The sequence below is a fragment of the Manihot esculenta genome, chromosome 4 (genome assembly GCF_001659605.2).
Source record: "Manihot esculenta cultivar AM560-2 chromosome 4, M.esculenta_v8, whole genome shotgun sequence".
Taxonomy (NCBI): Eukaryota; Viridiplantae; Streptophyta; class Magnoliopsida; order Malpighiales; family Euphorbiaceae; genus Manihot; species Manihot esculenta.
The window spans coordinates 26,552,803-26,624,891 of NC_035164.2; the positions used below are offsets into that span (position 1 = coordinate 26,552,803).

At 31.1% G+C, this 72,089-nt stretch overlaps 5 protein-coding genes across 12 annotated transcripts; all 5 read right to left on the minus strand.

Annotated features, from left to right (window-relative positions):
• Nucleotides 1-19,386: 19,386 nt before the first annotated feature.
• Nucleotides 19,387-24,044, minus strand: LOC110612513 (60S ribosomal protein L2, mitochondrial). The gene is made up of 3 exons (XM_021753283.2): nucleotides 23,682-24,044; nucleotides 22,368-22,524; nucleotides 19,387-20,184 (listed from the first exon to the last, which is right to left on the minus strand). Exons 2-3 carry the CDS (start codon nucleotides 22,471-22,473, stop codon nucleotides 19,673-19,675), a joined length of 618 nt encoding a protein of 205 aa, XP_021608975.1. The 5' UTR covers nucleotides 22,474-22,524; nucleotides 23,682-24,044; the 3' UTR covers nucleotides 19,387-19,672.
• Nucleotides 24,045-26,274: 2,230 nt separating this feature from the next.
• Nucleotides 26,275-28,210, minus strand: LOC110613004 (expansin-like A2). The gene is made up of 5 exons (XM_021753903.2): nucleotides 27,857-28,210; nucleotides 27,598-27,707; nucleotides 27,329-27,507; nucleotides 26,813-26,945; nucleotides 26,275-26,599 (listed from the first exon to the last, which is right to left on the minus strand). Exons 1-5 carry the CDS (start codon nucleotides 27,966-27,968, stop codon nucleotides 26,354-26,356), a joined length of 780 nt encoding a protein of 259 aa, XP_021609595.1. The 5' UTR covers nucleotides 27,969-28,210; the 3' UTR covers nucleotides 26,275-26,353.
• A 9,515-nt stretch (nucleotides 28,211-37,725) lies between these two features.
• LOC110613529 (alanine--tRNA ligase, chloroplastic/mitochondrial) lies at nucleotides 37,726-47,390 on the minus strand. 7 transcript variants are annotated; one of them, XM_021754704.2, is made up of 13 exons: nucleotides 47,131-47,390; nucleotides 46,697-46,804; nucleotides 46,387-46,589; nucleotides 45,254-45,432; nucleotides 45,070-45,148; nucleotides 44,534-44,668; nucleotides 44,252-44,401; nucleotides 44,030-44,140; nucleotides 43,028-43,942; nucleotides 42,443-42,715; nucleotides 40,234-40,443; nucleotides 38,923-39,080; nucleotides 37,726-38,383 (listed from the first exon to the last, which is right to left on the minus strand). In XM_021754704.2, the coding sequence occupies exons 1-13, from the start codon at nucleotides 47,270-47,272 to the stop codon at nucleotides 38,047-38,049; spliced, it is 3,000 nt and encodes a 999-aa protein (XP_021610396.1). In that variant the 5' UTR covers nucleotides 47,273-47,390; the 3' UTR covers nucleotides 37,726-38,046. The 7 variants fall into 7 exon arrangements, with proteins under 7 accessions (XP_021610396.1, XP_021610395.1, XP_043811966.1 ...); XM_021754703.2 differs by having other exon boundaries at nucleotides 46,387-46,595; nucleotides 47,131-47,389; XM_043956031.1 differs by having other exon boundaries at nucleotides 47,088-47,214.
• Nucleotides 47,391-61,503: 14,113 nt separating this feature from the next.
• LOC110613159 (mavicyanin) lies at nucleotides 61,504-63,352 on the minus strand. 2 transcript variants are annotated; one of them, XM_021754161.2, is made up of 3 exons: nucleotides 63,209-63,352; nucleotides 62,932-63,108; nucleotides 61,504-61,992 (listed from the first exon to the last, which is right to left on the minus strand). In XM_021754161.2, exons 2-3 carry the CDS (start codon nucleotides 63,104-63,106, stop codon nucleotides 61,619-61,621), a joined length of 549 nt encoding a protein of 182 aa, XP_021609853.1. In that variant the 5' UTR covers nucleotides 63,107-63,108; nucleotides 63,209-63,352; the 3' UTR covers nucleotides 61,504-61,618. The 2 variants fall into 2 exon arrangements, with proteins under 2 accessions (XP_021609853.1, XP_021609852.1); XM_021754160.2 differs by lacking the exon at nucleotides 63,209-63,352 and having other exon boundaries at nucleotides 62,932-63,202.
• A 5,264-nt stretch (nucleotides 63,353-68,616) lies between these two features.
• Nucleotides 68,617-69,063, minus strand: LOC110612601 (uncharacterized protein At4g02000). Its single transcript, XM_021753380.1, has one exon. It carries the CDS (start codon nucleotides 69,061-69,063, stop codon nucleotides 68,617-68,619), a length of 447 nt encoding a protein of 148 aa, XP_021609072.1.
• Nucleotides 69,064-72,089: the final 3,026 nt, after the last annotated feature.

Genomic DNA, 72,089 nt, shown 5'->3' on the forward strand with positions numbered 1-72,089 from the left:
TTATCATTCCCGAAGAACACTAAAGAGCCTATTTGACTACCAGTAGCCTTTGTTGGGAAGCAAACAAGAAACTTGAACACAGAGCTAGCTTGTATCAAGTAAATTACTAGAAAATAGAAAGTAAAAGACACAAACAAATTGGAGAAAGAACTCAGTTATTGGATGATTAAATAAACAAAAACAATGGCTCTTATATAGCCACAAGATAATAACAAAATTCAGAAAAATATGGCACTAACTGAAAGTGCTTTGACTCAACAAACAAAGAGAAATAATAGGAGACTAAACAGCAACAAAATAACTACGTGATGCTAACAGAAAAGCACTAATGTTGAATCAGTTTTCAACACTCCCCCTTGATTCAAACTTACACAAAGCAAAACAGGAACAGAAGTGTGAATGTTTTTTGAGTGGGAGTGCTTTGGTTAGAACATCTGCAAGTTGTTCATCAGTACTGCAATAATTTAGGACAATTTGCTCAGTTGCGACTAGCTCTCGAATGAAGTGATGACGGGTGTCTATGTGCTTTGTCCTCCCATGAAAAGCTGGATTCTTTGCCATCGAAATTGTGGATTTGTTATCTGAAAATATCTCAGTTGCTCCCTCTTGTTCTTGACCAAGATCTTTCAGTAACCTCCGAAGCCAAATAGCTTGACAAGCTGAAGCAGTGGCAGCCATGTATTCTGCTTCTGACGACGACAAGGCTGCTGTTGGTTGTTTCTTTGAGCTCCAAGACACTGCACATGAGCCAAGGAAAAAAATCTGTCCAGAAATACTTCTTCTATCTTCAAGAGAATTGGCCCAATCGCTGTCTGTGAAACCTTTTAACTTGAAATCGGAATTAGCAGTATACCATAGACCAAAATTTTGAGTTCCCGCAACATACCGCAAAATTCTTTTTGCTGCTCCAAGATGAACCTTTGACGGATTATGCATAAATCTAGAAACAACACCAACAGGGAAGGCTATATCTGGTCTTGTGAGACATAAATAAATCAAACCACCCACCAAACTTCTATAAAACTTCCCTTCCGCAGGTTCCGAACCGTCATTAATTTGCAATTTTTCATTCACATTCATTGGAGTGGCTGTGGAATTGCAATTTAACATCTTAAATTTTCTAAGAAGATCAATTGCATATTTTTTTTGAGATATAAAAATCCCATCTGCCGCTTGAATAATCTCCACCCCAAGAAAATAATGAAGCTTTCCCAAATCTGTCATCTCAAAAGACTTCATCATATTCTCTTTAAAATCAAAAACAAGTGAAGAAGATGACCCCATGTAAATCATATCATCAACATAGAGACAAACCAATAACAGATCATTCACTTGTTTTTTAAGATAAAGAGTTGGTTCATTTTCACTTCTAACAAAACCAGAATTTTGAAAATAAGCATCAATCTTACTGTACCAGGCGCGCGGTGCTTGTTTCAAGCCATAAAGAGCCTTGCGCAGCTTATAAACTTTGCTCTCCTTGCCTTTGATTACAAACCCATCTGGTTGTGACACATAAACTTCTTCCTGCAAGTCCCCGTTTAAAAACGCTGACTTCACATCAAACTGGAAAACAGGCCATTTCATTTGAGCTGCTAATGCTAGAGCAACTCGAACCGTTTCAAAACGCACTACAGGTGCGAAGGTTTCTTCGTAGTCAACACCGTACTGTTGGCGGTACCCTTTGGCCACAAGACGCGCCTTATATTTTTGAATTTTTCCATCAGCTTGGTACTTTGTTTTGAATACCCACTTTAAACCAATTGCTTCTTTTCCAGCAGGTAAGTTAACCAAATCCCAGGTACCATTTCTTTCAATTGACACCATTTCTTCCTTCATTGCATTACGCCATACCTCTTTTTCTGCTGCTTCTCCATATGATGATGGATCAATATTTGCGAACATTGCAAAATGAATTATGTCTCCTTCGGCATCAATAGCATCATCTTGAAACACTTCAAAATCTCGCAAACGAGACGATGGCTGAGTTTGACGTCTTGGCCTGGCCTCCAATTGCAAAGAACTTTGAGCATTTGTTGTGGTTTGAGAATCAATGGACACTTCTCTCTGAACAGAAATATCATCTTCAATCTGAATTTCAGCAGTTTGTATTTTTTTATTCTCAAACCAATTCCAGTTAGCAAATTCATCAAACACAACATTCCTGCTAACAATTATTTTGCCACTAGTTGGATTGTACAGCCTATAAGCCTTTGATTGAGATGAATAACCAACAAAAATGCATTTTTCAGATTTACAATCAAGTTTTTGACGATTTTGTTGGCTAATTAAGGTATAGGCTATACAACCAAAAATCTTCAAGTGACTTACAGAAGGCTTCTTACCAGACCACACTTCAAAAGGAGTCTTATTCCAAACTGCTCTTGTAGGAGAAATATTTAACAAATAGATTGAAGTTGCTACTGCTTCTCCCCACAAGCTATTTGGAAGATTTTTTGCCTGTAACAAACTTCTGGCCATTTCAACAGTGGTGCGATTTTTGCGCTCTGCTATGCCATTCTGTTCCGGTGTGTAAGGAGTGGTCAACTCCCTGTGAATGCCATTACTTTCACAGAAATCTTTAAATTCTCCAGATAGAAATTCTCCTCCACGATCTGTGCGAAGAATTTTTAGGAATTGGCCACTTTGTTTCTCAACCATAGCTTTGAATTTCAGAAAATTCTGAAATGTTTCTGCCTTGCTATCCTGAAAATATACCCAGCTGAAACGACTAAAATCATCAGTAAATAACAAAAAATATTGAGATCCACCAATAGATTTTGTTTGCATCGGTCCACACAGATCGGCATGTACAAGCTCAAGACATTCAGATGCTCTCCAAGACTTCCCAACCGGAAATGATTTCTTGCTCTGCTTCCCGAAAATACAGCCTTCACATAGCCCAAATGATTCAATTTTGGGTAAACCAAAAACCATTTCCTTTCTGCTCAACAATTTTAACCCCTTTTCATTGAGATGTCCATACCTTAGATGCCACAAGGTAGAATCATCTAGTTCACCACCAGCAGCTAAGGCACATCTTTCAACGCCGGAGACATCAAGTGGGAACAAGTAATTTCGTGCCATGGGAACAGTAACAATAATTCGACCTGATTTCTTTTCTTTAATCTCACAACACCCATTATCAAATAAAACTGAATATCCTCCCGTCATTAACTGACCAACACACAACAAATTATTTGCCAAGCTTGGAGCAAAATAAACATCATCAAGAAATTTTACATTACCATTTTGATTCCGAATGGCAATAGTACCTCTTCCTTCCACTTTGATTTCATGATCATTCCCAAGCTTTACTTCTATCTTAAAGCTTTCATCAAGTTCTTTAAATGCAGATTTTTCACCCGACATGTGGTGTGAACTGCCGCTATCGACGTACCAAACTTCAGTTGCCACATTCACAATATGTTCTTTAGCCATGAATAGCTTTTCTTCAACCTCGCCTTCTGCATAGTTCGCTTTCTCCTTCCTTTTTAGCTTCCAACAATCTGCTTTCACATGGCCATAACCTTTACAATAGTAACACTGAACATTACTTTTGTACTGTTTTTGTTCATCATTGGACTGCCGATAATCAGCTTGTTCATTGGACCTTCCTCTACCTCTGCCTCTACCACTTGCTCTACCACCGCGACCTCCTCTATTGGACTCCTTGCCTCTACCAGATGAAGAAGAAGCTTTGGCTTGAAAAGCTTTTTCATCCACTCTACCAGATGATCTGCTGCTCATTCTTGCTTCATGAGACTGCAAAGACCCTTTCAAGTCATCAAAAGAAAGAGTGGTCAAATCTTTTGATTCCTCGATTGCAACTGCAACATGATCAAATCTAGGAGTTAAACTCCTTAGAATTTTTTCAACCACAACTTTATCAGTAATCTGTTCAGAATACGATCTCATCTGATTCACAATTGTGGAAACTCGTGACACAAAAACTTGTATCGTCTCATCTTCCTTCATCAACAAATTCTCAAATTCGCGGCGTAGTGTTTGGAGCTTAACAGTAACTGTTTTGCTCGTGCCTTGGTACTCTTTCTGCAGAATGTCCCATGCCTCTTTAGCAGTTCTCGCCGCTGAAATTCGACCAAAAATTTCTTCACTAACAGCTTGCTGTATGCTGTAAAGGGCCTTATTATCCCTTTTCTTATTCTCTTTCAATATCCTCGCATCAGTATCAGGATCTGCAAAACCAGTGTCCACCAAATCCCATAATTCTTGAGACCTAAAAAGTGTCTTCATTTTGATGCTCCAGAACTCATATTTCTCTCCATTAAAAATGGGTATGAGTGGCTGAACAGAAGCTGAGACACCATTCATAGCCATAAACTGAATTCCTATTGTGTTTCACTCCCTCACGTGTTTCTCTCGTACTCTCTATTTGAACTCACACTAACCCAAACAAGAACCGTACCGGCTCTGATACCACAATGTTGGGAAGCAAACAAGAAACTTGAACACAGAGCTAGCTTGTATCAAGTAAATTACTAGAAAATAGAAAGTAAAAGACACAAACAAATTGGAGAAAGAACTCAGTTATTGGATGATTAAATAAACAAAAACAATGGCTCTTATATAGCCACAAGATAATAACAAAATTCAGAAAAATATGGCACTAACTGAAAGTGCTTTGACTCAACAAACAAAGAGAAATAATAGGAGACTAAACAGCAACAAAATAACTACGTGATGCTAACAGAAAAGCACTAATGTTGAATCAGTTTTCAACAGCCTTTTGTCCACACACTAAAGCAATGGTTTCTCGCAAGTTCAGCTGTTTTCCTGGGAACAAAAAAGATTATATGGGATAATAGCAGTGACAGAGGAGCTTCTAAGGATGGTATTTCATGAGACCTCGTCCATGTCTAAGGGCTTTTTTTCATACCCTTTTACGTGAAAATAAATTACTTAAATATAATTATTACTTGCAGTGCAATGAATTGTAATCGTAATTGTTACAACCTGCAACATCATTTCGATTAGCTCTTTTCAGTTGATGGGTTTTCAACTTTTTATCTCTCGAGTTAAAGTTGGCCATCAAATCTTGCCTTGATTTTTTCCTTCCCTAATTAATTGATTTGGGATACGATGACAAATAACAATAATTTATTATTTGATTAAGAAATCATATTGATAAATCTTGTCATGCAATTAGTTTTTAGGTGAATTTATAATCTTAGTTTTAGAATTTTTGGATGAACATATTAAATTATATGAAATAAATTAAAATTTTTATTTGAAATTAAATTATTAAAACTTGATAAATATAACAGCCAGTTTCACGTTGTTTAAAGTGATAAAAAAACATTTAGAAACACATAATGCAATTTCATTGGTTTAGCGCACTATATCTAGTAATATGGTGCATTGAGATTATGCAATAATTTTTCGCATAAACGCTATTAGAATTTAGATTAATATGGAATGGAATATTTAGTTCAAATTAAAAAAATGATCAAATTAAATTAATTTAAAATTTTAATTTAATTTAATTTTAATTAAAAAAATTAATAAAACTAAACTGATTAATAATAATAATAATAATAAATCGTAAATTAGATACCCAAGATAAGATAATTGATGAGAACTCTTTTCGTGTATGATTCCGTTTGAAACTGGTAGTTTGATTCAATTTATGAATTAAATTGGAACCAGTTTGAAAATGATTTTTTTATATAGTTTTGGTTCAATTTTAATATGGTTTTACAGCCGTTAATTTTTTAATTTTCATAGTTTTAATTATAATTTCAATTAAATTTAAATTATAAACTATTAATTTGATTTGAATTTTAAAAAATTTGTAAATAAAATGTAAAGAAATAGATAAATTTTAAATATTGTTGAATATATATTTTATTAAATAAATAAATTTTACAAAATGTATCTAATTACGTAATATAAAAAGTAAAAATAATATTATATATAATATAAAATACAAAATAATATTATATTTAAATGTAAATAATAATTTTTGCATTCACAAACCTACTATGAAGATGGGTGTATCTGAATAACGCTCTCAATTCTTAATATCTATTTTAAAAAAAATGTAAATAATAATTTTTATAAGTAAAAAAAATAAAATTTAATTTATTTATATATTAATTTTAAATAATATAATTGTAAAATAATTTATTTTATAAATTAAAAATTAAATTAAAATTAACTTGAACCACCAGTCGAACCGATCAGTTCTAATTTGATTTCAGCTCTAATTCACATGAGAGGAACTATAACCGGCACCGGCGATGTCAAGTGCAAGGGTGATGTTCCATTCCAATGTGATAGTCGGCAGACTTGATGTAAGCTGTCTGTTTTTTAGGTTCCAGTGCTTCTCATTGCCTAATATTTACTGCTTCTGCGCTGCTCAAGATGCTACCCTACATTGGGACACACCTAATCTGTCCTAATCCCACACACCCGTCAAAAAAGAAAAATCGATATTTTAAATTAAAGCCGTAAAATCAACTATTGAAAATAAAATTGTTAATTTATTTCCTTTTTTATTTAGAAAATTAAAGGGTATATCTAACGAGTTTAAAGTTAATATAATTATTTTAAAATAATTCTAATTTAACTATGATTAGATTTTAATAAAAATATAATTTTACTTTATTAAAAGTTTGAATTTATTAAATTTTTATTTAATTATATTTAAAAAGTTATTTTTTTAAAAAAATATCTAAATATTTTGACGGTTTTTAAACGACAGCAATAGATATTTAAATATTTTCATCAACCCTTTCTCATTATCATTTGATTCTTTTCAAATATGGCCTTTTTAGGCAATAGAAGAGATAATTTAAATCCATTTCAAAAAAAAAAAAAGAGATAATTTAAATAAGCTTCAACTTGCCTTGTGAGCATGCATGAATATCTCCATCCAATTGGGTAGAAAGTAGGTTGGGGATGACTAGTTTATTACACAATCAAATAATTACTGATGATGAGAAGAGCGCCTGAAAAAGAAATCTTATAATAATCAAAGATTTTTTTTTCTGTGAAAATAGTTCTTAGTTAGGTTAAAGTACATTGTGATGAAGTCCTACCATTGACTAAACCCATTTCCATGGATGAATGATTTGTGTGTGTGCACATATATATTCTTTTATGGTACACAAAAATTAATTTTTCAAATTTTTGGTTATCCATCTAACAATACCGTTTTCAAAAATAAAGTTTATGAATTTGATATTTAAAAAATTCTTATGTAATAGAAATTGATGAGGAATAAACTGAAGTCCGCCTTCTCTCTCAGTATTCTTTTGTAATGAAAGTATATATTTTTCATATCTATGTTTGGTTGCTCAGTGTATCCTCGTTGTTACCTACGATTTAAATAATCTTTTAACAATTGGTCAGTAGGCTACCGTGCAACCGAACTATAAATATGATGACCACCAATTTTTATCTAAGGAAGGGGGCTATTGCACATTTCACTTTGCAGGACTTAACGCCCGGTTAGCGAACATAAAATAATTTGGAGAATTTTTACAAAACAGGATCAATACTTGAGTATGTGGCCGGGAGAACTCTCGCCTTCCAATCATGAAATACCTTGTGGAAATTTTCCAATATGGGACTTACACCCGATTGCGTGTCTTCAAGACTTGGTCATAAGACTCGTCTCATCATCATTAATCTTTGATTGACACCTTTATCTTTTTGAGGATTGACTTTATAGGTTTGCCTGTCGATCAATCACCCGATAACCTTGCATAAGATGCTTTATTTTGTGGGACTAACACCCGAATTGTAGTCTGGCGGAACCCGTCTTGTGACCTGACTTAGTAGAATCGGCTTTGTAGCCTTTATTAGTGAGACTAACGCTCGAATTTTGATCTAGCGAAATCGGTCGTGTGGCTTTGATTAGTGGGACTGACACTTGAATTATGGTCCGATGGAATCCGCCTTGTGACCTGGCATGCCGGAACCCACCTTGTGGCTTTGATTAGTGGGACTAATACCCATATTGTGGTTTGACGGATCCACCATGTGACCTGACATAGCGAAATCCGCCTTGTGACCTTGATTAGTAGGACTAAAATCCAAATTATGGTCTGGTGGAATCAGCCTTATGACCTGACCTGATATAACCCGCCTTGTGGCTATGATTAGAAGGACTAACACCCAAATTACAGTCTAGTGGAATCCACCTTTGTGACTTAACCTGGTAAAACCCGCTTTGTGTCCTGTTCTTGTATCCTTAATATGTGTAAAATACTTATCAAAGAGACTAACAAGTTTATAAATTGTAGACCAACAAACTAACATATCTCTAAATTGTAGAATCTTATTTAAAGTATTAGTATATCCATAAATTAAAAAGTTCTTATTTAACGGGATTAATATATCCATAAACGCTAAAGTTTTATAATTTTATTGTTAGAAGTCTTTTTAGTCATTTTTTATTTACGAACATTTATTTGTTTGAAGAGTTTGAAAATTGTATTTGAAGAAAATCTCATCAAGGAGAAGCGTTGGAGTTAATAAGATTTTAATATTTGATGGATTGGTTGAAAAAGAGTGGTATCTTTATTTCTAGTTGAATTTAAACAATTTTTATATTTGGTAAGTGTTTTTATTGAATTTGTAAATTCTTCTCTTTTACTTATAAAAATAATGAATCCATTGCTGTAAAAGTGCAATAGTAAAAGAGAATTTTTTTTTTTTGAAAAAGAAAAGTTAAAAAAAAAAAAATAAGAAAAAAATTTTTTTAGGCATATTCTATTTTTATTAATGAAGTTTGAAGTTATTTTCTCCCCGTATTTTCTCTCTTTTGTTGTGTTATTTTTAAGTTTTAGATAATGTATTTGTTAAAGTTGAAAAGCTATCTTTTAATTTTTTTTTTTTTACAGCAAATTTGATATTTTCTTGCATGAATCATGTTCTGTGTATTTTTAAGTTATTCTACATTTTTAGTTTGGTTTATTTTTTGGTTCTAAATCTAATGTTGGTACTAAAACTTATTTTGATTCCAATAATAGTATCAGAGCCCACGTGATATTTATGTAGAAATTTTTTAAAATGTTATTATTATTTCTAGTAGTAATGTTTATTCAAGAACACTAATTAAATATTCACCATTTATTTTTTATATTAAGAAACACAATGAATGTTGTAAATAATTGTAACACACTGTCCGGTTATTTTATTAGTAGAACTAGAAATTTCACAATTTGTGATGATTTTTTTATTTTTTATTTTTAATAAATATTTACACTTTATGATATTTTTTTCTTACTGAAAATTCAACAGAGTCTACCCTATTATATGAATTTATTTTCTCTTATAAATAGTAAAATTACACTTCAATAAAATTCTCTTAACCATCTTACTTCTCTCGATAACCAACACAATTCTCAATACAATTCAAACACTTCATATATCCTCTTAATAATTTCAATACAAAATCTCATATCAATAACTGTATATTTACACCAAAATAAAATTTTTTGAATACATTTAATTTACAACAACATAAAGAAAAAATTTCACAATCCATTTATTATGTACATGCTATTCTTATAAAACCAACTTGCACAAAATATTCAAAATTATACTCAATAATCTAATGAAGTAATTCGGTTGAGTCCGATGCAGGTTTTGCTCTATAACTACTTCTTATCTATAATCTGCATGAGGAAAGAAAAATTTCTATTGAACAAATTATTTAGTGGTGCTCAATTTTTCTCAAATAAATACTTTAAATGAAAGATCGATTAAATAAGAAAATTAATTATAACACAGTTAAATCACTTAATATGTAAATTAAAATAATAAGTTTTAAACAACTTAATCATACAAATATATTATTTGTCCACTATTTGATACTACAATTATTGTATAAAATATAAATAAATTTATTTTTTTTAACACTATTTTATTTTTATAAATTTAATGATACTGTTAATTTAGATAAAAAAAAATCTATAACGATAATGCACGTAGTGCAAAATATCAATAACACTCAAAGTCAGATCTACCATTGGTTGAACTTATGGATAGGGCTGTGCAATATTCGGTTCAAATTGAAAAAATCGATCGAACCGAATTGATTTGAAAATTTAGTTCAATTTTTTATACATTTCGGTTCGGTTCAATTTTTAATTTCAGAAATTTTAGTTATTTCGGTTCGATTCGATTTTGATAAAAAAAAATCGAAAAAATCGAACCGAACTGATTAGTAATAATAATATGTTTTTTCAATAATATAGAGAAATTAAATCATATTAAGATTAAAATATTTTAATTAAATTTTAAAATATTAAAAATAAAGTGTAAAAAATAAAAAAATTATTAAAAATCGAAACCGATAAAACCGAACCGAATCGAACAAAATCAGACCGGTTCAGTTCGATTCGATTTCTGATCAAAATCAGTTCGGTTCAGTTTTTATAAACACTAAAATTTCGGTTTTCAGTTTGATTTTAAACCAAATCGACCGAATGCTCACTCCTATACCGTACTACTAAAATTATATATATAGTATCTCACTTTTATACTAAGTTACGATTTCACTAAATAAACTAGGACCTATATTAATTAATTTTTATATTATATTTTATTCATAATCGTCAATTCAGTGTATTTTAATTTTTCATTTTTTAAAAAATTCTTCTTAATTCCTCATTCTCTTTCTCTTCTTCACTTCTCCTTTTATTTCCCTTTTAAAATTTTTATTTTTTCTCTAAGTTGATCTTCAATACATGTAAGGAAATAAACCAAATGAATTCAATTCTTCTGTAAAAAATTAAAAAAAAAAAAAAAACTGTAGAAACTCCTTTTCTAATATAAACTCCAACTTACTTTAAAATTTTCAATCACTTGTCACTATTCACATAAACTTTAATCTTAAAATTTCCCCTTAAATTCTTTTTTCTAAATTGAATTTCTAGTTGGAAAATGTATTTGAATAAGATGAAGATTTAATTTAGTGGACTTAATGGAAATTAGTGGTAGAAGGAAGAAATGTTTATCAAGAAAATAGTGAATGACCATCGGCCATGAAGAAGAAGTGAGAGAGATCTGTAAAGACTTTTCTAGAGGTTTTTTTATATATATAATTTAATGGCTAGGAAATCTCATGGTGGAAATCTAATTTTAAGAAAAAAGTGGAGAAAAAATATCTAAGCTTTCATCTTTTTCCCAAATCTTTTTTCCTTATTTAGACACTAAACCCAAAGACTTTTCATGTTTAAACATTTTTCCAACATCTTTAGTCAATTGATCAAATTAACCCTCGCGAAGTTTGACCATAGTCAAACCATAGCATTTTAATTTTTAATTTTAATTTTTTTTATAATATTAAATAATACTAAATAAGTCCATAAATTAATTTTTTATTTGAATTTTTCACTATTTTAATAGACTTAATTTAATTATATAATTATTTAAATATAATTTAAATATTACTATTTACGAGTGGAAAAAGTACTATACGTCTTTCTAGTGATACTATTCATTTTTCAAAAATAACACATTTCACGACCTAAGTTTTCAGAGTGTTATAGCAAAGTTACAACATTTTATTAGCTATGATTGTGAGATCAATTCTTGTGATCTTCGAATTCTAATGGAAGATTAATGGGAGATATGAGCAAGAAGGCCATGAAAGAAGTTAATTGTCAATTGTGTAGCTAGGGAGTTGTATTAAAAAAATGTCAAAATGGCAAGGAAAACTCTTCTTTGAAAGTGAAAACTACTTATTTCAATTGTTACTTATGCCATTACTTATATTCGTGTTGAAGTAGTGTTTGGTATGGTCTCCATACTTCTATTGTCTTTGCATGAGAAGTTATATCTTGTAATTGCTCTGATGTCATTGACAACTAAAAGTGCTAGTGTAACGTACGCATGCATAACATTCACTTTTATTCTATGAGTTTTTCATAGCTATAGTAAATTTGTGAGCTAAACAAAGTCCAGGAAAAGTCCTTAAGGCTAGTAAAACACCTCTCAGGCTTAGTATCCAAAGGGTTTGTCCATGTGTATAGGTCTGTGTGGATCTTCCAAAGTTCTGAATGCTACCAAAATCCTTTCCTTATATGGTAAACACTGATGATGCAATTTTCTGTAATTTCTCGAGGATCTTATAGTGTAGTTGGTGGGTACAATCCATGCTAGCTGCGGGGCGTTCTCTAACTACACCTAAAACTATCAAGCAACCAAAACCTTGGCACAAGAAAAGGTGAAAAATATTGGGAGAAACATGAAAAGTGGTCATAGGCTCTAGAAAAAAAAAAAAAAGAATGATTAGTGACAGAGGCTAATGGAGGAATTATGATCAAATCGTTACGAGGTGAGATGTTATCTATACACATTTCAAGTGAGGCTTTCAGAGATTGACGCATAATGAGAGATGGTTTGGAGATAGTGAAGATGACCTATAAGGTGGGGATGGTGTGGATATGGGGGAGGATATTCTACAAACTGGGGCATCTTGTGAAGACTAAATTTTTACCCTTATCCATGGACCATATTCTTGCCTTCTTCCATGATTCTTATGGTTTGCAGCTTTGGTAATATTTAAGTAATTATGGATATGGTGTCCCACCATTCCGCAGATGTAACATACATCCGGAAGAAGTTCATGCCAGAATCTAATTCTCTCTAGGGACTCATCTGCTTTCTTGTTGGTGAAATTTTTAATCAGCAGCTATTTCACATTTACTTCTAGCCTGATGCGAATATAGGAGCCAATAGACATCTCATTGAATTCTGCAAAATCAGAATCAATGACACCATTAGAAATATTACCAATCCTCGATCTTTGACTTACAATCCTTAAAGAGTATAATCCATTAGATTCCTAATATTCTAATGATAAATCCACTTATACCATGATTAAATAAAGGAAAATTAAGTATAAAAGAGTATCACGTGTTTTTTATAGTTCTTCACTTTAAAATTTATTATTTAACTTTTTTTAAAGTAGTATTTTATGGTACTATGCAAACAGTGATAATTTACAAATATCTAAAAAATATTAATGTGATATTATTTTAACAAAAATTGAACTATAGATTTTAAAGTAAAAATAAATGAAACTACATAATATATTTTATATTTTTTCTCTTTCAAATATTAAGAAAAAATATTAATTAAAAATTATATTTCACTTGTTATGTTTGCATTTTCTATCGGCATTAAAAAATTACCGTTATTTATTAACGATTCGATATCATGAAATGCTACTTTTATATAAATTAAACCACATACCCTAAAATAAAAAATAAGTGAAACTATAAAATTTTTTTATCATTATTTTTCTCTTAAATTAATAACTAATTATCCATAGTTGGTTAATTATATTTGTTTGTAATACCCGACTAAACTCCGGTATCGGAATTCCTACCGTTCGGTGGGATCTCGGATATCGGAATTCCTACCGTTCGGTGGGATCTCGGATATCGGAGACCTCTAGAGGGGTAAAATCATGTTTTCATTAAATGTTTTAATGTGTTTTATGATTTTAAGTAAGAAAGAAATTGAAATTTGAATGAAAAAGACCATGGAGGCATTTCCAGGTTTGACTGCCGAACCTCAAGTTTGGCCGCCGAACATGGGATAGTTTAGGAGTGCAAGTTAGGCTTCCGAAAGTGGCTTAGGTTCGGCCACCGAACCCCATGTTCGGCCGCCGAACTTGCATGAGTTTTGGAGGCACTTTAGGCTGCCGAAGGTGGTCTGGCCAGCCCCTATATAAGGGCTCCATGGCCGAAACGGGCGAGCTTTCTCCCCATTTTCGGCCAATGGTGAGTCCGTGCTCTCCCATGGTTGATTTTTGATGTCGTTCCTCAAATCTTTCAAGTTTTAACGAGTTCTAACTTGGTTTTGAAGAGATTTGAAGCTTAGAGCAAGTTTTGGAGCTTGGAGGTTCAAAGAGCTAGATCTCTCCCATCTCCGAGTTGGATCGCCTTTCCTCTCGATCTTCAAGAGGTAAGAGTAGATCCTTAGCTCATTCCATGTTTTAAACAAGTTTTATAAGATTTGTGGGGTAGAAATACATGTTTAGGTTAATGTTGAGTTTTTGAGCAATGTGTGTTGTTTATGTATGTTTGATGTGTTTTAGTTGGGGTTTAAGATAGTTTGAGGCCCCTATGAGCTTATGTATGTGTGTATGCATGTTGTGGAAGTATTGGTTTTGAGTTGAATGGTTTGGGAGGCTAAATGTGCATTGTGGAGGCTGAGTTCTGCCTTCGAAAGAACTCAGGTTCGGCAGCCGAAGGCACTTTCGGCCGCCGAACCTGCCTATGGAGGCAAGCCTTTGGCTGCCGAACCCTACCCCCGAAAGTGGACTTTCGGCTCTAGAAGGGAGTTTCGGCCGCCGAAGGTGCCGCCGAACATGCATGAGTTTTATCTTTAGAAGGAACCTTCGGCCGCCGAACCTGCCGCCAAAAGTGCCCTGTTCAGCCTTCCTTTGCATATTTTCTATGATTATTTTAAGGTGTTTTAGGGGGTTTTGGGGGAGTATTTTAGAGCCATGTTCATGTATGTTTGGTCCCTCATTTGAGTCCACTTGTGTAGGTTCGGACCCGAGGAACCAAGGACCCCAGCAGTGAGATAGCTGCTTCAGTGTCTTGTCAGAGCTAGCCTGAGGTGAGTAGAATGACTCTTTATGTTTCAAAGCAAATAATGAAAGTTTTAGCATGATTCACGCATCATGAATGCCATGAGATATATTAAGTTGTTTGCATTAGAATTCACGAATATGTTGCATTGCATATTATGTTGTTGATGTGGATGAACATTGAATGATCCATTAGCCCTTGTATGGTATGATATGATATGATGATGATACGGTATGGAAGTCCAGGAAGACCCATTCTACGTCCCTGGCACCTTGGAATGTTATGATATGTTATGTAAGAGAAAGACCAGGACCCATTCTACGTTCTGGCACTATGGAATATGTGGAGGGCTATTGGTGACAAGTTCATCCTTGATGTGATTTGTTTGTGATGTGATACATTTCATGATAGCATGTGTTTTAAATGTTTTATTATTCTGCTCACTGGGCTCTAGTAGCTCACCCCATTCCCTTAATCCCCCAGGTTTGCAGGTACGGGTTAGATCAGAATGTCAGCAAGAGTAAAGTCAAGTTTTATGTAATAGCTAGATGTGGACATGAAAATAATGTAATGTGATGTATAATTCAGTAATGTAATGAAATGATGTTTATTGAGGTTTAGAGTTGTGCTTGACCCTAGTATGTTGTTAATCCCCTTTTGAGTACATGACCTTTTAATGAAATGATGCTAATGACATTTATGTAAACCAAACTTATCACTTATTATGTCACCCTATTGGAGTATTTGATGAGGGCTCCAGTGTGGGGTTTAATGTTGATACTTGAGTTGTGCATGCACAGGTTAAGTTTGGTAAATGAATGAGAAAGTTTAAAATTTTTTGTATGTGTTGATCATATATAGGATTAAACAGGTGTACAGGTTGTATATTAGGCTTGCTACGGATCCCGGCGGCCTTAAGCCGATCTGGATCCTAGCGCCGGTAGCGGTCCGATTTTCGGGTCGTTACATTGTCGATTAGGATTCACATCCAGCAATACCTTATGACCGTCCACATATTAATAATGTCAAAAATGGTTTCATTAACTTTTCAATGACTAGTTTCTCAAAGTAAATCCCTTCATCATAATGTTACAACTTAGACGTTAAATATAAAAACGCGTTAAATAAATAAAATCTCATTGTCATCTTATTTTATTGATGTTGCTGGAATTAAAATTATGATGTGGCCGGATCAGAGTTGCATTGTAATTGGCTAGACCTGCAAAAAAGGAAAAAGTGATGTGGTTGACGCTTATGATAGTCACTCCGACTCTTAAATTAAGTCAATAAACTCAAGAATAAGACAAAAGTAAGAAATTGTTTAGAATTCAGAGTATTAGTGGAAGAGAAGAGCATATTATTTTGCCTCTGTGATCATTCCGTTTTACACTATAAAAAAATAGAGATAAATCTAGCATTTCCTGATAATTCGGCGATGATGTGGCTGACATGTTAGTAAGGAATTTTTACTGATTAATTGGTCGGAAATTCCATGATCACAGATATAAAGGGAATTTGCTGGATTGTAACTGTTTAACGGTAACTTTCTTATGGAAACCCGCCCTGACGTTTGAGAGAGTTAGTCTATCTGACCTGAAGTTGACTTATCCTGAGACCAGATCTTTTCTCTTGATTCCGAGCATAATGATCATCAAAGTCTTAATTAGAAGCCGGTTTACGGATGAAATCATTTATAATCTTGCCACATAATAGTATCTTATAGTAACAGCTTATTTTTTACTTTAGAAAATTTTTAAACTCCGCCATATACCTTTTTAAATATTTTTTATAATTTTAATAATAAATATACTTATAAGATATACTTGTTACTAAATGCGTTAAACGTTTATCAACCATTTATAAACACTTTTAAGCAAAGACACAGTTATTTAAAATTTTAAATTCTTACAAGTTTATAAGGACTGAGTTCTTATAACCTAATTTTCATAAGTTAAGCTAAACGCCATCTAAGTAATTTTTATATAGAATTTTATACATATGAATTTAGTAAATTTTTTATAATAAGCACTCATATATTAATTTTACATTTTCTTCATACTTATATTTATAAAAATAATCACTTTTTATATAAAAAAAATATAAAATATATTAGTCTCGACAATTCGATTAACTTTTATCATTTACTATAAATTCATTAAAATTAAAACAAGATTTATTGCGACGCATACACCCTAAAATTATTAATCTTTACAATACTCAAGAATTGCAGTTGTCTAGGCCAAATCCTACCATGTCCATGAAAAACAGGTGGCCTAGACCATTCGCTTGAGCCAAATATTTGTCATTATTTGCATATTATTTTATAAAAAAATTTTCATTATTATCTATTGAAAAATTTTTATCATTTGGTAAGGAGTGGGAGAGCAAGAGTTGAAGTTGGCACTTGCCAAATTCAATGTATAGACAAATTAAATGTTAATAACAGAATTACATCTTGTTATTATTATTGTTATTAGTAATTACATAGAAATTACAAATTAGATGAGTCAATACATCTATTGGTTTTTTGGTGGGGAGGAGGATAAGAGTATGGATGATCAGGCTGGTATTTCTATATTAAAAATGTAACTGAAAATTTATATAACATCATAAATAATTTAAATTTGAAATTATAATTTTAACAATATAATTTTAAAACTTAATCATGTGGTTTAGCCTAATAACTGTAATTCAAAATTTGAAAACTAAGTCAATTATTCTAACACTCTTTAGCTTAGGAGTTGCAAATTTTGAATATAGTGAATTATGCCTCCACCAGCTCTTGAGTGTGAATGTAAACTTCAATATGATTGTGAACATGATTGTGAATGAAGAAATTTTTCTTCTGTCATTCAGTGTGAGGAGAAAAATCTCCTCTTGATCTTGAATGTGAGCAGAATTTCCACCTCCTGATCTTGAATGTGAGCAGAGAATTTCCTTCTCCAGGCATTGATTGTGAACGAAGAATTTTCTTCTCTTGACATTATTGCTTGGGTTATGTTTTTGAATTTGACTTCGATTTTTTTTCCATATCTTTTTTTTTCTCGATCTCTTTTCTCCTTTCTCATTTTAAATTTATATCTCTCTTTTTTTTTCTTCTTTCTCATCTTGAATCTTTTAAATACACAGACCCCTTAAAAAAATTGTTCTAATACTAGTTATTGATTTTTTTAGACTGAAAATGGAGAATTTATTCTGATACTAATTGTTGATTTTTTTTAAACTGAAAATGGAGAACTTCTTCTCCATGCATTGATTGATTATGAATGAGAATTTTCTTTTCGACATTGCTGGCTTGGGTTGTATTTTTGAATTTGACTTGATATTTTTTTTCATATGACTTTTTTTCTTGATCTCTTTTTTTCTTTTCTACTTTCTCATCTTAAATTTATATCTCTTTTTTTTTTTTCTTCTTTCTTATCTTGAATCTTTCAAGCACACACGTGAGAAAATTGCTCTTATACTAATTGTTAGTTTTTTGAAGGAAAAGGAGAACAAGAGTATGGATGAAACTGAAAAATGGTCTTATAATTTTATATGAGATTATAAATAATTTAAATTTAAACTTATAATCTTAACAATATAATTTTAAAACATATAGTTTAACCTAATAATTATAATTCAAAATTTAAAGACCAAATCAATTATTCTGACAACAGTATCAAATCAATCACAAAAAAGTGGTCAAGGAGTTAGTTTTCTTCTCTCTACTCAGGTAGAGAGAATTTTCTCGATGTAGCTTAGTGTTTCTCGTGCCTTCGGCTTGGCAAAGAAGTAGTGATCAAAGGTTCCTTTACCCTTCAGGGTAGAGGAGGCTCGGCTTACCTGGCAGAGAGGCTTGCATGATCAAAGCAGCTTTCCATGTTTAGTGTTGATATATAAATTTGTTTTAGTTAATTTGCAGATCTAGTACTTCACCTCTTAGGATTTTTCAGTAGATCTGGGTGTTTATATGAGTGTGGCACCGCAGCCTGAACACCTCAAAATGGCTACTTCATGGCTATGCAGACTGAATCTACCATGACATTGTTGCTTCTCTTTAGTTGTCGGAGATGTTGACTCCATAGAAGTTCTAGAGGCTATGCATTTTTTTTTTTTTTGCTGGAGGTTTTCCTCTACCTTCCCTTGCTGCTGTTTCTTTGAGTTCCTCTGGTGTTTTGGAGGTTGAGCTTTGTTCTTGCTGGTGCTGAATTTGATGGTCTGGTTGATTTTTCAGACATGCAAGGGAGTTATCGATATTTCCAAATTCCTCACCGTCCTCCGCTAGTTGGCTATCGACGATATTGGATGTGGGCTGCTAGCTCCAGAAGACTCTTAAGGTGGAGTGGGCTTCTTAGCTTTTGGGTCTATTTCTAGGCCGGGGTTCTTATTATGGGTTGGGCTGATTATTGTTTGCATATGTGCTCTTTGCCCTTGATGGGCTTGTAGCTGATGGCTCTTAATAGATTTTTAATGTAATTATATTTACATGATAAAGAAATTCAAATCAACCACATCGTTTACATGGTTCTTTGCAAATCACCTAATTTTTCATTTCAAATAAATTTTTATAAAATCATATTGTTTTCAATAATAAAATTTTTTATATTAAAAAAAATTTCCACATTCCAAATAAAAAAAAAATCAATTAAATTAAATTCTCTTGCAAAATTTTTTTATTTTGAAAAGGGATAACAAAAATTGCAAATATTTCAAGAAACCTTTCTTGTTTATTTGCCCAAGTGGCTCCCATTTGAAATTTCAAGAGCATTTTGCAAAATTTCGGCCATTAAACATTTAAGAGGCCAGTAATTTACACTATGCATTACCAAACAGAACATGATAGCCCTCTTGTAATCAGATAGAACAAAGTTCAAAAATCAAAACAGCAAAAATGAGCAGCAAATGAGCTCATACACAGCATCAATTCTAGAACCATGATGGGGAATACCCAAATCAGTTAAACTTGAAGTAATGAAACAACGCAAATTAACCCCATCCAGAAGCGAATTTCACTTGAGAAGTTCGCTTGGTGGGAAACCATCAGTGCTAGAACCATTTTAAGTGCATCAAAGTCACATGGCAAACCAAGGAACCAAATAGAAACAACCTTATTTAAATTTGCCATTTCGCTTACGTTCTTGATTCCTACCACACTTTGTTGGCTTGCCCCATGGTGTTTGTGACACCCTTCCAAAGGACCCACTGCTTTTGCTCCGACCCTCACCTCCACCGTGAGGATGATCAACTGGATTCATTGCCACTCCTCGAACCACTGGCCTTCGACCCAACCATCTGCTCTGCCCAGCCTTCCTAAGTGTTCGAGTATTATGGCTAGGGTTCGAGACTCTACCGATTGTGGCACGACACCGAGAATCAATCAATTTTTCTGCACCTGAAGGTAGTTTCACCAAACAAAATCTTGATGTTGGCTCTTTCAAGATCTTGGCACAAGTTCCTGCAGCTCTAACCAATTTTCCACCTTGACCTGGGTTCATCTCAATGTTGTGGATCAATGTTCCAATACGCATAGAAGCTAAAGGCATGCAAGACCCTACTTGTGCATTGATATCAAGATGAGCCATTTGTTTCATCATCTTGTCCCGTAGTGAACCAGTATCAGCTAAATTGGTCATAATAAAGAAACAAAATGTTAATACTCGGTTTCTGCTATGAATACATCTCAAATGACAAACTGCACATACTCATTTGATATCCTCTTTCCAATATTCAACCAAAAAAGAAAATATAAAAAGGTCCAATATTTCTCCTCTTTTTTCACTCAAGGCCATAAGCTTTACAGGTTTTTCAATTGCGTCATATACTTCTAATTTTATCAATTTGGTTCACGTCTAACTAATTTAGCAACTTTTATAAAATGTGAAATATATTCTCATGCCTCATGGTACTGAGATTGACTTCTAACACAGGTAAAAATTGCCAAGTTGAATGAAATGAGCCCTTCCTATATTTAACAACACCGTACAGTAGCACTTTGAAAAATATAAATCCCAAGAGACATTTTAAACAACTGTAAGAGGGGGAAAATTGTAAATTAATGCTTTGTCCATAGCTCTTATATCTAAGGACGGCCTACTTCAAAAATTAATAAGTCATCTCCTTATCTGCCTTCAGAAATAATAGACAAAACAGAAACTTAAACTAATTATTAACCAAATTGATAATATTGAAGCAAAAGAACGCAACAGTAAAAACACAAAGTATAAGATTTTTTCTAATCATAAGCTCAATAGCCACCAAAAAAAGGGGGGGGGGGGGGGAGTAACAAGCTTCAAAATTTTCCTTTTTATTATTTTATTTCTTAGATTTCGAGGAAATAAACCTGACAAACTTCTAAAATGAAAGAAATATTAGTGAACATGTAGTTTAATGTATACCGTAACAAAGAATAATGGACTACAATTCTTATTCATCACTATCGCAGTTCTTTTTCCATGATATTCATCACATTTCACTGCGGCTAACCAAAACTCTTGTTATTGAATTCCTTTTTCATTGTTTTCATCAGTGTTGTTAAAGGCACCAGGCGAGGCGCCTCCCACTGATTCGCTCAGCACCTCGCGAGGAGTCACCGCAATTTTTTTTTAAATTTGAAAGGGTATTAAAATTAAAACCCTTATAGAGTCCCGATAGGCTGATACCTTCTCCAAACAGCAGCAGCCAACCGTCCGATTCCCAATTCTGACAAAAGCACAGGTGTATGTCTCGTCTCCTCTCCTCTGTACTCCTCTTTCTTCTTCTTCCTTCTCCTCCCTTCCTCTACAGTCTACCCTCTCCATACCTGACGACATTCTCCGTCCTTCTCCGCCCTTCTTCTCCCTTCCTTCCCTCTCATTATTCTCCTATCCTCATCATTGTCTCCACTCTTAACCAATCTAAACAGAATGGGTGTTGTGAATCATAAATGTTAATGTTTATTTAGAAATTAATTAGAATGGGTGTTGTTGATTTATGATTTGTTGACATTGTTGTTCATGTATTTGTGAGACTTTTTGTTTATTTATTAAGAAATTAGAATGGGAGTTGTTGAGTTGTGATTTGTAACTCATTTATTTGTGAGAAATTAGAAATGAATTATTGTTTATTTATTTATAATTAAAATTGTTGCTTATTCATAATTCATTTTGATGGTGTTGATGTTGAAGTTAGTTGAAAAGATATATATGACCATGTGAATATTTAATGTGATACTAGGAGTATGCCTAATGCCTTGTTGGTTATTCAATTTGATTAGATAATATAATACTATAATTGTTCATGTTTCACTTGTTTCTTGACATATTTATTAATGTTTTATTTTATATTTGAAATCTTGATGAGTATTGAGTAATAGACTAAACTAGTAGTTCTATTCAATAGTCTTATTTTATATTTTATTAATAATGCTTTATTATATATTTATTGATTATATTATTCTAAATATGAAAGTTAATCTGTGAACATATATTTATATGCACATATCTAAAATATGTAAAAATTTTAGCACTTGTCGCCTCGCCTCTAGCTTAAAACGATAGGAGACTTTGTCGCCTTAGCGTCACCTCTCACCTTGATAACAATGGTTTTCATGCCTTATCTCTATTTCTCTACTGAGAAAGGAGAAACCCCTCGATCCAAATTCCAAAACCCTTATCTTGAGTAAACTATAATCAAAAGTCAAACAGAAAGACCAAGATTCCCCTTGTTAACACATACCAATTATCCATGGCACAATTCAAATTAGCAAATAAATTCTTATGGAAGTTGCAAGCTGAAATTAAATAGTGTGAAACAAAGTAAGCCTACCAGTGGAAAAACTGCGAAAACCATTGTCAACAGAGAGGGAAGAAGCAGGTTGCACAAGCATCTTCAAGAGAGGCAATGAAGCTGCACGAGCTCTCCACAGAGCCATCAGTTCCAATCAGATTTGTCTGGGAACTCTTCGTGTGTGGGTCCTACGGCTCTGCCAATGGTTATATAGCAAACAAATTTAGTGGTTTATATTTAAGGGATTTGAGATCACTAGAGTTGTAAGAGATGTCCAATAACACAATGAACCAAAACCCAGTTCAATAACAGTCTAGCTAAGCTATTACAGATTATATATATATATGGCAAAACAGGCATGATAATGTGGAATACAGTTAAACAATCAAACACAATATAGAAATATGCAAAATCTATATCATAGATCTTAATTTAAAAAAAAAAAAACACATGTCAATTGTATCAACATATAAGAAACATCAAGAAATTAGAATTGAAAGAAAAAAAAAAAAGGAAGAATAATTAATCAAGTTGCACATTGGACAGAGAGGGCTGAATGAGAGACAGAGAGCGAGAGAGCAGTGTTGAGAGAGCCAAGGGCAGTGACTGGTGAGATGCAAGACCATGACATGGATTTAGCAAATGCAGTCAGATACATCCAGACATATCCAAAAGGTTGAACCTAGGAATGGCCACAGGTAGGATACCTGCAAAATCCAGGGTACCCAAATCCGAACTTGTATTATAAGTTAAACCCACCCGAAACCGTTCCAATCCCATATAGAATTTTACTTTCACCCTCCATACCCGTCTAAAACCTGCTCACTATTAAACGCATCCTACCCGAAACCTCCCAAACCCAGTTTGTTTTTTTTCTTTTTCATTCAAACCAAATGCAGATGTTTCCGGTTTCCATTTCCATTAAATAGAACTCCATATAATCTACTAAAACAAGAAATAAATTTGAAATCAACATAAAAAGCACAACATAAAACAAATTTAGTTCAGATAAACCAAACAGAAAACAAGACATATAAACATAAATTAAAAAGCCACTGAAATGCAACAAATGCTTGTTAACATCCCTGTTTCTCAAATGTAAATAAAATCCATAAATTTCTCAATATCTATAAATCCATAAATTTATGAACAAATGTTTCTCAAATGTTTCTTCATCAAATAATGTAACATAAATGAACAAAATGCAACAAAACCATAAACTTTTAACTTATTTCTCAAAAATGCAAGAAGGCTTAACAATAACCCAAAATAAATATTAATAGAACAAAATATTCGAATTCCCCTAACCCAAACATAAAGATCGCTATAAACTTTAACCCATTTCTCACTCACAACGAAAATGGAGAGAGGGGTCACGCAAGGGAAGAAGCTATTGGTTAAAGAAGGGCTGTGACTGTGAGCGAGGCAAGGACGTGGTTCTCAGTGAGGGGCTATCGTCGCTGCACTCGAAGTTGCTGTCGTCGTTGGGCTGAGAAGCTGCGTAGCTGAGGGCGTTGGAAGAAGCTGCTTCGTTGGGGAAGGAGCTGTGGTCGCTGGTGAGGGGTTCCGGGTACAAGAGGCTGCCGTGGTGGGAGGAGGAAAGGATTGGGGGCTGGGTGGCGGCGGCTGAAATAGGCTTAGATTACTTTTTTCTTGTTTTTTATTACATATTGTAATTAAGGCCAGATAAAAAAGTTACCAGAGAAACTCGCTCAACTCTGCTAGTTTCTTGCTTATTTATGTTGGCCGGGTTTTGTTGAGTTGGGGAACCAGTTTCTCAATTCATTGGGTTGGGTGGGAAGCGAAGATAATGGCCCGGTTATACAATGTCTCTAATTTTTATGCTTCTCCTATATTTTGGGATGAACCAATAATAATCATTATCACATTTATTAAAAAAATATTACTAATATTTTTGTAATATTTAAAATATGAATTTTATATAATTTTTATTTTTTTAAATTAATAAAATAATATAATACATTTTTAATATTAATTATAAATATATTAAATATTAATAGTCACTATTAATTAAAATAATTTTTGTAAAATGTAATTATTAATTAAAAATAAGAAATAAATTTAAAATTAAAACAAAGAAAAAATTAAAAAAAAATTCAAGGACTAATTAAATAATTTTAATGTAAATAACTTTAAGTGAAATAATTTTTTATAAAATTCTAATAATTTTGATAAAATCTACTTTTAATTTAAAATTAATTCTCATAAGAATTCAAGGGAATTGAATTCTTTTTATCAAACATAAAAATTTTTAAAAAAAATTATTTTTTTTAAATTCTTTTAAAATTTGGCATTCTACCGGAAGGTCAAAAGTTTTGTTTGAATAAAATGAGATATTAAGAATGTAAAATTCTAAATGCAATTAAGGTTGCGCTGATGAATACAAAGTTATCGCTATGTATTCATAGAAGACACCTGTTATGAATTTAATTTGAAAAAATTATTATTTAGTATTTATAATATTGATAAATTTATTAATTAACTTTTTAATTTTAAAAAATATATTAAAATATTTTTAATATTTTAAAAATTTTATTAATTAGTCTCTTCATTAATTTAGCCATATTTTATGATTTAGTCTATCTCTATAGTTTTAAAAAATTTATTACTTGATTTTTTATATTTTTAAAAAAATTTACTAATTAGTTTCTTCATATCAGAGATATTTTAAATTTTATTTTAATATTTAACAATTAAATATTAATAGATAAACTAATTAATAAACTTTTTAAAATAAAAAATATTTTAATATATTTTTTAAAATTAAAATATCAACTAGTGAACGTTTTCATATTATATAGACATAGTAATAATTTTTTCTTTTTAACTTTTATAATATTTATAAATTGATTGAAGGTATATGTTCAGGTATATATTGAGAAGGCTTGCTCATTAGAAGTTATCTTTTAAGTTCGAAAAAAAAAAAAAAAGCATTACAACGACTACTATGATAATATGTAGTAGTTATCGATAAGCCATTAGTTTCCATATGGGAAAGCAAATGAAAAGATGGAGTACATGCATACAAAATAAATTCAATAATTAAAGTGTAGATAAGGCAAAAATGATTTAATCTTTTTAAAAGATGTTTTTTTTTTAAATAATTTATTGCGTTCTTGATTAGAAAAATATTTTTCGTTAATTAAAATTTTTGAATATTTTAAATATCATAAAATATAAAAATTATTTTTTAAAAAAATATTTTTTACGAAATAAATGGAGGCTACATGACAATTAATAAGGTAATCTATTTGAGTTGCGTAACTTTATCTGAATGCATGTGCTTGAATGATGTTAAGTTAATTTATCCATTTACTGGTCAATAAGATTTAAATCATTAGTACTGAAACCATCTTTAAAGTTAAGAATTCTTGAATTTCAAATTCAATTAGAGTAAATTATATTTTTTTTAAAAAAATATTTTTCCTTTTCTGTACTCGGTTTATGTTTCATATCTTCTTTTTAAGGCAAGGGCAGACTTAAGAAGGTTGACAAGTACCGTCATTTATCTGAAATTTTAATTGTTAAATAGAAATAAAGTGAATATGAATTTATTTTTAACATATTATCATGTTTAAATTTTATTTATTTAGCGTATAATGTAGCACCCTTTATATTGGTCACTATTTTGAGGGACAAACACAGCAAAGTAGTTCAAAAATTTTGCATAGGTTCTCCAAGGTTTGATGATATTTATTTAATATAACAAACTGCCTGGATCTTCCTTGAAAGCATGTAAATTTTGCACAAATGAATGTATTACTGTGCTATGGGAATGGATGTTGATCAGCCTAACCCATATTTTCATTAATATGATTATAAGAATTATAATAGTTAATTTATATGTTATTATAATTAAAAAAATAAATATGAAAAAAAATAAAAATAAAAAAATAAAATTTCATTTAAAAAAAAAATGGACAAATTTATAAAAATGACGGAGTATATATTAAGTTCGTATCGTGTCAAAAATCAAGCCTTACTAGTGTATTGTTCTATTAATCCTATTTCCAAGTCTCATTATCACAGGGAGAGCAACCCTCTTGCGCAATATCAGTAATTTGAATTCCTGAGTCGTATACAACTCCTGACTTCCAATCTGCAGGGAGAACACTCTTTGCCCAAATCCACTTCCCATCATATCCTGCCGTAACCACAAACCGGAATTGTAGAGCACCCGCCGGAACTCTGCTAGTGTCCCATACCGCCCCGTAGTTCCGGCTCATGTAACCCCAGTTTGAAGAACCGACCTGTAAACACACAAAAAAATTGAGAAAATTAAAAGCAAAATATTAAATTCACCCGTTATATTATATCCATAATTTAAGAAAAAACTGAATTTCTACGAGTGAAGGTACACCACCATTAATGCACTGAATGTACTCGATGATTTGCCAAAATGAATTGTATAAAATTTGGGTTTAGTTTAAAAACAATGTGGGTAGCTTAAGGGTTTGGCTTACCTGAGCAACATCGATTGCTACTATTTCTGTCTGACCACCTTGATATAACAATTTGATGGCCAAGTAATTTGGATTTTGGCTTGATTCTTCTACTCGCACACCTAAGTTCTGGTTTTTGTATTCACAAGGTACCCTGGAAAATAAAATAAAATTAGAACTAAAATAATACTATACAATACGAGAATAATAAAGTGATATTAAGTTTTTTAAATTAATAAAAATAAATAAATCATATAAATTTGTTTGGGCGATTTTCTATGGGCAGAAGTTAAAAATTTGACCGTTACTAGCAATTAATATGGCTAGCTCTGTTCCATTGTTTCTGCCTGCCATTTCATATAAAAATGTTGGCCCACGTTATTATGGTTTCTTTATAGAGCTGGTGAAACCAAACCACCAGAAAAAAAGGACAATTACAGGGATTAAATTCATTAATTATCAATATTTCAGAGTACATTATCCTATTAATTTGATTTAGACGAGTAAAAATTGCAAGAATGGCATAGCTAATTATACCTTTTATATTCCACATCCACAATCCCAAGTTTTAAAATGTCTCTGCCCATTCCCTGGTTGGCCATGGCCATGAAGGCTCTGCTACTTAGAACAAAATCTGTCTGGTTATTGTAATTGAGATCACTCATCATCACTGTAGTGCCTTTGCTACTACAAAGGGTTTTATCTTTGCATCTTATCTGCCAAAATACCAAAACAAATTAAATGAAAATTTCCAGAAGAGAAAGAAATTAACTAACCAAAATAAGAACTAAAGAAGGTATTGAAACCTGAAAACAGGCACCACAACCAGCCCCATCTTTGTAGAGACTAGGAATGCCAGCTGCAAGATGTCCACTATTGAAACCAGGAGCCATGGAACCATACCCACAAGCCCCAGCTGCAAAAATTCCATAAAACAAATATTACCCACCAAAAATCTCAATAAATTATCATCTGGGTATGTTCAAATTTCATGTTTTTAATCAAACAATCAAGCAGATTGACCAATCAAAACAACAGAAAAAAAAAAAAAAAGGAGACTCTTACAATTAAGTGCAGAAGCTCTGGAGAAATAAGCAGCCCTAGTTTGGTGCACACAGCGATCACAAGCAGTTGCAGATGAGACAAGAAAGAGAAGAAAGCAAAGAAACAGAGACATTTTGAATCAGACGAAAATGTCAAAAGAGAAATGAGACAGAGAAGAGCAAGAAGCAAAGAAGAAACCAGGTCTATTTATATCCGGAGAATGGTGCCTGAGAATTTGGAATACAGGTCAGCATTTGAAGTTGGATTGTCCAAAATTTTTGAGTGTGTGTGGAGAAGTATATAATACGCATAAAGGAAGGAAAGAGACGAGCATTTGCAGAAACACGCCTAAGAGAGAAAAAGAAGATTATGACAAGATGCTGTACACCGACTCTTTTTGTCTGTGCGCTTACAGCTGTTTGATGACAACACGGTTTGGACAGAGCCTTGGTGTTTTTATGAGACTGTGGATTGCATTTGTATCGAGAAAAATCACGGCCTCTTTTTGCACCTTTGGGAGAAGTTTCTTCCTTGTTTTCATTCCCCACTAGCTCATACTTTTTTATATATAGAGAGAGATTTTTAAGTTATTTAATATTAATATATAAAAAATATTTTAAATAAATTATTATAAATTTTTTAAATTAAAATTATTATAAAATTTTTTCTCTGAATTCATCTCTAGATCTCTTGACCATCCGATATTTTTCTTATCTTTTTTTGTCTTTCAAATTTATACTCGGAAAAAAACCAAAGCAAGATGAGATACTAATAATTTTATTTTTATTTTAATTAAATTTATTTTATAAATCAATTTTCCAATTAATTTGAATTGGAATTTAAATTTTAAATTCTCATAGCCGTCTTTAACGTATACAACATAAAACAAAACTTCATTGATTTAAATATTTATTATAGAATTTCATTGATATAAATTAATCTACAATTTTAACTCTTTTATTTGTGTTATTAATTTATTTTCATTCATAAATTTGACTTTTTTGTGAATAAAATTTATGTTTAGTTACTTTCTTATGATCTAATTTAAAGCATAAAGCACTTATTGTTAATGAAAAATTTTACTTTTAACTCACTGCAAGAAAATAAAATTATACCGACGATAACGATTTTTATTTTGTTTTGATATTATACTCTTTATAATTGGAAAAAAAATTTTAATTTTCTTTTTCTTGATAATGTATGTGTTTGCATGATGTGGATCTCATTTGGATTATGTAGATGAGCAATGATGAAGAATGTGAATATACCCTCCCTTTACACTTTGTAGCATTTTATCCTTTGATGAAAAATGTAAGACTGCGCAAAACAGAAAGCTGAAGAAATCTGCACTAAACCTTTTTTTTCTATCTTTTACATTATGTACCAAGAAAATAAAGAGAAATCCTTACATTGCTGGTGGGTTTCAAATTATTTGTAATTTAAAATTTAAAATATTACTGCAGTAAGGACTTGATGCACACACAGTGCAAAAAAACACTTGTTACACCTTTGCTACACACACAATGCAACAAGGCACTTGTTGCATTGCTGCAGTAAACCTTATTGCACTGCTGTTGTAGCAAGGCATGCATTGCTGTTGTAGCAAGGCACTTCATTGCTGCAGCAAGCCTTACTGCATTACTGTTGTAGCAAGGTATGTGCTGCACACATAGTGCAGGAAAAGCATTGCTGCATTGCTACAGCAAGCCTTATTGCACTTATGCTGCAGCAAGCAAGATGTGTGTAGCAAGGCACTTGCTACATTGCTGCAGAAAGCCTTATTGCATTGTTGCTGCAATAAGGACTTGCTGCACTACACACAGTATAGAGAGTGCAGGTTGCAGTCTCATTTCTCTTTTGTATTTCTTTCTGCATTTGTGGCTTCTTAAATTAGTCCATTCTTGTCTATTTTTGTGTATTTGTTACGGTCTCATTTCTCTTTTGTATTTATTTCTACAACGAGTGAAGGTTGTGTGGCTGCAAAGAGGCTTTTTTAAAGTGGTGAGTTTAAAAGCCAACTTGAGGTTTTGTGAAAGTGCACTTGAATATTAGGTATGATTTCTATTGTATATAATTAAAATGAACTTGTCTTTAATATTTATATGGTTGCAAAAACTGCTTTGATTGAATCAAATAATTTGTTTATAGATGTTGTATGGATGGCAATTAGTTATTTTTTTAAAAAAATTGAGAAACAACTCTATTTGTTTTCTAATAGAGTATCCAAATATTATTAAACATAGATGCCCATTCATTGTCCTACTCACATTTCATGTGAAGGTGCTTTGAATTGTCTTTATAGATAGTTCAAAATTGCATACTCTGCTAGTCCTCAGACGTTTAAATTATTTTTTCATATATTTGTATAAGTTCTACCAGTAGTTCCCCTTTGTTCTTCAGGTGCACAATCTATTTCGTGCACTTGGAGAACTAAGAGGGGATGCTGCCGGAATTTGATCAAATATATGAAAAAATATTAATCGTGTTGAATGGTGTAGATTATGCATTTTTGAAGGGTTAGGTCCATACCTATTTAATGGCCTATTTACATATTGACATTTATATATTGCAGTAAGAATATATCATGAGTACTACTAGAACATGGATGTATGCTAGATTGCAACAAGATGGCCTATTGAATTCTGATCTCTTAGCTGGATTGGATACTTTTATAGATTTTGTGTAGTAATCCAGAATTTATGGATGGAAGTAAATTTGATGTCCATGTAGAAAATGTAATTATCGAAAGTATCTGCCTATTGATGATGTAAAATTACATCTTAGGAAGTGGGGATTTAGACCAAATTATTATGAATGGAATTGACACAGTAAACCATATAGGGTTTCAACAAATGAAGTTGAGTTCACAAAATAAAACATAAGAACTTGATCCCAGTTATAATGATCCTTATAGAAATATGGTTTTGGATGTTGTTGGTTTCCATTTATAGGGCATGACTTTAAGTGTTCATCCTCTCAATAATGAGTCTGAGAATATAAATAAAATTCCTAATCTAGATTCTCAGAAGTTCTTTAACATGTTAAATGCTGCTGAAGAGGAATTGTGTCCTGGTTGTGAAAAATATTTTCAATTATCAGTTGTTGCTCGAATGTTGAATATCAAGTCTGAGCATTATTTGTCTGATAGATTCTACGATGCATTGTTAATTTCACCAGTGAAGTCTTACCTGATGATAATAAGTTTATGGATAGTTTGTATAATACGAAAATATTTATGCGTGGGTTAGGCTTACCGGTTGAAAAAATTGATTATTGCAAGCTTGGCTGCATGATTTATTAGGGAGAACATAATTTTTTGACAGTTTATAAATTTTGTGGTCAGGCTAAATATAAGCCTAAGAGTAGTTCAAAAAGGGAAAATATACCAATTAAGAGGATGTACTATTTTATTTTGACATTAAGGCTTCAAAGACTTTATGTTTCAGAAGCAACAACCATCCGTATGCGATGGCATGATGAGCATAACATGGAAAATGATGTTATGTGTCATCCATTTAATTTTGAAACTTGGAAGCACTTTAATTATATCCATCCAACATTTGCAGCAAAAATTCGAAATATTCGCTTAGGATTATGTACTGCTGGATTTCAACCATTTGGACAGTCAGGACAACAGTATTTATGTTGGCCAGTAATAATCACACCCTATAATTTTCCTCCTAGAATTTGTACAAAAAATCAATTCAGGTTTTTTACCATAATCATCCCAGGACCATAAAATCGAAAGCAACGATTAGATGTTTATTTACAACCATTGATTGCTGAGCTAACTCAATCGTGGGAAGTTGGGGTGCAAACATATGATGTTTCTAGAAAGCAAAACTTTCAAATGGAAGTTGCTCTTCTATAGACAATTAATAATTTTACTGCATATTCAATATTGTCTGGATGGAGTACTACAGGGAAATTAGCATGGCCTTACTGTATGGAGTATTCAGATGCATTTTCACTCAGTCACGAGGAAAGGTTAGTTGGTTTGACAATCATCATCAGATGCATTTTTACTTAGTCACGGGAAAGGTTAGCTGATTTGACAATTATCCTTAGTTTCTTCTTATGGACCATCCATTCAGACGAAATCAAACAAATTTCCTCAAGAGAAAAGTATGCATGTTTGAGACACCTCCTATTTTGAGTAGTGAAGACACATTTCTTCATATATCTAACTTAGGGTTTAGAAAAACCGTATTGGTCTTCAAATTTCCTTCGGCATAATTTAGATTTCATGCATATTAAGAAAAATGTATTTAAAAATACTTTTAATACAATAATGAATATTGAAGGGAAAACAAAGGATAATGCCAAATCGAGGGAAGATATGACATTGTTATGTCGTAGAAAAAAATTGGAAAGAAATATGCATACGGGTAAATATCCTAAGGTTTGCTACACACTTGATAAACAACAGAAATATATTTTATGTGAGTGGGTAAAAAGTCTTAAGTTTTCCATGGTTGTGTCAAACATGGGTAGGTGTGTTGATATATATAAATATAAACTTTTCGGGATGAAAAGTCATGATTGTCATATGTTTATACAGAGATTATTACCTATAGCATTTCGTGAGTTTCTTTCGAATATGGTCTGGCAAACATTGACTGAATTGAGCTTGTTTTTCAAAAATTTTATATCTACAAATGTCAAAATCATAGACATAGAGCATTTGGAACAAGATATACCAATCACAATTTATAAATTAGAGTGTATATTTTCACTTGCCTTTTTTTATTCAATGGGACATCTTCCCATTCATTTGCCATATGAAGCTAAAATTGCGAGTCTAGTACAATACAGATGGATGTATTCTTTTGAGAGGTAATAATTCGACCATTATATATTTATATACACTAAGTTAATTTCTTAGTAGTGCTATTATTTTTCAGACTTTTACGCCAACTAAAGTAAAATGTAAAGAACAAAGTAAAATGTAAAGATCAAACCAAAAGAAGAGAGCTCAATATGTAATGCATACTTAGTAGAAGAAGTATCCAATTTTTATAGATATTATTTTGGACCTCATGTAATCACACGAGAACGTCAAGAGCCCCGTATTGATAATGGTGGAGATTCTGTAAAAAATGAACGAAATATATCTATATTCAAGCATCCAAGCCATTTTTATAGGAAGGCAAAATTGAGAATGTTGTCTGATGAAAAATATAAGGCTATCTAAATATATGTCTTATTAAATTGCCCAAAAATTAATACATATGTTAAGTAAGTTTGTTATATTAAAATTTAATTTAATTAATTAAATGCCAACTCAATTAATATTCATTTGTTTTTTTTAATAAAAACATAAATTTCATTAAATTTCATTTGTTTTTAAGAATTACCCCTTTAAACTTTTTTTTTTTTGAAATAGGGGGATGGGGGAGTCGAACCTTAGACCTCTCAAGTCTATCAGGATGCACTTTCCACCAGGCTAAGTCTCGGAGTGTTGCCCCTTTAAACTTTAAATTCAGTATCTTTATGAATGAGATGCAACAAATGTATCAAGATATTAGTTCAAAACTTATGCAAGTATAAGAAAAGTTTACATGTAAATGTCATTTGAGCAATTAATCTTATGTGCAAAAATTTACATGAGAACTTTTTGTTTTTTTTTTGTTAGGTAAATTGTTCAAATGTAGATAATAAATTTATCAAGGATTTAGCAGAAGAAGGACTACTGATAAGTGTAAAATCATACTCTATTTATTTTGTAAATGTTTATAGATTTCACAAAATCAGTCATGTTGTTAATTGATCCACGATAAATAATGAAGTTTACCTTCGAGGTTCAACCTATAGCGATAATTTCAATGACTACTATGGTATTTTGACTGAGGTGATTCAATTAGAGTACCCTATATTACCAATAAAGAGAACAATACTCTTAAAGTGTGAATGATTTGATTTACCTTTGAATATTAGTATCAAGTCTCACAAGCAGTATAACTTAATGGATATCAATAATCGATGGAGATTAAATAAATATGAACCATTTATTTTTGTTTCCCAAGCTTAATAAGTTTATATTACTTATCCCCGTCTAAAAAGAGATAAGGTTGATATGTATGCAGTATGCAAAGTGAAGCTTAAATCCGTTGTCATGGCGCCTAAATCAAATTTAACAAACCAAATGTCAGACTAAGCGTTTCAAGATGAAGAAGAGCAAATGCTTCAAATTGATACACATTTAATTTTTTAGAATATTTATTTAGTTTTTATTAAATATTTATTAATATGGATTGAATATTTATTAATACAGGCTGAATATGTAAAAAATTTAATAATTTATTTTTTTAGATTATACTAATTTTACCTACGAAATAAATTATATTTGATTACAATATTTTTTTAATAATTAATATTTTACAAATGCTAAATTGTTATTGTTAATATTGTATTTATTAAAAATAATATAAATTGTTACTGATAAAGTATTTATCGCTAATTAAATCAATATATTACCCACGCTCAGAATCATTGATAAAATTAAAAGTTTTTCAAAAATTGTATCAATGAAAGATAGCGTCGCTATCTCATCAAATTCAGGCTCATAAAAAATAAAAAATATCAATAAATTAATAAATAATTAATGATGAAATAGATGCTGATAAATTTAACGATGATAAATTATTACTAATAAAATTTTATTATTTCGTTTTGTATAAAATTTATTTAAATAATATTATTATAATAAAAAAAATTAGCAATAAACTATACTTTTAATAATATTTTATCAGTATTAAATTTTTTATCGATAAAATTTAACAACAATATTATTATTAGTGATTCATTTATCGTTATTAATTTATCGATAAAATTTATTTATTAATAAAATTTTATTTTTTATAAATAAAAAATGTCATAGAAATATATTTTTTTATAATGACTTGTAAAATGATTACTTCTTTCATCCCATAAAATAAAATAATTTTTCATATAATTAAGAAAATATGATTTATATAATTAAAAATTAAAAATTCTATATTAGATTTATTAATATACCCCTTCCTCATATTTCTCCACTAAGAAATTATTTTTTAAAGTAATAAATTTTATTTTTTTTATCCATATTAAACAGAGATATATTAAAAAATTAACCAATAATTTACTATATTAAAAACATTGCCTATAATTAAATTATCTATACATTTATTTTTAAAAAAAAAAAATTAAAGGAAACGTCAAAGCTGAATTGTGAATGTGATTGAAGAGGAAAGGTGGGGGCATACGTGTTACAAATCCCAAGGGAAAAAAGAAAAGAAAAGAACAATTGAGTTGAGATGATGATGTTTGGTGAAGCTAATCATTGCTTGTTAATGCGCCAGAAGATAAGAACAAACTCTGTTCAATTCCCACTCACAAAGCAAGAATATTGCCAAAAATTCATTTTCAATTTTATTTTTTTGAAAAAAATAAAATATCATATTTATATATTAATTTTATTGTATTTTAAATACTATTTATTTTAATTTTAGATAATGTATTAATTTAAAATTAAATAAACGTATATCTCAATTACTTATAAAATTTTTCCATTTATTTATATTTTATTACGAGGCAGAAACAAACAAAATTATTTTAGTATAATTATTTTGATTCACTTTTATTTATCATTTGAGACTTTTGGATTTTTGGCATTCATATTAAAGGAACATATTTAAAATTTAATAAAATTTATTAAGCTGATTCACCGATACGTGATTCAGTATGTGATTAAAACAGACCGAATTGATCTAACGTTTGAATTTATTAAAAAAAAATTTAGCTCGTGTGATATAATGGAAAGTAGAAAAGTAGACTCAGTTATATTATAGCTTTATTAATATTTGTGCCGAAATAGAATTAAATGACTGTCTGACTAAATAGACAGATAAGTAAGTCGACACGTACAAATTTATATGAAAATACAGGTGATACGGTAGCAGAATGATAGTTATACGTCATTAGAAATGAAAAAAAAAATAAATGAGGATATGTGACTATTCAGACTAAATTTATACATACTCTTATAAATTTTATTTTCTCTAAATCTCAGAACATTTTCATTTTTTTAATTAAAAGTTATTAATTATTTTTTTAATTTTATTTTGTTTCTATTAAATAAATTATGGAATTATATAAGTTTTTTTATTTTAATTATAAATTATTTGGCATTCATACGGAAAGAATCCATTTAAAATTCAATAAAATTCACTAAATAGATTGATTCGAAAATATATGATTAAGTCCGTGATTAAAACAGACCGAATTGATTTAAGGTCTGGATCCATCAAATAAAATTTTAGCTCGTGTGATATGATGGAAAATAGGAGAAGAAGAGTAAAGTTAGTTATACTATAACTTTATCAACATCTGCACTGAAAGAGAATTAAATGACTGTCTGACTAGATGAACAGATAAGTAAATCGGTACGTATGGATTTATATGAAAAAACAGATGACACTGTAATAAAATGACGGTTATTTATCACTAGAGACGAAAGAAATAAAAAATAAATGAGGATGCGTGGCTCTTCAGATTAAATTTATAAATACTCCTATAAATTTTATTTTTTTTTAATCTCAAAATATTTTTAATTTTTTTAAAATTAAAAGTTAGTTATTTTTTTAATTTTATTTTGTTTCTATTAAATAAATTATGGAATTATATGTCTTTTATTTTAATTAAAAATTTAATTATAAATTATTTTTAAAAAATTTTTGAAAATATTTTATTTTCAATAAATATATACGATATAAAATTAAATTAATCAAATTAATAACGGAAGGTATATATAAAAGAAAGAAAAAAAAAAGTGCAGCATATGATTATTTGAAATGGAGTCCTGGTGGACGCCACTATGTCTATACCCATAATATCATCTACCTGGTGGATCCAGCTGCCTGTGTGTGCTATGACTATGACTTCATTTTCAAGAGTAGGAGAAAGTTTTCAAATGTACTTGGAATCTTATCCATTAATTAATGTATTATTGTTTCATTTATTTTTTTAAAAAAATAATGAATTTCAAATATAATTTATCTATGTATTTTGATGTAAGAAGAAAATTAATATTTTAACCTAATTAAAAAAATTATAGCAAAATATTTATAATATATGTACTATACAAAATTATAATTTATTATATAATTTCATAATATTTCAAGAATCTCCAAATTCAAATGTGACATAGCCACAAGATACAAATGAGGCTGAGCCCCCAAATGAAGATAACAAAGTGGCAGAGTCGCCCCTTTCCCGTTTGGCCACATAGCTTTCAGTAGTTGTTACTAAAATATTTATGGCTACTAAAAATAATTAGCATTGTCAAACGGTTAGCCAGCAGAGTTGAATATGGCAAAGCTACAAGATGTAGATGTGGCAGATTTGTGTTGTTAAAAATGAAAAAAATACTAATAAATTTATATAATAACATTAATAAGATTTTAAAATTTTAGAAAACAATTTTTTATTTTAAAAAATAACTTAATTTTCATTTTCATGAGAAAAAATATTTTTCATAAAATAACATAAGAATTATCAAAACTATTAATATTTCATCCTCATAATTCCTTTGAAATATAATACCATTGAAATAATAACAATAGATAACTAAGAAACTGATTAAGATAAATGTAGAAATACCATAAGCTTTTGTAAGAAATGTAGCTAAACATCGTATCAGTTAATAGGAGTGAACAGTATTTGGTTGAAATCGAAAAAATCGATCAAATCAAATTAATTTAAAATTTTAGTTTGATTTTTTATTAATTTTGGTTCGATATGAAATGGCATATAATAACCAGCTGTAACATAGACACTGCATTAACCGGAGAAATAGGTTCTGCTGTGACAATTAACAACAATGTACACTTTATGCAGAGTTTAGTCCCTCCTTTAACAATCAAAATATCCTTTTCAACCCCTTGAGTGTTACAACAGCAAACATTTTGGTCATTTACAGTCTAAAATAAAATTAGTATAGTAGTTTTATCCTGTTTTGATCCATAAAGGACTCAAATTTCAAGGGTCGAAGTGTTTATGTTTGAAAAAGCAGGGACCAAAGTGTTTAATTTCACTAAAAGAAAGAATTGATATTACAATAAGCTAACCTATACAGATGAACAAAAAATGGAAGCATGCCTAATCCAGGTGTATCATTTTAATGGATAGCCTTGCTTAATATCACCAGGCATCAATGAGAATGAGAGAACTGTTCAACTTGCCTTTGCAGTTAGAATTGAAGTAAGATCTGCTTTAGCTTTTTCCAGGGCACTTGGTAAATTTTCAGGTTTCCTCCCACCTGCTTGAGCAAAATTAGGTCTGCCACCACCTCCTCCACCACACAACTTTGCTATAGGCCCTATAAATTTTCCTGCCTGAACACCCATATCCACAACTCCTGGAGTGAATGCAGCAACTAAACTCACCTTCCCTTTATCTGGACTGGAGCCCAAAACCACAGCTGCAGGATCTTGTAGCACATCAATCAGATATTCAGCAGCACTCTTAAGTGAATCAGCATCAACATCGTCCATGCACTCAACTATAACCCTGAGATTAAAACTTTACACTATCACAAAAGAAAAACCAAATGCACTTAGAACTTTTTTTTTGGTTGGTTTAAAAAGGAGCAAACTCAAACTTGGAACTCTGCCCAAGTTGAGAGATGCACTCACTCGCCATTAGGCTAAGGCTGCTTCAACTATTATCTTCACATATATACATATGCTCAATACAAGAAAGCTTGTATACAAACCACAACATGCCATATAGATGATGCAAGCTGTATTCCCTCAACAATCAGGTTTCTTGAACTCATCATGTGCATGACTAAATGGATGAATATCTAGGATTCCATGGCTCAGAACATCTCTTTAACCTATCAATATATATGCCTAATACATCTAACAAGTAACAACTACTGCTAGATAAAAGAAAATACTACTTAGGAAAACTCAATTCAGTGCTTCACAAGGAGAACAGATGTGGTGATACGAAAAATTACCAAAAAAGGGAGAAATGACGAGTATAGCCATGTTAAAATATGGGACATTCATGTAAGTGTACTCAAGGAAGTCGTATACCCTTACCTAATTGTTTTTGAAGTTCCCACTACGAATGCCTTGCTTGCAATAATTGATGCCTTGTACACTGCTGCTTTTGCACGCAATGCTGAAACTTCATTTCTTGCAATTCGCAACTCCTCTAAGAGATTTTCCACCCTCGATGCCACCTCCTCAGCTTTCACCTTCAAAAAGCAGTATGAACAGCACCATAAACTTCTTTTGATCTTGGCAACACTTAAACAACTCTTCTGCTATTAATGATGTATCATATGAACAACAAAGTTGAGACTCAAGTGAATCAAAGAACAACCATATTACTCTAGATGTTAATTAAAGCATATGTAGCATCATCTTCTCTGAGTTCGAGCCACTTTAATCTTTAACATAAAGATCCAACATAACTCTAATTAATTTCTATCCGATTGTGTAACAAAAACATAGCCCAGAGTGATCTCACTATGAAAAACATTAATTTTTTCTTCACAAGACTATGAAATAGATTATCAAGATGAAACTCTTAAATTGGAGAAAAAGCAGTTGTCACAACCAACACCTCAAAATAACACAACCAACCCAAGAGAACACTAATAATCATGGTTTTAAATAACGGCCATTGCATTATCTAATGGAATTGGGAGGGGAGGAGGCCTTACCCCATTATTTAAAGGCCTCCCATAATTTGCATGGGTAATGGGAAATGTCTGAAGTTATAAATTTAATATGTATGTTAGTTATTATAACTAAAGATTAAGGTATAGGGTTAGGGTTAAAAAAGTCGAAAAATAAATTTTTATTTATAAGATTTTCGTTTTTTAATCGATTTGCATAGTATTTTACTTAATTTCATTTCATTAGTTCATTATAATGATGTTTAATTTAAACCATGTAGTCTATATTTGATATATTTATATCTATTATATAGTTATATATATTATTTTGATTTATATTTATCAATATTAATTCATTTATGAACTTAGCAAATTATTTTGAAAAATTTCATTTATGAACTTAGCAAATTATTTTGAAAAATTTGCAACGGTTACCGTTACGTTACAGTAGGCCTGTTTTCAAGTTGCGAACATGGCCGTGACCGCGATTAAACCATGCTAATGATCCTCTAGTCAAAAGTAAAGGTGGACATACTCTGGCTTTCGGCTAGGCTGGCTCTCACACAACATGGTTACAATTATGTACAAGCCACAAAACACAATCCTGAATGCTACTTGCTGATATATAGACCTAATGTCGTTGCGTTTGGACAATATTTATTTTTTGAAACAGAATTCATAAGCCAAGAATTTCAGACTTAATAGGAGAACTAAAAGGAAAGCATACCTTGAGAGTGGAGCACAGACGTTTCACCTGTGCATCTCTTACATTTATGTATTCAATGAAAGCTTCACCAGCCACGGCTTCTAGACGCCTGATTCCTGATGCAATTCCCTGTTCTGAGATTATTTTGAAGGCACGTATTTCAGCAGTATTACTGACATGGGTTCCACCACAAAGTTCCATTGATACACCTGGAACCTCTACAACTCGTACCTACAACACATCAGAAAATATTGAAAAAACAAAAGAAAAAAATATGTGCTCTTTTCCCTGTTGTAGATCAACACTTTCTAACATCAAAATTCTAGGACATCCAAACTGTCACTGAATTTTCACTTAAATGCACAAATATCAATACGTGATTATATATGTACAAGTGGTTCACATGGCTTTCACCTCTTTTTAATTGTCTTAGCAACATGATGTAATTGTTGATAATTTGATCATAATTCCCTTATTAATGTCGGAACTGTGTTATTCAAACATTTCATATTATTAGACTTGGGACATTCTGTTATGGATAACGGATAGATCAAATTCATAACAAATAGATTATATTTTATCTAATAGTTTCTTATCTCTATTATCTTATCTAATTAGTTTGATATTAGATTTTTATTATCTCATCTTAATAATTTATTATCTAAATAATTACTTGTATTAGTCTTCTGTTTTAATTAGAAGTCCTGTGATTGTATGGATCTCCACTGTATAAGGATTTATTTTTATTCAATAAAATAAATAGATTAATTACAAACAACCAAACAAGGTGTTAAGAGCTCTCTCTGATGAGCTTATTCCCTAATCATCATCCTGTGCTGCTATTCGTGACCTGGACCATAACACATTCTTCATTTAGATTGGATGTATATTTATGGCAAAATATTAATCTCACTGTGTGTAATAGTTTAGAGAAGCTGATTAAAGCAAGCTCCTTTTCCTACGCAGAAAAAAAAAATCTGCATATGAAAATTTATCAGCCAAAAAAAGTTTATTGTTCTTAAAAGGGAGAAATCACTCATGTTCAAGCAAAATGATTTCATGCTTTCCAAACAAGAAATGATTAACGGACAATTTCTAAATTTTCACAACCATATAAAGGGCTAGTCTAACGTCATTTGCTATCATCTGTAGCTGCATTGAGAAATCATGTGTTCAGCCATTCACTAGGACAATCATATTTTACCTTCCTTCTCTTTTTGATAATTTACTCTGTCATGAAACTATAAATAGATAAATATAAAATCTTTACAGGTCCAAACATTTTCATATTCTCATTTACTGAATAATAATTTCATTTTTGAAATAATCCAAATTCTAGAAAATAATTTTCAGCCAATTTCAATATTACAACCAAACAATAGATTTCTTGTAATATATTTTTTATAGACAGGTTATTTCCACAACAAAGAAAAAGAAATTAAGAAATTGCTTCAATAATATTCTGGCGTCCATCTTGTTGCAAATTGTGGCATCAATCAGAAAACGAGAATGGCATTTCAACAACCAAAAGACAGGATGGATAAGTCCTTTTCTAAGTTAATATAAGTTCAGTAAAACCAAATTCCCAGTATTTTACATTTTGCAGCAGTTGAATAGATAATTTTATGCCATTTTTGATGAATCTCAAATTTCCAAGAAATGGCTCCCCACCCTCCCTTTGCCTCTGCCTCCTTGTGTTTAGAAAGTTTAAATGGAATCACCATTCAAGAATAGGCATGATCCACATGAATAAGAACAACAGACTTGAAAATACATGACTAATTATAGATACAAACAGATGAACTAGAAGATAAAACAAGCCTAAGGACACACATGCCTGAGAATATAGTTGGGTTAAATTATAGAAACTGCTTTACATCGGCAAAAATACACATGTGGATACTTGCATTTTTGAAAAAATGAATTTTGGACCTAAGCTTTTCAAATTTTCTTACACTTTAGTCCGAGGGTTTTTAAATGGAATTTTTGTTTCTGAGAAGAAAATAAAGCATATATGAAACTCAAGGGTGTTTCCTTAAGGGATTGAAGCACAAGCAGATTATAATTTCAAAGTTACTACATCAACAAATGCTAGGGAATTTTTCTCATTTACCGAAATAGTTTTAACAAATTCTTTGACTTCTAGAGGAAAAATCTTAGTGAAATTTGGACAGAGTATGCTACTAATGCTCTTATCATTTCAATATTCTGATACAGAAGAAACTAGTACCTGTTCTCCATACTTTTCTCCAAACATTGCAATAGCCCCAGCTTTTTTGGCATCATTAAGGGGCATCACCTTGGTTTGAAGGATTGTCGCATCCCCAATCCATCCATTGATTAATCTTTCGATTTCCTCCAGCTCAGTATCAAGAAGCGGTCTATGAAAGTTAAAATCAAACCTAAGACGATCAAAAGCCACCAGCGAACCAGCTTGTGATGTTTCATGGCCGATAACTTTCTTAAGTGCGGATTGCAATAAATGAGTAGCAGTATGATGAACCTGCGGATCAGACATTCTTTTAATAAGAAGATAAGCAAGACAGAAAAATTGAATGAATAAACTAAATTACACCAGAAAACTTTATTTTTGATTTATTTTTCAAAATTTCTAGTTATTCAATTAGTTCAGTTTGATGGTAATCACACGTAACTATTTGGTAGGATTTTGATTCTGCCCAAAATTTTGCTCCTTCTGAGAAAATGTTCATTATTCAACGATTTTCAAAATATTTAAATTGTACATGCAAAATAGGCCAATTCTATTAAATATTAAGCTCTAAAATGTTCTCATTTCACAATTTTGTTCCCACACCTTAGCTTGCTGTCTTAATTTTGGATCCACTGCAGCTTCTACTTCTCTGCCAACCTCTAGAACTCCCTCTTTGATAATGCCCTTATGAACAAATACATTGCCTAGAGATTTTTGAACATCATTTATTTCCACAACAGCTACAGGCTTGCTTTCACCTTCAGTAACATATAGAAAACCGTGATCCCCAATTTGACCACCAGATTCAGCATAAAATGGTGTCTTATCCAGCAAAACTTCTACTTCACTTCCTTCAGCCACCTGAATTACTGGCTTCCCATTTACCAATAGACTTTCAATGACTGCTCTTGCAGAAAGCATATCATATCCTAGAAATTCAGTATCAGAAACATTTTCAGAAAAATCTCCATTTTCCACTGCAAGTTTAACAACATTGTGTGCAGCCTGAGATTGTCGCCTTTGTTTTTCCATCTCAATATCAAAACCATCTGTATCTATTTTGACACCATGTTCTTCAGCAACTTCTGCTGTTATCTCAACTGGAAATCCATAGGTGTCGTACAAAAGAAATACATCTTTTCCAGATAAGTAAGGAACAATTCCATTTTTATGACCACTTGACAATGCATCTGCTAGCATTTGGTCCAGCAACTTTTCTCCTCTCTCCAGTGTCTGCACAAAACGAAGTTCTTCCCTTTGTAACTCCTCAAGGATGTGGGATGCTCTAGTTTTTACATCTGAATCTATATAAGTGCTCATCTCTATTACTTTCTCTGCAATGGCAGGTAAAAATGCTCCTTCTAGATTACTTTTACCATCCCCCTTTATACCAAGCAACCTGCCAGAACGAACAGCTCTTCTAATTAGCCGGCGGACCACATAGCCTCTACCAATATTTGATGGGAGTACTCCATCTGATATGAGATATACAATTGCACGCAAGTGATCTCCTATGATCTGAAAAAACACAAACCTTTAGGCGCACAAAAGTTTTAATGAAAGAAAAACTTTGTTAAATAGATGGTAGTTTAAGTGATAACTTACTTTAAGGTTCCTTTTCGTCTGATCATCAGCTAGAGCATATGATACATTTGCCAGTTCTGAGGCCTTCTCAATAATGGGATAAATCAAGTCAGTCTCGTAATTGTTGGGAACCTGTAGTAAGAGTATGATTTCCAGAATTATGAAATTTTTGAAGCAGCAGTTGAGTGAGGCAAATGAAATAAAAGAATTCACTCACCTGCTTTTTATGAGGAAAACACGTACCTTTTGAAGGATGCGAGCCATACGCTCCAGGCCAAGGCCAGTATCGATATTCTTTTGTTTTAAGGGTTCAAGTGATCCATCATCCCTTTTATTATACTGCATGAAAACTAGATTATAGAACTCTATAAACCTAGTATCATCTCCAAGGTCCTGTCAAATTGATGGTTAAGAAAGTAAAGACTAATAAAATATCTGCATAAGAAATTCTCCAGTTAAAACTTTACACGACCTAATCCCCCAGCATCAGAAAACAAGGGATGCTCAAGCTAAAAGAACACGTACCACATCCGAATATCCCCTTTCAGGATGAAAATCATAATAGAGCTCTGAGCATGGACCACAAGGACCAGTAATTCCACTGGTCCAAAAGTTGTCTTCTTCTCCCATCCTCTTTATGCGCTCAATGGGAACACCCACCTGATGCAAAATCCTATTACCAAGTTATCTATATAAAGCATTATAGTGCAATTAAAATAAGTACAAAAAGGAATAAGTTTCAGATGCTGTATCCTTACTAGAATTAAACAAAACTTGGGTGCACACTGCAGAAAATAGTGATGCTTCTAATATTATAATTGAAGAAAAGGACAACTATGAATTCCAAACAAGACTGGGGGGGGGAAAGGATAAAATGATTATAACTAGACTATTCTGTGATTGTGGACCTGGAAGAATATGTAGCTTCTAATGCATATATAAATGGAAGTTTACGAGTGAGAAGAGATAGAACTGCACAAGTTAGAGGATCTAACTAAACGTGATGTAAATAAATAATGAAATTAAATCTGTAACTGTTAGTGAATCTTTGTCTAGCTTACCTCATTATGCCATATATCAAAAGCTTCATCATCATCTTCATATATGCTGACCCATAATCTGTCAGCTTGTAGCCCAAATCTGTAGGTACAAACTAATGAATGAAATAAATTTCCTTTTCATTTTGAAATAATTTCAACAAACTAAAGAATCCATGACCAATAGGAATATTATATTCATGCATACTCCTTTGTTGAAAGTTCCCATGCCCATTTAATTGCTTCTTTCTTGAAGTAATCTCCGAAACTGAAGTTCCCAAGCATCTCAAAAAATGTATGATGTCGGGCTGTTCGTCCAACATTCTCCACATCATTTGTGCGGATGCACCTTTGAGCTGTTGTTGCTCGAGCTACTTGTTTGGGAGCCTAAATAGAAGTAATCACTACCATAAAAATCATTATTTATGAGAAAACAGGACAGGAAAAGAAAAAAGCAATATAAATCCAATAACCACCTTGCTGGCTTAAGTTTTCCCTACTAGAACAAAAGAAAACAAAGTGGAGATGATCAAAAGAACCCAACATAGAAAAGTGCATACTTTTCTCACAATTAGCTGGGATAACATCCATGAAAATGGATCCAATCTAATAGGGATAGAAGGGTGAACTACTTTTCTATTGAAAGATACATTGAAGACTAATTGATATTTCTTTCTTATTTTTTGGGCTGGGGTGAGGTAAAGTAGGAGGTGTGGTGGGTGGAACTAAAATATTCAAAGTTATATTGTTAGTTTAACTTGAATTTGAAGCGATATTAGGTGTACACACAGGCACACAAAAGAAAATGTGCATGCAAAACCTATTACAAGAAAAATGATAAGCCAGAGGTCCTAGAGTCTTTTTCAATTTCTCAACCTTAAATTCAAGGATTCCAGTTTAGCAAATAAGATTCCTGGCATCCATATATCTTACGTCATTAGAAACCATGACTATGAGGAGATTAATCAGTAAATCTACAATTCCCAAAGACAGCAAAACTAACACTAACATGGCACAAAAGAACATAATCAATGTTATCAAATTTTTAAGGACCAGAAATTCAGGAAAGTTCTGCACCTGCATTATGAGTTCATGAATGCACCATAACCTCAAGTACTACATCGGTTAAAAAGTAATAATAGGCTTACATGGTATCCAACTTTTAAAGACTTCACAAACTTTCTGCTTGATAGAACATGATTACGGCAAAGATGATTCAAATTAAGCATGCTATTCACTGCAAATGCTTTTGACAGGATTTCCTTCAGTCTGTAGTCTTTTGATTTAAGTGGGCATGTGTGTGTGAGTAGGCATACATTTTATCCTAAAATTTCCATGCACCTTTCCAAGGAATACAGGCTTGAACTGAAGCATTCCTGCAATTGTCAAAAGAACTGTTGGATCATCCGGCACAAGAGAAGAACTTGGGAGAACCTTATGGCCCCGTGAAGCATAGAAATCAAGAAACCGGCGACGTATGGAATCCCCACTTACAGGGTTTGCCTGAGTCTTATCTTCCATCAGTTCCTCTGTCACAGGTTGTACTGACGCTGAAAAGAAACATGATAAATACTACATCCTTCTTACACAGATTCTTCAGAACAACCTAATAAATGTTTATGTCAACTTTCACACAGTTAATTACAGCAACCTCGTATACTTCTTGCACTGAACTGCATGCCCCGTCCCCCTTGAGAAATAGAGCGTCCAGTGTGAAAGATATTGGGATAAAAAGGAGACATAGTTCTGGTATTATAACCTGCATAATTCCCCACTCATACTTAGAGACTAACACAACAAAGACAATAGAATAACAAAGAAAACTAGTAACAGGCAGATTATAGTTCATCGTGCTGATCCTATTCTAGCAAACCCAAAGATTTGCGGCTTCCAATTTTCCATATATGTTCAAATCAATCCATTACCCAGCTTTCTCTTCCGCTCTCAGACCCAGTCCTAGACTATAATAAAGACCCAATAATAAACACCTTCTCTGCTAAATAACACAACGACACATCTCGCTACTCAAGTTAGAAACTAACCATTAGGATCAAATTAACGAAGTTAGAAAAAAAGGAACTTCACCATTGGGGAGAGCAGAGAAGCAATTTGGTTGAACAGCAAAGTTTGGTCTGAGAAAAGAGATTGGAGAGGGGATAAATGAAACGAGCGCTCTCCCGCCATGGATGCTAGGCAGAGTGTGTGGAGGCATTTGCAGGCCGCCCATTGGGTTCTCCCTCTCTAATTCTTCCTCCCTTCTCTACGAGAGACTGAATTCTACCATCGTTTTGAAATAGGCTGCTTTATACGTTGGTTCTCTAGCAGGGAAGATAAGTCTTCTTGAGGTGTCCGAATATTTACCTGTCACATTTTTAATTTATTTTTAAAAAATTTTGTTGGGTTCAAAATTCAAATATTGAGAATACAAGCCTTGAACTGTGACTGGACATGTCATGGGCCTCGTACTCGTTAGCCCGCCAACCAAATACGGGGATTTGGATATGCTGCTTTTTGATAATTTAGTAATTATGTTATGATAAAATTTCAATTTTCTCTATTTTCTAAAATTTATTAAATATTTTTAATATTTTAAAAAATATTAATTAATAATTCTGTTAGTTTTAATAATTAAGGATCATAAAATAGTTTAAAATATTTTTGATATAAAAAGCTAATTAGTATATATTTTATAAAATTGATAGAATAATTAATAAGTGTTTGAGCTAAATTTAGGTGTGTGTTCTCTTTAAGTTTCTAATTGAGAAATTGGTTGTTGAGTCACCAAGTTTGAGTGTCCGTTTAGTCTCATCGCCCGCATAGAAAGAGGTGCAGCATTATTTTTTGTCGTTCCTCAAAAAACGGTGATTGGAGCTTCTGCGAGTGGTGCTTACGCGCCGATCCAAGTTTCGATTTCAGTTTCACGCGACGGCGCATAAAGCGCGTATGGCGTCCGTTTGACTTCCAGTTTCTTCCCCGACGGTCGCCCGGTCATTTTTGGCATGTCTCCAGTGGAACTCCAACCATCCAACGTTGATTAGGAAGTATTCTTTAGTGGTAGCCTACTGTTCACTGGGTTAAATTCTGTTGTCTTACTTTAATTCGTTTGAAAGTATTGGAGTATAAGGTTTTAGTTGAAATAGTTTCTGACAGTAAGACTCATATTATTAAAATTATTCCAATGTCTCCTGTAACGATTGAGACAGATAAAATTTATTTTATTTTCTCTTCATATAAATGGGTTATTGATTTTGGATCAACGGATCACATGACAAGTAATCCTCATATTTTTACCAGCTTTCAATCTCATAAAACACAACACCTTCTCCTGTGTTACTATAATTGATGGGTCAACCTATAATATTGAAGGTTCTGATACTGTCAAACCTACTCTTTTTATTATCCTATCATTTATGTTAAGTTTACTTAATTTTGCCTTTAATTTAATCTCTGTAAGTAAACTTATCAAAGACCTAAATTGTTGTGTTTCCTTTTTTCCTCATCATTGTCTCATTCAGGATTTTGTGATGAAACAGATTATTGGTGAAGAACATGTATATGGGGGTCTTTATATTTTGGATGCATGGGTGCCTCTGTTTATTGCCTGCTCTAGTGTCGTATCTCCGTTCGAAATACATTGTCGGTTGGAATATCCTTCTTTACCAGTTTTGAAGAAGTTATACCCTCAATCTTCACTAGAATGTGAGTCATGTCATTTGCAAAACATCATCGAAACTTTTTAAGTCCTAGAGTTAATAAATGAGCCGAGTCTACTTTCAAATTAGTTCATTCAGATATTTACGACCCATGTCCGGTTGGATCTAAGACTGAATTCAGATATTTTATCACTTTTGTGGATGATTACTGATGAGTTGCAAAACTCACCACTTTTTCCTTATTAAATTTCATGATTTTGATATAAACAATTGATTTTTACTTGAAATTTAATTTTAGATAGGTTTTCATGCAAAAATTAAGAAGAGAAACAAAAAAAGGCTAAATTAGAAGATTTTCTTACTGCGGGTTATAGTCTTGCCTAAGGCTGTAGCTCAAGGCGACAAACTCTAAAATTTGAATTTGCCCGCTGTAATTCTGATTTTTCTAGCTGTACAGAATTCAGATCAGTTTCAAATTGAAACATATACAATCATATTAAGATTGTAATAAAATAGGAGTAGTAGAATTTATTTTAAATTGTAAATATTTATCTTTTTGTTGAGGAAAGTCTATATAAAAACTGTCCAAGAGCTAACCTAGGCATCTCATATTTTTTCTCTTCGTCTCCTCTCTCACATTCGACTACCTCCTAGTTGCCTTTTTCTTTTTCTTTTCTTTAGTTTTTTGTAATTTTATTATAACTCTTAAAAACTAAACACTCTTTTCAGAGACTAAACACTCCTTTCAGTGACTAAACACTCCTTTCAGTTAAAGGTAATCAAAATTGAGATTTATTCAAAATTGTGAGGTTATATTCTTAACTTTTCTTTATCTTATTTATGTTTTCAATTAATTTTTATTTTTGAGGAACACCATCTCTATTGTTGCCATTTTTAAAGTGTATGTGAAATCGTAACTCATTTGATTTATCTATAAATTCTTTTGAATAAAAAAAAAAAAAGTTTTAATTGAAGAGTATTGCAACAACAAGTAAACTTTAATCCCAATCAAGAGGATTTAGTTAACAAAGAGTATCGAGGAAACTTATAGTTGAATTTGAAGAGCAATAGAAAAATGATATAAGGATGAGAGGACGTTAAAGAAAATTGGTAAATTCTACTTCAGCTTACTGTTGTCTATTTGATTATTACGGCTTAGTTGAATAACTTACGGAAGTGGGCTCTCTACATTGTATGTACTGATAAAAAAAATATATTATTTTTTTAGTTGATATATGCCACATAGAAGGTAATAGGGAGTTTTATTTTATTTAAATAAAAAATTTATGGAATTTTAAAATGTAAAAATAAAATTTGTGCATCTTACTATTATAGACCCCTAAATTGATGTATTGTCTATATAAATTACCCAATTTAATATGAATCAAATTGATCCATCATTTTTTTCCAATAAAATATTAAAGAAAAAAAAAGAAGAAAGCTTGGATTTGTACGGCAGCGCAGATATTTCAACTAAAGTTTTTAATAATTTTAAATATTCTTCTTTTAGATTTTCTACGTACTTTTCATTTCATTTAGTTTTTTTTTCCTAAAAAATATAATAATTCAAAATTTAATAAAAATAAAAATAAAAAATTTACATATGAAAGTCACATATATATATACACGTGGCCTCCTACTCGGGACTTGAGGCAAGAAGACCCTTTATCTCCATTTCTTTTCTTATTCTGTGCAGAAGGGCTCTTTAGCCCGAATACCCCAAAGATATTAAGAGAGCAAATTTCGATATTGCTTCATGTGTCTAACATAGGTGGTCTAGATATGTTTATAGGGCTGGAAACTATAATTACTAGAGATAAGACCAACACTTTCAAATCCATAAAAGCCAAAATTCAGAATAAGGTGGCTAGTTGGAAGGAGAAATTGCTCTCTCAATGAGGAAAAGAGGTTATAATCAAGGCGGTTGCTTCAACTATACTTGTATATGCCATGTTCTGCTTTCCACTACCTTCCACCCTATGTCACTCTATTAATAGTATAATTGCAAACTTTTAGTGGGGATAGATGGATCATGAAAGGAAAATGTACTAGATTTCTTTTTTCAAAAACATGCAGGATCCGAAAATATTTTCGGATCCTGTGTGTCAACGGACTGTGTTCGGCAGTCATACTGTCGGCAGTCATACTGTCGAACACGGTTGTTCGATACCATGGGTGTCGAACACGGTTGTTCGATACTATGGGTGTCGAACACGGTTATTCGATACCATGGGTGTCAAGCTCGTCCGTGCCACTGGAGCAGTGCAATCTACTCCCGTGGCCGCTATGCACTGCTCCCGTGGCCGCCAGCTTGGCGGAGCAAACAATTCTGGTGCGTGGCATGTTCGCCACCTTGGGTGGCGAACATGCACAGAAAAGGTGGCAAACATGCACAGAAAAGTACACCTCGTCAGGAATCCCTGACGAGGCTTGACTGAGGAAAAGTGTTCGGCTCTGCATGCATGCAGAGCCACGCGGACCTGTACAGGTCCGTGAACCATTTAATTGTTGCCTGAGCAATTTAATTCTTTCTCTCCTTTTCCGCACCTTCTTCCTTCTTCTCATTTTCTCTTCTTCCTCTGCATTTCTCTCCACCATTTTCTTTCTCTTTTCTTCTTCCTCTCTGCAAATTCGCCTACACTGTCTTTACTCTGCACTCGTCCCGCGAAGAATATCAAGTATTTCGTTAAACTTTTCTTCAAATTTAAATATATTTATATTTTTTAGATTAAATAAAATTATTAATATAATTTTGTATATAAATTTTTTAATTTTAAAAATTTTATTAAAAAATTTGTAAAATATTTAAAAATTAAATAATTAATATTATCTGTAAAATATTAATTAAAATTAAAATAAAGTAAAAAAAATAGTAATACCCTTTTATTTTTGTAAAGGAATGTGTGGAGAAACTTGTAAAATTTTATTTAATAAATTTTTATTTTTGAAAAAATATAATAATTTAAGTTTAAATATTATAATAATTTATAAATTTATTATTAATAATTTTATTAATATATTTATTATGATAATATATAAATTGATTTGTGTTAATTATATATTTTGTATAATTTTTTTGAAATTATTTTTTAATATTTAATAAAATTTAATATTTTTAAATGTAATTATAATTGAAATGATATCTGTAAAAAATTTGTAAAATATTTAAAAATTAACTAATTAATATTATCTGTAAAATATTAATTAAAATTAAAATAAAGTAAAAAAAAATAGTAATACCCTTTTATTTTTGTAAAGGAATGTGTGGAGAAACTTGTAAAATTTTATTTAATAAATTTTTATTTTTTAAAAAATATAATAATTTAAGTTTAAATATTATAATAATTTATAAATTTATTATTAATAATTTTATTAATATATTTATTATGATAATATATAAATTGATTTGTGTTAATTATATATTTTGTATAATTTTTTTGAAATTATTTTTTAATATTTAATAAAATTTAATATTTTTAAATGTAATTATAATTGAAATGTAATTATAATTGAAATTATTTTTTAATATTTAATAAAATTTAATATCAGCAGTTCCTCGCACCGGGTCCATGGCAAGGTCGATTACGGGCTCCACATGAGAGGAGACATCGAGGGTGTGTGACTGGTGATCATGGCTGACTTCGAGTTGAACATGTATGTATGAAGTGTTTAAATTTAAATTTTTTGATCATATTTATGATTCATTTTCATTTTTGTCATTGCATGTGTAAATTAAACATCACCCCTATGGCTAGCACTGGAGGATGCTGCTACTAGTTTATTCCACGTGTTAATTGGGTGAGTTTAATTTCTTAGTTTCACTATCATGACCTTGTTTGCGGTTGTTGTTCAACTCCTTTATTTTTTTTGTTGGATAGTTAGTTCATTATATTCTATGATATTGATTGCGTATTATGATTCACTTTCATGTTGATCAATTCATGTGTTAATTATACATGATACATTCTTGTCGGAGAAAAGATAAAGCTGCTTCTGAATTAATTACACATATCACTTTGGTACGTTAAATTAATTATCTTGATTTAATTATGCTTTATCAAGATTTTGCTATGAGTTAAAATTGGGTAGATGTAAAAAGAAGTGTAGTGGTTAAGGTTGAAGTTTATAGAAGTGTGATGTTTCTATTAACAGGTGAAATTAAACCCATATTTCAGGGGAAACTCTACCAGATTTTTGGTATAAGTGACAATGTTTTACATTTCAACAGGTCAGCATTATTGAGGCACTTTTGATTTTAATAGTCGTTGACTCGTTGATTTGTTTTTCCTCGATAGGTTCTTGGTGATTACTCATCAGATAATAACTTTTTGAAGTTGTAAATGACTACAGATGATAGAATGAGTTACGAAAAGACTGAAGTTGTCGATATAGCATTGTAATTTTATGGTTCATAAGAGCAAATATATGTGTGTGGTTTCTCGTATAAAAAATTGATGTAATTATTGTGTGAATTTGTAATAATTGGTGCGAATTTGTAATTAACATGTGTTGATCCAAGTGGCGCTTTGATTTCATATTGGGTTGATTTTATAATTTTTGTTAATTTATGGTATGATTATTTAATTGATTTTAGTATTGAAGGCATAATTATTGAAATTTTACATTTTCATTAAAGAACAAATATTTGTACACATCAACTAAAAAAATAAAATTTTGAACTACAAGCTAGGGGAGCACAGAAACCTGCATAATACAGAATATTGAATTTATTATTCAATCTCCATTTATATTATTTCAAATATTTTTTTTCTTTAAAATGCTTAATAAAAAGAATTTTTAAATCAAGGAATAAATTAAAATATTTCTTAAAAAATAATTTTTTTTATAAACATAAATGTAATTTTTCATAAAATTTTATTAAGACTTTTATAAATATATTTATTAATATATTTTATTTTTTAATTACAATTTAAATATAAAAATTAAATTATTTATTATAATAAAATAATTAATTAATAAAAATATTAAAGATATTTTAATCTCTATTTATTTACGAAAACATATTTTATATTGTTTGACTTTTCAAATTTTCGTAAAATTAAGTTAATATAAATCTAAATTATTTTATCAAAAATATTTATTTTTTATTTTTAAAAAATATTATTAATACATTTATATATAAATATTTCAAATATATTTTACTTTTAAAAATTAAAATTAAATAATAAAATAAATAAAATTCTATTTGTTTTAAATAGTTTAATTAACTAATAAAATTTTATGATAAGTAAAACTTAAGTTATCCACGATCATGAGTCATGATCCCGTCGTATTCGGCTGTTCTACTGTGAACTTTCACATCAACAGCAAAATTCCTCACAACAACCGATTTTAAAATTATATCAAATAATTTATAATATAATTAAAATTTTTTTATAACATAATAATTAACTGAATTTTTTACAATATTTATGTACTTGATGACCCATCCATACAAGTTTTCTTATTGTGCCCCATCCTGCCACAAATTCAACAATGGACTCTGGACGTTTCTTTTATTTTGTTTGACCTCCAGTCCATCTCATTACGTACTCTAGAGGACCTCGACCGTCCCTTCTTCCTTGTTCTAGAAATGTCAGGCACGAGAGGAAGTCCATCTGTTGCAGGCCAATAGTCAGGATGTCCAAGAGGATGGAACGTGCAGGCGTAACATTGGATTGTACGATCCAATTTATAATAATCAGACACAAATTGTTCGTAGTCAATTGAATATGACATGCATGCAGCAATAGCATGAGAACATGGTATTCTTATCTCCTGAAATTTGCCACAAGTGCATGTTTGATCCATGAGTTTGACCACTTGCTTATGCTTCCCGTTTGCAGTAATTATTTCGCAAACCATTGTCTGACTATTAAACCGCTGGACTCTATATCCATTTGCTTTAATTGCATTAGCACGCAGTGTGTCACTACAATACTGACTGAAAACATAGTCTCTGCTTTGTTGATCCAAAAACGTTGTCCTCCGTGTATCAAAATAATGGACACACTGGAAAAATATTTTTTCAACCATTGCCATTATTGGCAACGCCCGGAATCCTTTCATCATGCCGTTTAGCGATTCTGCCATGTTCGTTGTCATCACACCATACCTCTGTCCACCATCGTGCGATCTCGTCCATTTCTCTAAATTTATCTTAATTGCCCAATCGTAGGATTCTGGGTGCACCTCCCGAATATTGTTCATTGCATCATAAAATTTTCTTTTCTTATTTTCATTTGCTGATATAAATGACAAGTTTATAAAAGTTAAATTACCACTAGTCAAAAGTGACATTAAATTTAAAATATTAAGTAAACTTCGTATTAAAACATGACACATACCTGCCTTGCGCAACGCTTCCTTTATTGCTGCATTTTTGAATGTCTTACTGTAATTACTCAGAACATGTCTGATGCAGTAACAATGATGACCAGATGGAGGTTGCCACCAATCTTTCTGCATCGCCTTCAAAATTCCAGCATGTCGATCTGAAATTACACACAAATCTTCTCGGTTGGTCACAAAGATCCTTAAGCAATCCATAAACCATGACCAATTGTCCCCGTCCTCCTTATCTACAATGGCAAAAGCTAATGGAAATAGTTAATTATTTCCATCAAGTGCAGTTGCACACAGTATACACCCGGTGTATTTTCCGTACAAGAATGTCCCATCGATTAAGATAACAGGTCGGCAATGTTTAAATCCCTCAATTGATTGCTTAAAAGCCCAGAACATACGGTCAAACATACGACACATCGGATTTAATCGCTCATTTATCTAATGTGGATTATCTTCGATCATGTATACTGTTTATGGGTTAAAATAATGAAGAGCAGTCACGAATCTACGCAAACGATTGTATGATTCATTCCAACCCCCATAAAGCCGTGCAATTGCCTTCTGTTTAGCTTTCCATGTTTTCTGATAAGACGGCTCGTACCCAAATTTATCCCGCACTTCAACTTGTAGGGCAGCAATTTTTATATCGGGCTGCTGTTCAATTAATGCAAATATGAATGAACAAATGAAATTCTCATCCAATTGGCTATGGTTTTTTGTTACCTGAGGATTTGTACACGTGTGCGGTTCATTGTATCTCGTAATTTCCATACGTCCTCCCCTTCTTTCTTGGATGCTCGAAGCCTCCATGCACATCCACTGTCTTTGTCTTTACACTTTATAGAATACGTCTTCTCCCTTGTTTCATGATAACAAAATTGATGGTGATGTCTTAGATGATATTCTTTTGCAGCCGCAGCCACTGCATCTCTCGAAGAAAATATCATCCCAACTGAAAACTCTTTAGAAGGATCCCAAAAGTAACTACCTTTTGGCTTATCATAAGGATCCACCCTCAGCAAATCAAATTCTATTTCTGGATATGGGGGAGGATGAACAACAGGCACAATAGAATTAGGAAATTGTGTGTTGTAATATCGAGACTCACTCCCAATATCCTCCTGTCCATTATCATCATCATCATCCTCAGTAGACATCCATGAATCATCGTCGTCCTCATCCTCATCCTTGTCATCGTCCTCGTCCTCGTTCTCATTCTCTACTGTATCAGATAAATTAATTGACGGCCCTGCAAGACTATCAGATAAACCATAATCATCAACTATATTTTGCTCTTCACATGGTTCATCATTTGATTCAACAGCAGTTCCAGATGGTCCAATATCAGCATTCTCATTTGTAGTATCAACACAACGAAGTATCTTAACATACATTTCTATACCAGGTATACCACCAATTTGATACAAGTAATTAAACATACTAGATACATCATCTTCACCCCATATCTCCATACATTCAAATTTTAAGGATCCATCCACAATTGTAGGCTTTCTAAAACTAATCGTCTCTATAAATTCATTATTCTCGGATAATCCAATTGCACGAGCAATTTTACCGACCAATTGATTAAAACTAATCTGTTTACCCAATGGAATAATCTTTGAAAAACCTCCATCATAATCGTAACCATTACAACTATTTATAACATTATCATCCCAATGAATATTAGCATATGCAGGAACTGCCATTTCTCTGAAAAAAAAAGAATAATAAATAATTTTACCACCATTTAATATATACATAAAGAAAATAAAAATTTAGAATATAAAATATTTAAAATTTACCTACGTTTTTTCTTTTGTATTCGAATCGATAAGAGAAAATAATATTTTTATGAAATTTGTAGAGGGAAAGAAATAATTTATAGAACGTAATTTATAAAGTAATGAATGAAGTAATTTATATTGGTAGGTGTAATTGGTGATTGAGAGGTGATTGGTGGGATAATGTATAGGCGGAGACGGACTCTAGTTCGACACTAACACTGTCGAAATAGGGTCACGGGGTGTGCATGCCCTACATGCATGCTCCTGCGTGCATGCAGGGCCGTAGGGGCGTGCATGCAGGGGCACATGCATGTGCAGGCTTTAGCTCTTCGGCACTTCTAGTGCCGAAGAGCTTTCTTTATTAAAATAATTTTAAAATAAAAAATTACAACTACTTTATTAAAATAATTTTAAAATAAAAAAATAAAATGTATTAAATATTTTTAAAAATTAAAATATTATATTTTTAAATAACTATTAAATTTTATTATTTCTTAATTTATATTTATTTTAAAAATATTAAATTTTATTTTTAACGGTATAATAAATTTTAATTTTTTAAAAATAAAAAAAATATATAATATTTTAATAATAAATAAGTTTTTCATAGACTATTCAAATTTAGAAAATATTTTAATTTTAAAATATATAAATTTACTAGATAATAAATTAAACAATTTAAATTTAAATATTATAATAATATTATTATTAAATATTATTAAAAATTGATTTTATAATATAATTAGAAATGGGTTATTAATTGATTGATGGTTAAAAAAATATATAATTTTAAATATAAAAAATAAATTTAATATTAATATATTTTAATTAATATCAATAAATAAATTTTAATTTAGTATAATATTTTTATTAATTTTTATAAATTTTTTAAATATATATTTATTTTATATATTTTATTTTCATTTATAAGGCCTGAATTCGCTGCGGAACAAATTTCTGTGGCATCACATGCATGCCTGTGCATGGGTACATGCATGTGGTACGGTACTGTGATACCATGCATGCATGCATAAAAGTGAGTGGCGGACACTTTCCTTTGGTCAAATTCCTGACGAAGCTTCGTTTTCCGTGGGTGTCGAACACCCACGATGTTGAACAAGCCACAAGTGTTCGCCACTTTAAGTGGCGAACAATTTATTGGCAATCTGGCAGCCACGGGAGCAGTGTAAGTGCCGAACAAGCTCTCCAGACCCATGGTGTCGAACTCGACTTTGTTCGACACTCATGATGTCGAACTCGACTTTGTTCGATACTCATGGTATCGAACAAGCGTGTTCGACAGTATGACTGCCGAACCAGCTGCGTTGACACACAGAATTCGAAAATATTTTCGAATTCTGCATGTTTTTTAAATTATTTTTCTGTTTTTGCATGATTTGAAAAATTGCTCTTGGGTTTTCGAGGTCTTGAACTTTTCAATATGGCCCTCCTAGCCAAGCAAGGATGGCGAATCATTTCTAAGCCTACTTCTCTAGCAGCTTGAGTACTCAAAGAGAATTATTTTCCCTTTCACTTCCATTTTTTAGGCTTAACAAGGCTCAAGGCTTCCATGCGCATGGCAAAGTATCTTATGGGGAAGAGAACTCTTGAAAGAGGGTGTTCGATGTCACTTCAATGATGGGTAATCAATTCTTTTCAAGACAAACAGATGGAATCCAAACTCCTTCCCAAATCTACCTAAGTTGAGATTAGATGCAGATCCTTCGATTAATTGGATCTCTCAATTATTGGACAGTAATGGACAATCATGGAATACTCAGGCACTGCATGCTATCTTTGATGAATAAGAGGTCTGAAATATTCAGGTTATTCCCGTTAGTATATTCCCTGCAGTAGACTCATTAGCTTGGCACTTTACAAATTCAAGGAGTTATATTGTTAAATCTGGCTATTAATTTGCATGTTGTATCTGTAAAAAGAAGAATGAAGAGCTTATGGGCAGTCTTGGACCTTTGTATTCCAACTCCAACATGGAAATGTGGAAACATTTATGGAAACTGAAGCTCCCACCGAAAATCTCTATTTTCTTATGGAAATTTTTACATGACAGATTGCCCACCAACTCTCTAATTAGTTTTTGATTGCCATTCTTTTATAAGTCTTGCAAATTTTATGGTGAGATAGAAACCTTGAGGCACTTATTCTTTCAATGTCCAAGAGCTATCCAAACCTGTATTCTGTTCCCTTTGATACTTCATTCGTCAATGATACTTGGTTCAACAGTAAGAGAATGCTGGTCTGAGCTCATCTCTTCTTTTGATGCTTCACAGAAGCTAAGTGATTTAGAAGTTCTGATGCTCTTTCTTTTGGGGAATTTATGGAAGAGTAGAAATAATTTTATCTTTAGAGACCAATTTCTTCCTCCTCATGACATTTTTGCTTTAACAACCCACGATTGGGAGGAGTTTCTTTTTAACATGGTTTCATCTTTGACTCCTCAAATGGAAACCCATCAAAACTCGCCCTCTTGGTGTTACTCACCCTGTGATCTTATTAAAGTCAACTTTGACATTGCGTTTAATGTTAAGAAGAATTTTGGTGTGATAGTAGCTCTAGACCAAGATGATCAAGGACAGCCACATGGTTAGATTTATAAGCGTGTGTATGACATTTTAGGACCCTTGTTTAAAAATAAAATGTAAAAAATAAAAAATAAAATTATTAAAAATCGAAACTGATCAAACCGAACCGAACCGAAATAACTAAAATTTCTAAAATTAAAAACCGAACTGAACTGAAATGTATAAAAAATCAAATCAAATTTTTAAATCAGTTCTGTTCGATCGATTTTTTCAATTTGAACCGAATATTACTCATCCCTAATAATAAATGCATCTAAGTAAATCTGACAGATTTCAAGTTTTACTCTCCTACTTCTCAATTTCAATTTCAAAAAAAATTTTTGTTTTTTCTCCTCTTTCAACTCTATCTATCTATCTATATATATATATATATATATATATAAGACTCCGCCGCGAATGAGTACTTTTCATTGATTTTGATAGTTGACTTGCAATATTTCAATAAATTGTTGCATCTAATTGATTTAATTTCTATATAAATTGTAATTAGTCCAATAATTGCAAAAAACACAGTTTACCGTTTGAACATAAATTTGCCATGACGACGTTGCTTTATTACTTAGCGCGATCATACACTCATTGATTAGCATAAAAAATATATTATATAAATTAAAAAATGTAACATATGATTTACTTAATTAAATATATATGAAATTTCTTTGTATTAGTGCAATTTTTGTCAATGAATTTCTGTTTGTTTTCACCAAGTAAAATTTTAATATCTTTTAATTAAAAAATTTCGTGTATTCAAATTGTAAAATACAAGCAAATCTTGAAATATCCTCCAAGCTAATATATATATATTTTTTAAATTGATATATTTACCTTTGTAATTGTTTGTCTTTTGATTAATAATTTCGTGTATTCATAATATTTAAAAAAAAAAAAGGAAACATTGTGAATTCTAAATGAGTTTATCTATCCAAATCTTTTTGAAGTAGTTCGTAAAAATAAATAGAGAAATAATAATATAACACCTCATCCATCTTGAAGACACTGTATAGCGTTTTTGCTATAATTAAAAGAATATTGTGTAAGAGTTCTTTTTTCAGAAAAAAAAAAAGTCTAGTGTGCTAACCGGATTAGACATCTAATGTTTATTTATTTTATTCTAGGATTAATAATTTTAAATTTATCAAAATTCTAAAAATAATTTTAATAAAATTAAATTAATTTTTGTAAGTTATTAAAATTTATATTTTTCAAGTGATTGAAAAAAATTTGAATATAACATGTTAATCTGTAAAAAGAAAAGATGAGTTGGTAGGCGTTTAAATACAATGATTTTAATATTCAAGTCAATAAATTTTTGAATAATGGCGAGTGTAAATAGAGAATTTGAGGCTGAGAAGAGTGCATAAGAATATGTATCTTGAATTCAATGTATATTTAATTTTTATACTGTAATAAGATAAAGTAGTTAATAATTTTTCTGAAAATTCAACTAGTATTTGTTAGTACATAAAAAATTTTGTGGTTGTAAATGTAATGGAGATGTATTGCATAATATCCTTTAACGATAGGTAGCTTTGTCGATTTACAGTGTTAAAACTAGGAGAAAGTACTATTTTATTTAAATAAAAAATTAATTAAATTAAATTAATTTAAAAATTCAGTTAAATTTTTTATTCATTTCGATTTGATTTAATTTTTAATTTTAAAAATTTTAATTATTTTAGTTTGATTTAATTTTAATCAGAAATAAATTAAAAAAATATAACCAAATCGAATCGATTAGCGATAATAGTGTATTATTTTTAATAATATAGAGATATTATATTATATTAAAGTTAAAATATTTTAATTAAATTTTAAAATATTAAAAATAAAGTGTAAAAAATAAAAATTTTATTAAAAATTTAAATTGAATCGAATTAAATCATACTGATTCAGTTCGATTCGATTTTTATCAGAATTAGTTCGATTTAATTTTATAAATACTAAAATTTTAATTTTAAATTTATTCAATTCAACTTAATTTAATTTCATACAAATGCGAGAATTACGTATTAATTATTAATAATAGTGAAATTTATATATAATACATCATAATTAACAATTATGATATAATTATTAAATCCCACTTTTATATTATAAAATTTCTCATCAACCTAACTTCTTAGTTCTTCCAAATATCTATTAAAATAGATATAATATCCTTCATCATAATTTAACATCACTCCTAAATACCCATAATACTGTAATAATAAGACAGCCAGATTCCAGACAGCAACATAAACATGACACCGCTTGCTCCGACGTGGGTTGAATCAGATGCCGTTGGCCCCGCAGCAACAGCCAAGGCAGAGTCCTCTGATTTTGGGATATCATCACATGTCCCTGACTTTTCAGACGTCACTTCCACGTGTAGCTTCAACCCTTTCTTGCAGATCTTTGAGTTTGTGCTCACGAAATACCGGATCCCTTCCTCATGTAGCGAAATGCTGTCTAAGCCGTTTGTATACATTCTGATTGGATTGCTTATATCACACGAGTCGTATTCCTCTTTAGTCTTGAGCTCAGCTATCGTTCCCTGTGCCATGGAGTATGCGAACCCTGCCCATCCAGCCCCGCCAAAAGGTTATAACCTTTATAAATTTATCCTGAATTATACCAATCAGTTTTTAAATATTTTTTTTTGTCTAAATTTAATCTTTTTGCCAAATTTCTATTATTGTTTTGAGTAATTAAAGAAATTCGTTATTTCATTTTTATAATTTTTAAACTCAATTAAAATATTTTATTATTTTTAAATACAATTAATTAGTTCTTATTACAAATTCCATTGGATATTGATTAAACACAATAAATATCTTTTTAAATTTAATTTGTAATATTTTTAATAAAATATTATAAAATTATCATACTATTATTATAAATTATTTCACTCTTTAATTAAAAAAATATTAATAAAATATCTAATTAGTTAAAGGTAAAATTAATTAAATTAAAAAATTATTATTTAATTTTTAAATTATAAAAAAATTCAATTAGTCTATCGATTTTAAAAAATTTAAAATTTGTACTAATTAATTTTTTTTATTAATTTTAATTATTAAATATTTTATTATTTAATTTTCATATTTTTTTAAAAATTTATTAATTGATTTTTTAATTTTATAAAAATTTATTAATTAATTTTATAAAAATTTATTAATTAATTTTTTATATTAGAGTATTTTAAAATTTTTTAAAATATTTAATGGTTAAAATTAATAATATTTTAATATATTTTCAAATTTAAATGTTTTTGCTAATAAAAAGATGAAATAATAAAATTTTTCTAAAATAATTAGTTAGTTATGTTTTAAGATAATAAGTTGCCTTTAATTGAATTTAAAAATTATATAAAAAAAATTTATAGTAATTTTCAGTGAATTTCACAATGAGACATGATGAGACATAATAGTAAATTTCAATTTGCTTTCTCAGCAACCAAACGAAAGTCGGCTGCAAGAAAATGAAAAAGAAAGAAAGGAGGAAAGAAAAGCTTACAAATTTTGTCTCCGATTCTGAATGTTCTGCCGGAAGACCAAGAAGCCACATCAGTAGAAGGGTCCCAGCCATGATCACCACCAACCAGATGGTTCACCTCTGCTGCAACCCATTTCCCACAAAGGCTTACTGAAATCACAGCCAAAGCCACCACTGTCTTCACTGCACTCGCCATTACTACAAAACAAAGAAACTTCGCTTCACTTGCTGTCCAAGTGAGAAAAGAGAGCTAATTAATATAAGAGAAAATTTGTGAAGGATAAGCCAAAAGCGAGACCTTTTCCAGGCAACTTCCTTTCTTAAAAGACTAAAAAGCTAAGCTACAGAAACCATGTAAGACTGTTTGGTGAAGATGGTAGTTTATGAAGGATACATGAAGCTGGCAGTGTAATCCACACGTGTGAGGCCGATGATGAAGCTGTCTTTTTAATTTTCTTATAAACTACGCAAAAACTCTCAAGCTCCCTAATTTTTTTATCAAATAAAATTTGAAATTTTTTTATTTAATACAAATAAATCATAGCTTAGTAAAATATTATTATTAATAAAAATATTTTTTACATATTTAAATATTAACAACGTTTTAGTTATTTTAATTAAAAATTAGCATTACAAGTTAAGAATAAAAATAACTATTTCTTAATAAAAATATTTTTTTTACCAAACAAAAGTATTTATATTTCTCAAAACAAAAGTATTAATTAAAAATATGTATTTAATTAATAAATTGAATAAAAATTTATATTAATCGAAGTTTCAATCAAATTTAAATGCTTATTTATCTGCAAGTTATTAATGAATTTTTCAACTTTAAAAAATATATTAAAATATATATAATATTTTAAAAATATATTAATTAATTTTAATCATTAAATTTTATGAAAAAATTTAAAACACTCTTAATATAAAAAAATTAATTAATGGAGTAATTAATAAATTTTTTTAAATTATAAAAATTAAATAGCAAACGCTTAACGGTCAGAATTAATAAATAAATAAATAATTTTTAAAATTTTAAAAATATTTTAATATCTTTTAAATTAATTAATAATTTTTTAATAATATAAAAACTAAATAATAAATTTTTTTTCTTTAAAATTCATCAGAATTCTACTTTTCATTTATTCCATTTTATGAGAAATTATTAAATATATTCGGTATATGTAACTTCCTCACTTACAACGAGTGAACCCCACCATTTAAAGAAAATGTAAATTTTCATAAGTTAATATATACAGATACGTGATATACTGAATGTATTGTATAATTTATTAAATTATTAAATTTTTAATTATGTACTATTTTTTACTCTTAAATTATATTAAAATTAATACTTATATCACTCATATTTTTAAATATAAAATATTTTAACTCTTATATTTTAATTTCATCGTACTGGAAATTTATAATTTAATATTTGAGTATTACCATTATTAACAAGTCAGTACTTATATTTTTAGAAATCTATTAAAACGTTCTTATATTTTCTCTCCGTCAACGAAATAGTCCTTTCATCTATTTTTGCCGTTAAAAATATAATAAAAGACTAAATTACCCCCTTCTTTTCCTCCTCCTCCTCCTCCTCCTCCTCCTTCTTCTTCTTCATCGATTCTTCCTCCTTCTTCTCCTTATTCTTCTTTCTCTTCTTCTCCTTCTTCTTTTTCTTCTTTTTCTTCTTTTTCTTCTTTTTCTTCTCCTTCATCATCATCATCTTCTTCTTTTTTTTTTCTTCTTTTTTGAGGAGCTTTTTCTTCTTCTCCTTCTCCTTCATCAGCATCATCATCTTCTTTTTTTTTTCTTCTTTTTAGAGGAGGAGGAGGGACTATTTTATTGACGAAAAAAAATGATAATTACGTTTTAATAGATATGAGAAAATATATAAACTATTTCGTTGATTAAAATAAACGATAAAGACGTTTTAATAGATATGAAAAAAGATAAGAACGTTTTAATAGATTTCTGAAAATATACGGAGAGACGATTTCGTTGACAGAAAGAAACGATGAGCATGGACTATTTCGTTGATGGAAAGAAACGATAAAGACGTTTTAATAAATATGAAAAAAGATAAGAACGTTTTCATAAATTTTTGAAAATGTAAGGACTGACTTGTTAATAATAGCAATATCTAAGAATTAAATAAGATGTTTTATTTGAGGGTAAAATTAGATTTTAAAAATTTTCTCTATCATCTTTTATCTAATTTTAACAGAAAAGAGGACAGAAGAATTATTTTATTGACGAAAAGAAAAGATAAGGATGTTTTAATAAATTTTTAAAAATATAAAAACTGACTTATTACTAGTGATAATACTAATGACTAAATTATAAATCTCCCTGCTTAAAAATACAAATAGAGATGGAGTCTCTGCTTAAAAATACAAATAGAGATGGAGTCTCTTTCAATTTTACAAAGTTATATTACGGAAGACTCAACTTTTAAATTTAAAAAATATGATATAGATATTAATTTTGATGTCACTTACATATTAATTTTGATATAATTTAAGGAAAAAAGTAAATTACTTTTTTTTATCAATTATAAAATTTGAAATTTTTTGTTTAAATACAAAAATCTTAGCTTAATAAATAATAATAATAATAATAATATTTTTATATATTCAAATATTGAAAACGTGTTTATTATTTCAATTAAAAATTAAAAATTAATATTTAAGAATAAAAATAAATATTTTTAATAAAATAAATAACTTTTGCTTTGGGATCCGAGAGAATATGCCATTCTTACCTGTCAAGCATAGCTGGATTAAAGCAATAAAAATTCCTAAAATCCATATTTTTTATATCCTTAGCGGTGCACATTTTCTCCCAAAATAGCCAATAAATGTCTTTCCTATTTTGAGACCCTAAATCCTATTAAAAAGAGTTTATCATCTTTTGAATTTCCTCACATAAAGAAATAGGGAGTAGAAAAATACTCATACAATAACTAGGGATTGCAAGATTTAAGGAGAATTTCTCCTTACTTATCCTAGAGAGAAATTTCATTTTTCAATCACTTATCCATTTCCAATCCCTGTCTTTAAGATATGAGAAAAAATTTTTGTAACTCTTACTAATTAATGAAGGGAGACCCAAATATTTACCATGATCCAAAGGAACGACATCTAAAATTTCAGAGACCAGAGAAACATTAGAAAAGAAAAGAATACTAAATTTCTTAAAATTCATAGCTTGACCCAAAGCCATCTCATAAGTGCTTAGAATATGTTTAACCATTATGCATTTTCTGCTTTGGAAAAGAAAAAAGTATCATTTGCAAATAAAAGACGGGAAACATTGGGGCCTTGCCTATAGATCTTGATACCCTTTGAACTCAGCCTTTTTATATAAAGCCGATAGTCTTTCAGCACATAAAATAAATAAGTAAGTAGAGAGAGAATCACTTTGTCAAAGCTCCCTACGAAAAAAGATGGATCCAAACTCAGCACCATTTAAAGTAGTAGAGAATTGTAATGTAGAAACACAAGTCATGATCCAATGCATCCAATGAGGAGCAAAACCCAATTTAAACATAGCCAATCGAAAAAAGTTTTAATATACTCAATCATAGATCTTACTGATATTAAGTTTAAGAGTCACCTCGTCTTTTTACTCTCTACTCTTCCCTCTCATATAGTAGAAAATTTCAAAAGTAATTATCACATTATTCGTAATCAAATGGCTCGGAACAAAAGCAGACGGGAAATGAGCAATAATGTTGGGCAACAAGACCTTGAGTCAATTAGCCAGGACCTTGAAAATAATCTTATAGAGAACATTGCATAGGAAAATGAGCCTCAAATCCTTGAGCGAAGAGGGTTTGTCCTTTATGTGAATAAGGACAATCAAAGTGTTATTGAATTATGGAGGGAACGGTCCAAATTGTAACCAAGGTTGACAACTAGCAACCACACCATTACCTATAATGTGCCAAAACTTTTGAAAAAAAGCAGCATTAAAGCCATCAGGCCCTAGAGATTAATCGGGATGTATCTGAAAAATAGCCTTTCAGAAACTCATCTGGATTGAAAGGAGCAAATAAATGGTCATTCATGTCCTTAGTAACTTTGTCCTCAATTAAACTCACTACTGGCTCATAGACACATGAAGAAGTAGAGAATAGATCATTGAAATAATTAATTACCAGGTTTCCCATACCTGTTTTATCATGCACTAATTGTCCATCAGAGTCTTGTAAAGCTTCGACTGTATTAGTACGCTTCCTGATGGAGGCTTGCGCATAAAAAAATTTGTAGTTACTATCTCTCTCTCTCTCTCGGAGCCAGAAGGTTTTTGAATGCTGCTTCCAAAAAATTTCCTCCTCAGCCAAAGCACGATTTAGGTCATGTTTTAACCCAATCTCAATATAAGCAGAAACACCATTCTTTCGTTTGATAGCTATTAACTCATGCTGGAGCTTCCTTGTGTCTTTTTAAAAATTTCTCTAAACCTATAGTCTCTAGACACAAGATTTAGGCCTGAGAAGAAGATTATCCCCCTGAAAATCCTCCCAAACTTTCCTAATGACATCTGGGAGATCAGAGTGAGTCAACTAATGATTCTCGAAATAGAAACGCTTAAACTTTTTGCTCCATCAAAGACAACTGGTATCTAAGAGAATAGGAGAGTGATTTGAAACTAAAGCAACAAGATTAGATAAACGACAATGGGCAAATAAATCCAACAAGCCTGATTTACAAGGGCCCTATCAAGCCTTTCACGAACCCAATTATCCGATTCCCTTCCTCTTTCCCATGTGTAAACATAGCTAGATAATATTTAAAGGTCCTGTAACTGACATTCCTCAATGGTTTCTTGAAACCCATTAAGGAGATAATCAGGGTGAATAGAACTACTTGCTTTATCATCCATATTGAGCATGTCGTTAAAATCTCCTATGCAAACCCATGGTAAGGAGAATCTTTGAGCTAACTGGGTTAGGGTACCCCAAGATTCCTTTCTTTTATGCCTTTCAAGACATCCATAAAAACCAGTTAAGTGCCAAGGGCCCATATCAGAGCTCAGAATAGTCATATCAATAAAATGGAAAAAATAACCGACAATTGAAATAAAGTAAGAATTATTCCATAACACAGTAAGCCTACCACTACGACCCAAACAATCAACAGACAAAACAACAATTATAATCAAAATGAACTTTTATTTCATTAATTTTATTCTCATGAATAAGAGTCTCATAGAGGAAAATCACATTAGGTTTGTTGGCAATAATAAGATCTTTTAGGATAAGGACTGCTCGTAGATTACCAAGACCCCGACAATTCCAGTTTAAGTAAATCATGGCTTCCAGCGAGCCTGATTGTCGAACCTGCCTATAAAGAAGACTCAGGTGAACTGGATTGTCCTGCATTTGGTGAGGAAGACTCGGAAAACTGTTCTTGGTCTTTTGCAACGATATTCTAAATAGACCACATCCTCCTCCCTAACATCTTTGTTCTGGTTCTCACCACTGCCCATAGCTTCCATGTGCACGTTATTGAACCCATGTACACTTTTGCTAGTTCCTTCATTTGCCACAACACTTTGAGAAACCACAGCTCCAAACTTGTCTCTAAGCCAAGGATTGCCCATGGCCGAAGATTGTCGCATATTCGCTCGCAACCAACTCACCCTATCTCATGGAGCCAAGGCCAAAGATGCATCAAATAAGAGCTCACAGAATTATTCTGCATGGCCCAACTGACCACAAAGATAGCAAAAGGTCGATATTTTCTCATATTTGAAAGAAACATATAATTCCTTACCCTCCTTTGTTGCCACCTTTTTCACCCTTTTTAAAGGTTTTCGAATGTCCACAGACACCTTCATTCTGACATAATTTCTCCATCTTCTGGTGAAAGAAGCCGAGTCATACTCTAAAAATTTACCCATGAAATTACCTAACAAGCCAGCCGCCGCATCATTGCAGTAACCCATAGGAAGATTATGTGCTTGTACCCAGAAGATAGCATCGAAAAGAGGAACCTCCAAAGGATTCTCACCAACCCGCAAATGGTGCAAAAGGAGAAGGGCATTGTTAAAAGTCCATGGGGAGCCATCCAAAACATGTTTCAAATCCACTCTATGGAAGAACTGATTTAAGAAACGACGTCGCAACAATTCTCGCATAAATACCCCTCTACCAGGTCTCTAAATGCTAGACAAAGTGTTTCTCATTGCCCCAAAGTTAGCTGGTTTCTCGGTGAGAAGCCGACCCACCAAGTAGAATTCAACGTGGATAAACTCTCATCTACGACTGCTTCGAAGGGAAGGATGTCGGCTTCCTCATAATCGCCGATCCTCAAGGAGAGGGACGCAAACTCTGAATCCATGTCGTTGGGATACGCTCGCACAAACAAAAAAAAACACTATTATGATCCAACCTGAATGCGCCAATTTTCTGTTTTGAATAAATTCAATTTAACATTTAAAATTTAATATATAATTTATGCTCCATTTATTAAAAGAAAATAATTTATATATAAAAAATATTTTCATAAGATAATTTATTGAATTTCACGTCAATTCTTATTTTTTTTCTTCTAATTTTTGAAGTGCATTAAGTCTGATTCATATTTAATATGGTATTAGAGTTTTCCATATATATGTCCTGTTTTGTTTCAGTATAGTCTTAATAGATAATTTTATTATTTTCTTGAAAAAAGTTGACATATAAATCTGTAATTCATGTGTAAAACTTAATCTAACAAGTAATTTATGTAATACTAAAATAAATCAATAAAATGGATAATGAATGGCTGATCAGTTCCGATATATATATCTTGTTTCAGTATAGTTTTAATAGGTAATTTTCTTAATAAATAATTTTGTTATTTTCTTAAAAAATGCAATTCATGTGTAAAACTTGCCCTAACAGGTAATTTATGTAATACTAAAGTAAATCAATAAAATGGATCATGGATGGCTGACCCTAGTTAGTCCAATTTTATTTTGAGCAATAGCAACCAATTAATTTTGCTGATGAAGTTCTCAACTTGTAGATGTTAATTTTTCTTACTATAAGCTTTCTAGATGATCCATAGTGCCTCAATCCTTGCAAGGTTTCTCGCTGCAATCTCAATTCCTCGACCCCTACAACTTTCGAATCCCAGTCTCTCAACTCTTCTTGGGTTCCGTCGGTGCAATTCTGATAATCAAGGAAGAATTTTGTAGGCAATCTTTAGTTGCAATTGTTATGAAGGGAAATCAACGAAAATCCAGCAGTTGTAAGTGGGCGGGTTTTGAGTTGTGTTTGGGGAGGAGGTCCGTTTGAGAGCATTTGGGCTATTACGTCCATATGGTTATACAAAAGGACTAGAGAAAAAAACCACGGCCCATATTCAGCAAAGAAAAATCAAACCAAATCAACAAAATCAAAACAAATCAACCAAAATAAAAATAACTCAACAAGATAAGTAAGCAAGGACACAGTCAATTCACTAATATCAAAGTCTTAATTGATGGCTCCATTGATGCACCTATCCCACAACCAACGCTCGAGCACACCACCAATAGAAATAGCAAGCACGAAAAAAAAAATAAATAAACGAACATCCACTAAAATATAATTAAAAGAACTATACGTAAACAAAAAAATTTAAACTGGAGAAGAGCAACCATAGAGAAAAATAGAGTCCACCATCCAATGAGGCTCTCAAAGAGAGGACGCAGCAGAACTCAGCCATACAATGACATGAGAGCCATGATCACTAAATAATATAGTAGTACAGTCCTTAGATATTACATCACCCAAATTATATTATCTTTTTTCAAAGTTAATTGGAGCTCTCATAAATATAGATTCAAAAAGATAAAATCCTCACAAATGGCATCTAAACTTATAAATAAATTAAAAAAAATTAAAATTAAAATAAAGCCATCATTCCTTTGGTAAGGGAAAATCAAAGAACAACGAACAAAAAATAAATATAAACCTTTTCATTGTCTTAAAACACGGAAAACAACCTCCTCACAAAAAGAATCAACAAAAGAAACCAACTTCAAATGCTCGAAGAACTTTAGACGAAGATGGACTGCATATGCCCTTCCGCATTCTTCGCCCTTTCCTCTTCTTAAACCCTTTCTCTTTTTCCCTTTTCATTTCTTTACTTGAGTTTTTTTTATTTTTTCAGTTTTCTTTTGTTTTTTCAGTTTTTTTCTGTTGTTTTATTCATAAAATATAAAAAAATATTCATATTTTATGAAAATTTTATATTTTATTTTAAAATTTATAAAGTAAATTGATTTTTTGTAATCAATTATATTAAATTAAATAATATGTGAATATAATATTTAAAAAAAATAAAAATTGAGATCTATAATATTGTATTATAGATTTTAGAAAAAATTATTTTTTAGTCTTTGAGGTTTAACGTAATTAACACTTTTGTCCCTCTATTTTAACGACCTAACACTTACGTCCTCCACTTTCTATTCCGTCCGAGTTCGTAGTCCTACTGTCTAAAATCGCTGTTTGGTCAAAGAGTTTAAGGTGAGAGGTGAAATTTTTTACCAAAAATACCCTTAATAAACTTAATAAAACCACTCTCAATGTGAAATTGACTCTCCCTTTTTTTCCTCTTTTCCATCTTTATTTTCACTCATATCTTTCTACTCTCTCATATATTTCTTCTCCCTCATATCTTCTCTATTTCCTTTTCGCCATTGTTGAATCTCCTTTTTTTTTTCTCATTTCCATCTTTCTTCTCCCTCACATCTTTTCTATTTTCTTTCAGTAATTGTTGTGAATCATCACTAAAGAAGAATAATGTCTGTATCAAGTGGGTCTGCTAGGTATTGGAATGGAAGATTGAAAAATGTGAACTGCAGATATGGTAAAAGGGTTGGGATAAGGATTTCTGAGTCAGCCGAAAACCCTAATAAGCCATATTATTTTTGCAGAGATAATGTGTGTGAAAGTTTTCGTGGGTGGTGTGAAACTGTGAATCAAAGTTTAACTCCATCAAGCAGCAGCATTAATGTGGATGAGGGTTGGAAAATCGAAAAAAGAACACCTATTGAAGAAATGCTAGAGAAGGTAATAGAATATATTGTAAAGATGAAGAATGATCTGAAGAAGATAAAGGAAGAACAAAGAGCTACTAGAGATGAGATTGCAAATATTAGGGGAATTATGTGCCAATTGAGAATAATTT

Coding starts and splice junctions, on each gene's coding strand:
- LOC110612513 (XM_021753283.2), bottom strand. CDS start 22,473: ATGGCTCTGTGGAGAGCTCGTGCAGCTTCATTGCCTCTCTTGAAGATG. Junction 20,185..22,367: donor TTTTCGCAGTTTTTCCACTG/GTAGGCTTACTT, acceptor TGACCAATTTAG/CTGATACTGGTTCACTACGG.
- LOC110613004 (XM_021753903.2), bottom strand. CDS start 27,968: ATGTCTCTGTTTCTTTGCTTTCTTCTCTTTCTTGTCTCATCTGCAACT. Junction 27,708..27,856: donor CAGAGCTTCTGCACTTAATT/GTAAGAGTCTCC, acceptor GAATTTTTGCAG/CTGGGGCTTGTGGGTATGGT. Junction 26,600..26,812: donor TAGCAATCGATGTTGCTCAG/GTAAGCCAAACC, acceptor GTGTGTTTACAG/GTCGGTTCTTCAAACTGGGG.
- LOC110613529 (XM_021754703.2), bottom strand. CDS start 47,272: ATGGGCGGCCTGCAAATGCCTCCACACACTCTGCCTAGCATCCATGGC. Junction 46,805..47,130: donor CTTCTCTGCTCTCCCCAATG/GTGAAGTTCCTT, acceptor GGAATTATGCAG/GTTATAATACCAGAACTATG. Junction 39,081..40,233: donor GTCTGTGCTCCACTCTCAAG/GTATGCTTTCCT, acceptor TGCTTTTTGAAG/GTGAAAGCTGAGGAGGTGGC.
- LOC110613159 (XM_021754161.2), bottom strand. CDS start 63,106: ATGGCGAGTGCAGTGAAGACAGTGGTGGCTTTGGCTGTGATTTCAGTA. Junction 61,993..62,931: donor CAGAATCGGAGACAAAATTT/GTAAGCTTTTCT, acceptor CTGGATGGGCAG/GGTTCGCATACTCCATGGCA.
- LOC110612601 (XM_021753380.1), bottom strand. CDS start 69,063: ATGCGAGAATTGTTGCGACGTCGTTTCTTAAATCAGTTCTTCCATAGA.